Below are 60,948 nucleotides of genomic sequence, written 5' to 3' on the forward strand. Positions count from 1 at the left end.
TAAAAATTTGATCTTTGGAGGTTAAATCGATCCATATAGATGTCAAAATGGAATTAGGATGTTGAAATTAGGGGCCAATGAGCTTCCGGATAAATGTTGACATGTCAATGACATGTAGAACTGACTTGGCATGTGAGGTGGTGGCATTGTATGGTACAGATCGACTTGGCATATGAATTGCATGGCCAGCATTGCCAAGATCATATTTGGTTCACAGGGATGCAGTGCAGATCAATTAGAGAGAGCTTCAACAGTAGGCAGAGGTTTCATGCCAGCCTATTGAAATCTGGGGTTTTAAAACTTTTTATAACAGCTTTTTTGTTTTATTATTATTATTATTATGATTATGGGAAGGGTAGGGGCTGGGTATTGTGGTAGGAAAAAGGCAAATAGCAGAATCTTTGCTGAGCTTTGGTACCAAAGTGATGTAGTGGCAGGTAGGAGGGTTAGAGAAATTACAGGGAGAAGTTGGAGAAATAGAGGAAATTAAGTAGGAGAACAATAGAAGAAACAGTGTAGTGAAAACTGGAGAGATAAAAAGAATAGGGAAATCTCAAATTCAATATTTCCAAATTGTCAACAATTCAGAACCCAAAACTGCTATAAACTAAAACAACATAAAAGTAAAATACATTACAGTAAAATAACTTAATCAATAAGCTTTCCTCGTGTCTTGATGGTTAGCATTTGGGATCCAGAGCTAGCTTTGCATTGGAGTGTATTACCTATGATTTATATTTTTTGTGCAGTGTGGATGGCTTCCTAAGAAGAATTATTAACAGCAGTGGATTGTGTTTTGTTGAGCAGGTGAGGGAAATAAGTCGAGTTTTTGAGATGGTTAATGGAGAATTATGTTATTGTGTTCAAATGGCTACCAATGTTACCAGTCTTCAGCCACATCTGAAAGCAGTGCTCAAGAAGCTGTCTTAGAACTTCCAACTTTTAATTTTCAGGATGCAAACTAGTCCATTCTATTTGGATCAAAACTAGTTTTTGATTTCTGGTTCCCCAAAGTCACAAATACATATATGGGTCAGAAATTGGATTATGAGAGGATCATATAATAATCGCATAATACATGTGTAATTGCAAATAAGATTTTTCAAACTCTTAGTGTGCAAGAAACTTCATGGCAGACAGCTTATGCTTGAAAGATGTTGTAATTTATTGGGTGCAAACCAGCGATTGGATTGATTTGTTTATAATTCCTTACAAACACGCTTCCTTGTATCCATCATCTGCCGTTTGACTAAATCAACTCTCTTAGAACTCAACAGCTTTCCCATTTCATACTTGGAAATTTTGGATTGCTAAACCACTACAACTGTTACATTTCATGCCTCATTTCTTTTTATCGGCTGGATTTGTCATAGTTATATTTGTACATGTGAACAATGGTTAAATAATAATAATAATAATAATAATAATAAAACCTTAGTTTCAGGTTGTTATCATTATCTTCATTCAATAATCTCCAAGGATGTGCGGAGATTAAGGCGTTAATTTGTTTTTTTCTTTGTTATATTTAATGAAAGAAGAACCTTCACATTAAGTCAGAAGTCCATGTATTCTAGAAAATTTCGAAATTTAATTTCTTTTTATTATATTTCATACAAAATTTGAAAATGTCATATGTTAATTAATCCACACCAGATTTGTATTTTAATTTATCTTTAAAAAAAAAAAACATTAATTTGATATTTTAAATTTGTTAATAATTCAATTCAAACGAAAAAAATGAGATTCCCGAAATTTTCCTATCCCAAATATCCCAAAACCTTAAACTCCCAACGCGCAAACATCTAAACAAGTGAATTTCTCTTTCAACAAAAAAATGAATTTCCAAAACCTTAAAATCTGCGCTCTTGGTTTTTCTTGTGTTGCGATTTGGGGTTGGAGGCTTCAAAAGGTTTCTTCTTTAAAATTCAACCGTGACTGCTCTTGTTAATTATGGTCTTTGCAGATCTGTTTATTATTAGATTGGTGATAAAAAAAAAAACCCACCTTTGGTTGTCTATTTTGTTCGAGAGTTTCAGGTTCAAAGGGGTAGTTTCCACGTAAATTTTAGTGATATTTGGGCGCCGGTGCAGGGCAGTTGGTTGCTGGGATCTGGATTTTATGGCAGTTGAGGGTGAATTTTTTTGGTTTTGTTTTATTTTTTAGTTATTAATGTTTAATAAATTAATATTTTATTATTAGTTTAAAGATATTAAAATTAATTATTAATTGTTTTTTAAAAAAAATTGTTTATTTTTAATTTTTTAAATTTAATCCAATCAAAATATCGTATATTTTAATTGAGGGAAAACGTTACATTATCATATTTAATGTAAAAATTATGATAAAATTAAAAAAATACCAGATTAAATTTATATAAATTATAATAAAGAGATTAAATTTTAAAATTTGTCAAGAAGTTAATTTGACCAAAGAACAATGAATCCTCTTTCCATGCCATCTGCAGCCAGCTGGGCGCGTTCAGAAAGTCCACCGCGTGACTCGTTCTTTACAGCTTTTTCACACCCTTGTACAATTTGCCTCCACCTATTCTCATACTTTGATCATCTATGCACAATCTTTTTATATATAAAATAATTCAACCACAATTGATCCAATAAAAACAATATCTTTATGTTAAATTATATTGTTTGAACGCTTATTGAATTTCTAACAATTACTCACTCAAGAGAATACAAAATATTTGTTGAGATTCATGTATATTACTTTAATATATTTTCATTTCCGCTCAAATTGAGAATGAATCCCCACCGCACTAGTGGCCATCACCGAAACCATACTTGAAAAGTATCATATATATATATATATATACACATGGAAAATTCAAATCCATTAATTAGGAAAGTTTCCTGTTGGGTTTAGACCCTCATTGAGGTTCATTTATTTATTTTTAATATAATAGAGGTTATAATTTAAGAATAAAGAAAAATTTTCGATACATCAGTTATTATTATTTTTGTAAATAATTAAATAAATCAATTAAATTATATTTTGTATTTTAATATTCATTTATTTTTATTATTATGTATATATGATAAAAATAAATACAACAAGGCAACGCAGCACAATAAGTGAGGAGAGAGGTAATTCAACTTTGGAAATTGATTAATTTATTATTAAAACTTGATATAAGCGGAAAGGAAACAAAGATGAAATGATGAGAGCTGTGGTTGAAGCCTACAAGCAACAAAATTTTGTAGCATATCCTAATCCAAAAGAGCGAATTAAAGGCGCCTCACTTTGTAGCATAGCTACCAACCAAATAAGCTTTTGATTACATATATATTGCAACATCTCCCCCACCAGGCAGTGGCACCGAATGAGCTTCTAATTCTCTCTCCCCTTTCTTTTTTCTTTTGCCTTTTTCCTTTTGCCAACAGTATACAGTTATGAAGGGGAGGCTGATTTTCCTCCTTTTGATCCTCTTGCTTGTCATCGTTCAATATTCCAATTCCATCACGTTGGAGCTAATACATAGGCATGCTCTTCAGCTCAACAACAATGGGCCTACAACTCAGCAACAACGCCTCAAGGACCTTCTTCACCATGACTTTATCCGCCACAATATCATCTCCCACAAATGGCGCCAAGGCCTTCAACCAACAACCAGAAGCACAAGACAAGCCACGGAGGAGACACCCAGCGCTGCCATTGAAATGCCACTTGCCTCGGGTAGAGATTTTGGAATAGGCCAGTACATTACATCTTTTAAAGTTGGGACGCCATCGCAGCAAATTAGGAGGTTGATCGTGGACACAGGGAGTGATTTAACATGGATCAATTGTAGATATCTGTGTGCCGCCCAAGGTGACAATTGTACCAAAGGGAGGAGGATAAAGCGAAGGAGGGTGTTCAATGCTCGTTTATCTTCTTCCTTTAGGCCAGTTCCTTGCTTTTCACACATGTGTAAAGTTGACCTTATGACTCTCTTCTCTCTTAAAACCTGCCCTACTCCACTTGCTCCTTGCGCCTATGATTACAGGTACATTCACTTCCAATCTTGATTACATTATAATTAAGGACTATTTTCAACCTTGTCTTGAATACTCGGGGCAAAAAAATGGAGTTAATCTATAACACTATGCATGACACGTTAAGAATCCAATGTTGGTAATAGTTCACTCGAGCTGAGATTTTTCTTTTTTTCAACTTGTGGGGATAATAGTTGCCTTCTTTTGCTCATAGAAATCCAAATTCACTCGGAAACTCGTACTCTTCGAAAAGTACTTCAAAAAAAAAAAATGAAAAGTCATAGCAGCATAGGAGCGGAGAAGAAAGAAACGATTCAACTAAAACTAGTTTGCAAATTTGTCCCTTTTTATCTTCCCCACGGTCGGTGGAGCTCAGTTTAAAAACAAACCCAGCCTAAAATGGTCGGCATATGCCTTTTCAAATAAATTTCTAAAGTTGGATTTGGGAGCTAGGGACTTTGATGGCAAGTGCTGTTGGGAGTTATTAGCTGCTTAGGCAGTCTTTGTGATATTTATGTCCAATTACGGTGACAGCTACTTTTGATCACAGCCATATAGTAATGGATGCGATCCGGCCTCATTTATAGTTTGGCTTTAAATGCAGAGAACCAACCAGGGCTAGGCTAAGTCACATCCAAACTCTCTAGCTGTCTGGATCGTGTAGTTAATATTGATTCAGAAAACAAGATAACCTGCAAATACAATAACCCATTGCTCTCTTAACCACATCCAACGCACGATGTTAGTGGTAGTTATTGTTAGTGGGTAAGGTTCACATGACCCAAAAATTTTGGTACCAAAAACAGGACCTTGTACTCCTGGAGTAGGGGTCTGATTTTGGGAAATGCAAACCCTCGTTCCTTGCGGCGACATTAAAACTTGTTTTGAACAGGTATTCAGATGGGTCTGCTGCATTGGGCGTCTTTGCCAACGAGACCGTCATTGTTGGCCACACCAATGGTAGGAAGACGAGACTACATAATGTGCTAATTGGGTGCAGTGACTCTTTCCGGGGCCCAACTTTGCAAAATGTTGATGGTGTCATGGGGTTGGCCTATAGCAAGTATTCCTTTGCAACAAAAGCTGCGGAAAATTTGGGTGGAAAGTTCTCTTATTGCCTCGTTGATCACTTGAGCCACATAAATGCTACCAATTATCTCATCTTCGGTGCAAATCATAACCAAGTAACAGTGTTGGGCGATACTCGTTATACCAGGCTGGAGCTGAATTTGGTCAGTTCATTCTATGCTGTAAATGTTGTGGGAATCTCAGTGGGTGGCAAAATGTTGGATATACCATTACAAGTATGGGACACAACGAAAGGGGGTGGAACAATCCTTGACTCTGGCACCAGCCTCACATTCCTGACAGATCCAGCATACCAACCAGTGATGGAAGCAATCAAGAAGTCAGTTTCCAAGTACCAAAGAGTGAAGTTGGATGGGGTACCAATGGAGTATTGCTTCAACGCTACTGGTTTTGATGAGACTTTAGTCCCAAAATTGATTATTCACTTCGCAGATGGAGCTCGGTTTGAGCCACACTGGAAGAGCTATGTCATTGCCGCTGCTGATGGAGTTAGGTGTCTAGGATTTTTATCAGCAAGTTTTCCAGGCGCAGCTGTTATTGGAAATATTATGCAACAAAACTATCTATGGGAATTTGATTTAGCAGGGAACAAATTGGGTTTTGCCCCATCAGCATGCAGTAGTAGCTAGTTTTTGTTTTTCTTTTCACAGGTTGTTATCAATTCTTTGTAATTCCTTGGTTTTTAAAATCGTTGCTCTCGCCCGTATTGATTAATCAACTGTTCCTATCGTATCTTGGATTCGGTTCGGATCTGACCCTAGTTTCTTGGGTTAACATCGGTTGAGTTATGTGACACACTGGTCTTTTTCCAACAGGTCTGACCCAACGGGATTTTTGTAAAATTGGGTTGGATCATATGTCAAAAGTTATTTATTTATTTATTTTTAAAACTCGTATATATTTCTTAAAATTATTTTATATAAACTATTTTAAAAATATATTTGAATATTGATTAATGATTCAAATTTTGTTGCGTTTGTTTAAAAAATAAAAGAATTAAATTTATAAAAAATATTTGAATATTGATTACTTTTTTGAGTTCCACCACAAATATCAAGCCAATTACAAGCCAATTACAAGTTCACAACCTATAATCGGTCATTTTCAAATTTATTTTATATATGAACCCCATGCCTTATAACTACGGAGGAATTCCAGTATTTTGAATAAGAACATAGTACTATAGCTTTTTGAAAGTTGAATTGTACTAGAAAATTAGCAATTTAATGAGCGCAATAATGATTTGATGCAAACACTTATAAGACACGTTTACAAAATAAAATAAAATAAAAAGAGATTACATTAGAACTTACCTCAAGACAAAAAAAAAAGAAAAAAAAGAAAGTTGTGATGAAGGAGATAAACAAGGTTGAAATGATAGGTTTTGGTTGTCATAAGAATATAGTTTTTTGGTGTTATCAAAACAATCAAATTTTCTTTAAAAAAGTGTTTGAAGAAGAAAATAGTAGGTCAATCCTTCTTTAAATGTACCTACATTTTTTCTCTTAGCTATCCTAACTAAGCACAATCCACTAGTAGAAAATTTCTTTTACAAATTATAATTCTTATATTTTAAGGTCAAGATAACAACATTTTTTCTAAGATTCTAACTAATCTTTTTTACAATATCTCTTAAGGGGATTCTTCACCCTTTGACTCACTATGTCTCTTTTGAATACAAAGGCTTTTGAAAATTAGTAAAAATCTTTAATAAGCAAGTTTTTGCTATGGTTAAAGACAAAAATGAAGTGACAAATTAAGATTGGGTACAAGGATTACAAAAAGAATTGGAATCGAAGCATTATAGACTCTAAGGCTCTTTATTTCTTGATTTAAAGCTCTTGGTTCATCAACCTCTCTTGTTTAAAATGTATTTGAGGGTTCACTTTATAGTGGCAAACCATTTCTAGCCATTGTAAATTAGTGGATTTGAGAAATAGCCTTTATTCCCTTTAATTTTTATCTTTATTCAAACTTTCCTACTCGAGGGATCAATTTTCTACCTTAGGGGATCGATCCTCATGCTTTCAAATTAAAAATGTAACCATTGAAAATGAGAGGATCAATTATCACACAAAAGGGATTGATCCTCTTTCTTCAAAAATAAGGGAAGAGTATTACAACTTTGACATTTTGACCATTATGGAAGTGGGGGGATTGATCTTTTTATTGGGGGATCAATCTATTCTTCGCAAATTTGTATATTTTGACATTTTTATTAAGGAAAAAAAGATAGATTTTTCTTAAACACATTTTTACCAATAACATTCATTTAAGAGTGTGAATTTTTTGAGAAAATTTGAGATCCAATAATATTTTGTAATTTTCAAGGAATTTAATCAAAAATATTTTTTATAGAAAAAATTACTCAATGTATAAATTGGATAATCATTAAATTTAACTTAATGTTTTATTATATCAAACCTTAGATTAATTCAAAGCTAAAATGTCCCATAAATATGATACTTTTTAAGATAAGCTTTCAATGCCTCTCCTTCATTTTCCATAATGGCCTCATCATCACTTGAGTGCAACTCAAAATCCCAATTATCACCATCATAATATCTACACTTTTTTCCACCACATGGAGCCATTTCTTATTTGGCAACTTCACCATTATCTTCTTCACCATGAATTTCATCATTAACTCCACCAAACTTTGTTCTTAAAAGTTTATGCTACCTTACAATTTATTTTTCTAAAAACTTAGAAACTTAGGCATCATTAATATCATCAACATTTCTGACCACCTATTTATTCTTATTAGCTTGGCTATGTGCAAGACATTGATCATTATCAAAATGTTTATTTTTCTTTTTAGTCATTGTACCTTTGGAAATAGCAATATTTGAAGTAGTAGAGAAACCTTTTTTCTTTGCCTTGCAAACTCTACTACTTTCCAAAAACCCATATAACATTGAAGTCTAAACAAAGATCATTTTGTTAGTTGAAACAAATATCACTAAAGCACTATTACTCTTTATTTCTATTACTAAAAGTCTAAACTTGTAGAGGTCATGAACCATAATATGCTTATTTTCAATCACAAACGCCTTTGAATAAGCTTTTCCAAGCTTTCCACAAGCATTATCAACCTTAAAAAAGAAAGGTCTAACCCACTTTCCATTGTTAGCAACCTCAACAGGCCTAAACCTATTCCTAACCTAAAGTACTTTAACATAAAAAAAACCAATTGTTGAGTATTTAGCATTTCTAATAACCATTCCACTATTTAATTTATCAACCATAGACTTATTAAGCACTTTAAATACTAGCATGTCAGAGATAGTCCTTTTTTTCTTTTAAATTGGATTAAAAAAAAGGGTTTTCAAGAATGAGGTTGGAGTGATTTGGTGATAAAGACAAAAGAGAATGATTGGTAGGGTTAGCATGGATGTCTTCTATTTATTTTTTGAATTTACCTTCATGTTCACTATGTAACCACTAACCTTTTTGCCATGATTACATTGTCCTTTCATGTAAATATTTGGTTGATCATCTTAGTGTTTTTAGTTTGGAAGCTCTCCAACTTAATTTGTTATTCTATATGTCACTATTCCATTATGCTTTCAGTGACCCATGTATACAATTATAGTGTCAAAATAAACCATAACCAAGATTGAGCTCTGATATCATTGATACAAACAAAAAAAAGTTACAATCAAAATATTGTCTCAACAAAGAAGGATTAAAAAGAATAAATTTTTAGCATTTACTAAAACATAAACTAATAGGTTTCAATTTGTTTTGGCTTACCATAGTTTGTTAGTTTTTTATGATGTGTATAAGCAAATGATAACATTTTAGGTTAGGCTCATAATCTTGATAATTCATGGTATATCTGTGTTTTAGATTATCAAAATTACAATCACAATCACAATCAAGGGTTGATAAGTATCGGTGCATAATTAAATTAGGTTTTTGCATAATATTAGGTTTGTTTTGGAATTGTGAGTTTAGACTATTCTATTATGACCTCTTTTTTGCCAATGAAAGATCTATTGCTATGAAAATTTTAGAGTTTTGCAAGCCTTTTTTGGCATAGGATCTTCCTTTAGATATTTTGTTGTTAAGCTAATAGCACCATTGTGGAAGTTGTAGTGTTTGGGAAGAGTTTTCAAAGGATGCACTTCTTAACTTGATAGATTGGTAACAAAAGAAAGATATTATAATGGGTTTTGGTATTTTGAATAGAGATATTTCAACAATAGTGTGTGAGTTAGATGAATGAAGTGGGTTTACTTTTACTAAACTAATGTCTTAGGAAATATTAAAGCTCAATGATATTGTGCTTTGTTGGTGTGTTACAAAAATTAGATGTAGCACATATAAAATAATTGTTGAATATTGAAGATAACTTATTATCCTCTTTAGGTGATGATGAATATGAATCTTCTAAAAAACTCAAGCATTTGAATTTTGACTATCTTTAGGTGTATTTGAAAGGTAATCTTACTAAAATCATAGATTCTAAGATGAAAAAGTCCTTTAAAGGTTCTTTGACAAAGGAATTTTTTAGTTTCAACTTTCATGAAATTTTGTACGAAAAGTTGAAAGTTTGTACATTTGGTCGATTCATGTTTTCTCCTACACATGCCATTGTTTTCAATGAAATTAGCTTGCCAACAAGCGTATGGTGAAGTTACTCCTATGTAAACATGAGCAACCTTACTTTTAGAACTTTTACTATTAGCTTTCTTTAACCATTTCGAGGTACTTGATATGCTCTTTGATGATAGGACAATATACCCTTTCAATGCCTTTTGAAATTTTTATTTATTCCAAACATACCTTAAATGTCTTTTTTCCTATTAAGAAAGCATTCATGTTGCATCACTAAGTGATCATATAAAGTGCAACCTGATGATTCGCTCCTATGTCTTGTTCTTTTTTCATGGTCTACTTATAATTCATGAGTTTTATAATGGCTGTCCTAAATTAAAAAAAGTGTGTAAGTTTCATCAAAGATGAAACTTGGATTTAAGTGCAATAAAGTCTTGTGAGTTGCAGCAGAAATGACCATATCAGATTCTAGCTTGTTGAATAATGATCAAGTCATCTCTCTTACGAATGACAGAGATGAGATAGGGGTTGACTTTCAAAGGTTAAAACCATTCTTTATATACTATCTAGTTAGAGGTGAATCATCTAGCATTGGTCAACCAAAACAAAATCATATTTATAAAGACTAGAATTTACTACCATGATTACTAAAATTGATGATAATGAGGCTTTGATTCTTGAATTACTATATGACAATGACATTTTAGAATAAGAGTTTGTCATATAGTGGTACCAAAAAGGCACTATTGCTTTACAAGCAAACTTTATCATAAACTAAAGAGGAAATTTCAAGCTTTCATTCCTAATTGAAAGAAACGGTATTATTTGAAGCTAGTATGAGTTTAATTGTGTTAAGAACCTTAATTGTATGTCAAAATTTATTATTAGTAAGTAATGAGTTAAAAGTATGTTAATATAATTATTTAAATGGTTAATTAAGGATTAATTACCCTTGCAAATGAATAAATGCTTATAAAATGACAGAGGGGACAAATTGTAATTCATTTCGTAATATAACTCAAAGCATATTGGAGACATAATGTACAAATGGCAAACTAAGCTGGAGAGCTTCCATACTAAAATGACCAAGATGATCTTTCAAATGTTTAAAAGAATGGATGATGTAATTGTTGGTAAAAAGGTTAATGACTATATGGTGAACATGAAAGCAAATCTTAAAACTAATGGGAAAATAAATAGCACAAAGAACATGAAAGAACCATTTTCTTTTTTTTCTTCCTTATCCTCCTAACCTTTCTTTTTCTTGATTTCTCTCCACTCTTTTTTGTCCCTTACTTTATTTATTTCTTTATTGCTTTCCATTTCAGCCCTTGCTTCAACCATATGACCAACTTGGGTTTTTTGGCTATTCATGTCCAAGATAATGTTTTTAAGTTTCTAGATGACCAAAATGATGATGATTTTATTTGTAACAACCACTTCAATCTCAAAATATTAACGATTTTAGTGAACCTAGTTGATAATTTTAAAGGGATTTCATATGATTTTGTTGTTAGGTATTTAATGATTAAATTTTGTTTGCTGCTCATTCATATGTAATTGTAGCAATCGATATTTATCAAAAGAAAATATGATTTTGTTATAAAATGATGCATTATTCTTGTTTGATTTAGAGCCTAAAGTTAATTGTAAAAAACCTAATGGCTATATTAAAAGGAGTACATTGAGAGTTTAATAGGATGATTCAAGTGTTTCAAAAAATTGTAGATAGCTAGGTATTGACTTTAGTTTGGAACCTAGCATTATCATGGTTGCCTAATTAGATGTTATCTTTTTATTTGATTTTAAGATTGATTAGTGTATTGTTATTTGTTTAGGTAAAGTTGAAATATTGAACCCATATGTTTTGGGTGAAAAAGATAAGTCCTTAGAATTTTCTAGGAAAAGAACTGATGGGTTTCAATTTGTTTTGACTTCCTATAGTTTGCTAGTTCTTTATGATATGCATAAACAAATGATGCCATTTTATGTTAGGCTAATAATTTTGATAATTTATGCTACATTGGTGTATTTAGATTATCTAAATTACAATTACAAGTAAGGCATAATAAGTATTGGCAAGTAATTAAATTAGGTTTTTGTGTATTATTGGGTTTGTTTTGGGATTGTGAGTTTAAGTTATTCTATTATGGTCTCCTTTCTGCCAATGAAAGAACCATTGTTATAGAAATTTCAAAGTTTTGCAACCCTTTTTGGCATGCGATTTTCCTTTAAATATTTTATTTTCAAGCTAATAGTGCCATTTGAAAGTTGTCTTGTTTGGTAATAATTTTCAAAATGTGTGCTTTTTGACTAGATAGATTGGTAATAGCAGAAAAAATGTTATGCTAGGTTTTAGAATTTTTAACTAGGATATTTTAGAGTTAATATTAAATGAATGTAATGGGTTTACTTTTATTATACTAATGTCTTAGAAAATATTAAAGTTCAATGATATTATGCCTCATTGGATGTGGTGCAAAAATTAGATGTAGCATATATATAATTATTATTGAATATTGAGGATAACTTATTATACTCTTTGGGTGATAATGAATATAAATTTTTTAAAAAATTTAAGTTTTTGAACCTTGACTATCTTTATAGATATTTGAATGGCAATCTTACTAAAGTTCTAGAATTCAAGATGGAGAAGTCTTTCAAAGGTTTTCTTAAAAATGAAAATTTTTTATTAGACGTTGAATGTCTGTGGATTTGGTTGATTTATACACATACCATTGTTTTCAATGACATTAGCTTACCAACAAGTATATGTGAAGTTGCTTCAAAGTAAATGTGAGCAACCTTACCTTTAGAACTTTTACCATTAACTTTCTCTAATTATTCCTAGTTACTTGATCTACTCTTTGATATAAAGATAGTATGCTTTTTTAATGCCCTTTGGAATTTTTAGTTGTTCTAAACCAACCTTGGTTGTCTTCTTTCTAATTAAGAAAACAATGATGTTGCATCACTAAGTAGTCACATAAAGTGTAGCTTGATGATTTGCTCTAGGGTCTTATTTTTTTTCCTCCTATTCTACTTACAATTCATAAGTTTTCTAATTGTTGTCCTGATTCAAAAAAAAAAAAGTGATTTTTTGTCAGAGGTGGAATTTGGCTTTAGGTGTAATAAAGTCATGTGAGTTGTTGTAGAAATGATCGTATCATATTCTAGCTCGCTTAACAATGATCAAGTCATCATTTTTGCTAATGATAATGATGAGATATGGGTTGACTCTCAAAAGCCAAAACCATTGTTTTTATACCATCCAATCAGAGGTGAATCATCTAGCGTTGGTTACTCATAGGGAAACCATATTTATAAAGACTAGAAATTTATTACAATGCCTACTAAAGTGGATGAAAATGAGGTTTTAGTTCTTGAATTACTGTATAGCAATTACATTTTAGAAGAAAAAATTGTGATGGAGTGGTACCCAAAAGTCATTACTAGGTTACAAACCCACTTTATCATAAACTAAAGAAGAAATTTCATGCTTCCATCCTTAAAGACAAGAATATTTTGAAGGAAAAGGTATTGTTACAAGCTAGTATGAGTCTAGTTGCATTAAGGGACTTTAATTGTACGTCCAATTTTATTATTAGTAAGTAGTAGGTTAAAAGTATGTCAAGATAGTTAATTAAATGGTTAAAGATTAATTACCCTAAAAAATGATTGTACGCTTATAAAATGATAGAGGGGACCAATTACAATTTATTCTATAATATTATTTAGAACATGTTGGAGATAGGCGTATAGAATGGCAAACTAAGTTGCTGAGCTTCTATGCTAAAATGACTAAGATGATCTACCTAATGTTTATGAGAATGGACAATCTAATTGTTGCTAAAATGGTTAATGATTATGTGGTGAACATGAAAACACATCCCAAGACTAATGAAAAAATAAATAGTATAAGAATATGAAAGAATCTTTTTTTTTTTCTCTTTATTTTTCCTTTTTTCCTTCTTCATCCTCCTAACCTTTTTTTTTCTCGATTTCTCTCCACTCATTATGTCCCTTACTTTACTTCTTTCTCTATTGCTTTCTACTTCATCCCTTACTTTAACCATGACCAACATGGAATTTTTTGTTATTCACGTCCAAGACAATGATTTTAATTTTTTAGATGATCAGAGTGATAATTATTTTATTTCAAACAATTACTTTAATCTCAAAATATTGAGGATTTTAGTGAACTTATTGATAATTTCGAGGGAATTTTCTATGATTTTGTTGTTGGGTGTTTAATGGTTTATACTTTGTTTACTGTTTATTAGTATATGCTTGTTGCAATTCACATGTATTGGAAGAAAATATGATTTTATTAGAGAATGGTGCATTGTTTTTGTTTGATGTAGAGTGTGATGTTAATTGTAAAAAATCCAATAGCTATATTAAATGGAGTACATTAAGAGCTTTGTAGGATGATTCCAATGACTTAGAGAATTGTAAATAGCAAGGTATTGAGTTTAATTGGCATCTTTGCATTTTGATGATTGCCTGATCAGATGCTATCTTTTTAGTTGATTGTAAACTTGATTAGTGTATTGTTATTTGTTTAGCTAAGGTTGGAATGTTGAATCCATATGCTATAAGTGAAAAGGATAAATTCTTAGCATTTTCTAGAACAAAAATTAATGGGTTTAAGTTTGTTTTGGCTTCCCATAGTTTTTTTTTTAGTTGTTTATTATGTGCATAAGCAAATGATGCCATTTTAGGTTAGGCACATAATCTTGATAATTCATGCTATATTGATATGTTTAGATAATTAAAATTGCAATCACAATAAAAGGTTGATAAGTACCGATGTGCAATTAAATTAGGTTTTTGTATAATATCACTACAGGGAAATAGGTCTTTTACGATTTTTTTTTTATGTTTAGTGGCATTTATAAACGTTGCTAAATGATTCACAGAGTTTGTGAAAATACTGTTAATAGCATCGACTATATTTGCATTGGGAAAAATAGTAGTATTTTAATGCACAAATGCCATTCAATTTAGCAACGTTTGATTCTAGAAATGTTACTAAATTTAGTAGTGTTTTTTCCCACAAACATTACTAAATTATAGAAATTAGCGGCTTTTTTTTATGCAAAAAATCACTAAATTTAGCAGCATTTATATAGGCAAACACCTTTAATTTCTATAATTTAGAGGCGTTTGTGCACACAAAAATCACTAAATTTAATAGCATTTTTTTACTAAAAATGTCACTGAATTAAAAATTTTACTTTTTTTTATTTCTTTAAATATTTACTATTATAATTAAATAAAAAATATTAAAAGAAATAAAAGCAAATTTAATTTCATAAATTGAATATTATAAATATTTAAATATCTAAATACATTATTTGTTTCAGTATGCATGTAACACAAAGTTTAATATAATAACATTCAAATTATTTCAAAACATTAACCAAAAATTTAAAATGTATGAAATTTATGACCTCTTAGACTTAAAATACTACCATTTCATGAAGGATTTTTTTATTATGATTACTAGCGTGTTTAAGAACTTACTGAATAAAATAAAATAAGTTTTTCCATTTAACAATAAACTATTTGTAAAATTAAAAAAATATAAATAGTTAATAAATATAATACATGAGTTGATGGACCACTTAGATTGGTTCCTAGAAATTGTTGTTGCACAAAATTAATAACAATGTCGAATTGATCATCCAACAACTGAAATCTTGCACAATTCTAGCACATTCTTCTTCAATTCTAGCATGTTCTTCTTCTCTTTCTGTTTTCATTTGCTCGACACATTGTTGCATAGTTTGTAATCCATCTCTCATTATAGAGATGTCTCGCAAAGATTACAATTTAATACTTACTACATTATCAAACCAAAGTTATATAATTAATTATATGAAATAGTAACATACTTAATGAAACTAAATATTATGCTTAAAATAATAACAAGATTATATCTCCTAACAAGTTGTGTGAATTAATCAAAGGTGATTATATTTGTAAATAGAAAAGAAAAAGCTAAGAAAAAATATATATTATTGATGTAGCCTAAGGGTTCTTTTTGGTTAAACGTTAGTAATTCTAAAAAAAATCGTAATAGCTTTTTTAGGTGGTCTATCCTCTAATGCAATGAAAGCCTTTCAAACTTTGTATTGCATCCTCCAATGCAATTAAATGTTTCTTATTATAAGTATTATATATTAAAGTTCAAAGAGTTCAATTTCAATTTGCTTATATTTTTCAAGATTTACCCTTTAATTTGTAGCCTAACTTGGCTTCACCACTTCTACATTTATTATTATAATTTTTGGATAATGGAGGTATACAACATAAATAGAACAACATAAACAACTAGAAATAAAAATTTCAATAAAAAATACTAATTGTAGGAGGTTGTTATCTCCATTAACAATTAACTAAACATATGAAGATAGTTGCAATGAATCAAATTTTGTAAGTCTAAACAATGTCAAAAACCTTTTCAAGCAAACAAAAAATGAAAAGAAAGTTATTGCAGCAAGAAACCACAAGCCCCTATGACTAAACTAATTGATTTTGAATAAAACAATCTTATGTTCAATAACTTAATATTAAGTTCAATGCAATATAAAACTAGTTTAACAACCACAACAACATTAAAAGTCAAAATTTTCAATAGAATACTAGAGAATAGGATTAAAATCAATTTTTTTTTGAATTAAGTGTCTATATGTCTAAAGTAAATTAATAACAATTGCATAACGGATGCCCTCAGTATACTTTCTAGAGAAGGTAACTATCTTAAATTGGATTAAGAACACTAGAAATTTAATCCGTAATCTAACTTAAGTCACAAATTATATCAAGCATTCATAAAAAGTAAACATATTCTTTTGATGGAATACTACATGCTTTTCTTTTATTTTAATATAATAATTGTCTATATGTCAAATTGATTATAGATTGACAAACTAGTTTCACCATTTGTTATATTTTAGTATTGGCTCAATTTGTTTATTTTTTTTGTTTGACCTTGTTAGTATTCTTCTTTTCTTTTTACAGTGAAGCTTGTTTTAAATAGATAAGTAAATAATTACAATTACAAAAGACTATTGAAAATAGACTATGACCTCTCCTACATGTATCTTCTTAATTATGGTCAATTTTAGATAATCAATATGACATTAAATTTTGTATTTGTTTCACCAACTTAAAAAAACATCATCATACAATCTACCATCTAAAAAGCACTATTATGGTGAGAATAGATTATCAATCCTAATAAAATGATTCTCATTCTCATAAAAAAAAATCAATTTACCCATTTTGTACAAATAATAATTGTTACCTAACTAGAATATTCATGTAGTAGATGAAAAAATAACTCTTTTATTAACTAATATTAACATCATAAAAAATGAAGGCTATCTCCATCTAACAAGCATAATCCTTTTTAATACAATTTAGGTTAACTTATCTCACAATAAGCACATGTATATCCAATTCCATAAAGGCAAGTTTTTGTATATAAAACCTTTGCCATTCCATCCTGTGACAAAGATGACATGAAAAGGACTTGTTCTAAATTGAAAGTGGATGTCTAAATGTGCAACTCCCAGCCTAACATCATAGGGAACATGTGCAAACTTAAAATAAGTTAAAAGACAATTAGATGTTGAATGAGTAATAAGATTAATTTGGGAAAGAGGCAACAACCTGATCAATAAAAGCCATCGATAGACCAAAGTTTCACTATGGTATCTAGTTGCCATAGCAATTCATTAGCTCAACTTAACTATATACATACTAATCTTAAAATATATACAAAACACATACTTTGTAAAGGAACTATACTATAATAAAAGAAAAACTTTTTTTTTATTGAAAAAATAATGGCAATAAATATTATCAAACATGTTGAAAATAGTTAAAATTTCATATATGAAACTAATTAATATATAAATATGAAATTCTCAAGTTTCATAACTTAATACTATTCATTAGGCCTAAACAATACTACAAAGTCTTACCTTGATTACAGATACAAGAAAAAAAAATAGATTACAACTTATAAGAAATAGATGATAAATGAAGAAGTTTCAACAAGATGACAAAAAGTTTTTAAAAAATTAATTAAAACAAACAGTAGTTACCTGATCATAAAGAAAATGATCAGCTACAAAATTATTAAGGAAACCAAAATCAAAAGCTGAAGTGCAGGTGATAACTAGATGGGCAATGCATCTAATTTGTATTCTTTTAATGGGTTACTAAAGTGTTTATAACTTTTAAGACTCATGATACCCTTCCTACATTAGAGTAATTTTAAATCAATAAAGTTTTTTTTTTTTCACTAGTAGCCATAAAATATGCATCAGGTTAAGAAATTAAAAGTAGAGAAATCGCAAGCTATTTACCATCGATACTTATTCTTAAGAAATAAAAGGTCGATTTTGATGGTATGTATGATTCTGATATTTGGTTCACAATAAGAAATGTTAATATTGTAAAGGAACACCAAACTTTTTAGCAATCTTTTCTCGAAAAATAAAAATTAGGACATTAAGAGTAAAAAAACTTTAACTTTATCAAGAATAAACTTCAATACTTATAGAATAAAAAAAATCAAGCTTAATCCCATAGGTGAAAAAATAGACAAAATGGAGAAAAAAACCTAACCAAGGTGCCACCAGCAAAGAAGAAAACCCAATCGGAAAGCCACCATCGAAAAAAGAAATTAAATGGCAAACTTACTGGCAAAGAAGGTGATCGAATTGAGAAAAAAGGCTCAATGAAGAAAGAACTGTTAGTGGCAAAAATATCTTTGGTTGAATGTTTCTAGGTAAACAAAAAGGAGGCCTTGATAGAATTTATGGTGAATTTAGTGACGTTTGCCATTTTAAATGCGACTAAAGGTTATATATGGTGGTACTTTTCTACACAAACACCATTAAAGGTTGTATACTAACAGCATTTACTACAATAAACATCACTAAATATGTATAAAAATTGCATTTTGTTACTCCATATTTAATTTTTTTTGTGTTTGAAATTATTTTAATTATTTTACTGCATTTTAGTACTTAAACGCCACTAAAGATTGGTAAATAATGGCGTTCAATAAAAAAAATACCATTAATTGACTATAACAAAAATTGATAATTTTTTTTAATTGATATTAAAATTTTTTCATAGTATTAATGTCTATAAACACCACTATATATCACTGATTAGCGGCTTTTTTTTAACAACATTGCTATTTGAAAATTTAATGATGTTTGGATTAAAAACATCATCACCTTTTCAAAAATATGGAACTTGATAGCGTTTATTAGTAAAACTTCATTAAATAAATGCCAACATTTGCCCATTTTCTAGTAGTGTATTGGTTTTGTTTTAAATTGTGAAGGCTATTCTATTATAGCTTCCTTTCTATCAATGAAAGATCTATTTCTATAAGAATTTCAAAGTTTTGCAAGTACTTTTTGGCATGTATCTCCTTTCAGATATTTTATTATCAAATTGAGAATGCCATTATGAAAGTTGTCTTGTTAAGGAAAAATTTTCAAAGAGTGCACTTCTTGACTAGATAGATTGGTAATAACAAAAATATATTTTCTTAGGTTTTGGTATTTTGAATAGAAATCTTTAAAAGATAGTGTGTGAGTAAAATGAATGTAGTGGGTTTACTTTTGTTAAACTAATATCTTAGGAAAGATTAAAGCATAATAATATTGTGCCTTGTTGTTACGGTGCAAAAATTAGATTTAGCACATATACAATAATTGTTGAAGATTGAAGATAATCTATTATAGTTTTTGGGTGATTCTGGCTATAAATTTCTTAAAAAATTCATGTAATTGAATCTTGACAATCTTTTTGCATATTCGATTGGCAATTTTACTAAAATCCTAGATTCAAAGATAAAGAAGTCTTTCAAAGGTCATTGGAAAAAAGAATCTTTTAGTTTAGACATTCATGAAATTTTATATAAGAATTTGAAGGCATTGGGTATTGTCGATTCATGTCTTCTTCTACACATGCCATTGTTTTCAATGACATTAGCTTGCCAATAAGCATTTATGAAGTTGTTCTTAGGTAAATGTGAGCTACCTTACCTTTAAAACTTTTATTATTGGCTTTTTCTAACTATTTTGAGCTACTTGATTTACCCTTTGACAAGACAATGTGCCGTTTCAATGCCTTTTAAAATTTTTAGTTGTTTTAAACTTACCTTAGTTGCCTTTTTTCCTATTAAGAAAGCATTCATGCCGTATCACTAAGTGGTCACATAAAGTGTAGCCTAATAATTTACTTGTGGATTCTATTTTTTTTTCTCCTTTTTTTACTTATAATTCATGAGTTTTGTAATGGCTATCCTGATTCAAAAGAAATGTGAGTTTTCATCAGAGTTGGAAATTGGCCTTAAGTGTAATAACGTCATGTGAGTTGTTGCGAAAATGGCTATATCAAATTTTAGCTTACTTAACAATAATCAAGTTGTCTCTTTTAATAATGACAAAGAGGAGATATGGGTTGGCTCTCAAAGGTTAAAACTATTCCTTTTATACCATATAGTTATAGGTGAATCATCTAGCATTGGTCAACCACAAGGAAACTATATTTATAAAGACAATGACATTTTAGAATAAGAGATTGTCGTGGAGTGATACCAAAAGGGCACTACTGGGTTACAAATCCACTTTATCATGAATTAGAGAAGAAATTCCAAGCTTCAGCTTTTGTATCTAGTATGAGTCTAGTTGTGTTAAAAGACCTTAATTGTATGTCTAATTTTATTATTAGTTATTAATTAATTAAACATATGTTAAGATAGTTAATTAACAGATTAAGTAAGGATTAATTATCATCTTAAATGACTGAATGCTTATAAAATGACAGAGGGGACTAATTGTAATTCATTTTATAACATAACACAGAACTTGTTGAAAATATGATTAAAAGAATTGCAAACTAAGCTTGAGAGCTTCCATACTAAAATGACCTAAGTGATCTACCAAATGTTTATGAGAATGGATGATGTAATTATTGGTAAAAGGGTTAATGACTGTGGTGAACATGAGAGTAAATCCCAAAACTAATGGAAAAATAAAAAGTACAAAGAACATGAAAAAATCTTTTTTTTTCTTTTTTTTTTCTATTTTTTTTTCTTTCTTGTCTTCCTAACCTTTCTTTTTCTCCATTTCTCTCCCTTCTTTCTGTCCCTTACTATACTTTTTTTCTCTATTGCTTTTCATTTTAGCCCTTACTTTAACCATGACCAACTTGGACTGTTTACTATTTACATCTAAGACAGTGATTCTAAGTTTCTAGGAGATTGGAACGATGATGATTTTATTTCAAACAACTACTTCAATCTCAAAATATTTAAGGATTTTAATGAACCTAGTTTATGATTTCGAGGGGATTTCATATGGTTTTGTTGTTGGGTTAATTTGTAGTTTGTTTGCTGCTTATTGGTATGTGCTTGTTGCAATCTATATTTACTAGAAGAAAATATGGTTTTGTTAGAGAATGGTGCATTATTCTTTTTGGATTTAGAATATGATGTTAATTGTAAAAAATCCAATGGCTATATTAAAGGGAGTACATTAAGTGCTTTATAAAATGATTCAAATGGTTCAGAGAATTGTAAATGGCTAGGCATTAAGTTCAATTGGCATCAAACTATTTTGATGGTTAGCTGATCATATTTTATTTTTTAGTTGATTTTAAGCTTGATTAATGTGTTATTATTTGTTTAGCTAAGGTTGTAATCTTGGACCCATATGTTATAGGTGAAAAGGTTAGTTTTTAGCATATTCTAGAAAAGGAATTGATGGGTTTCAATTTGTTTTAGCTTCCTATAGTTTGTCAATTCTCTATGATGTACGTAAGCAAATGATGCCATTTAGGTTAGGCTCATAATCTTGGTAATTCATGCTATATTGATGTGTTTAGATTATGGAAATTACAATCATAATCAAAGGATGATAAGTTACTACCAATTAAGAAATTAATAAAGCCTTGTGATATCATGATATCATGAGTAAGGGTACATTGGAGTAGTTTTAAATTAATAAAACCTTTTCCAATTAATCAAATATTTTTTCAAAAATGTTGTTCACTAGTAGCCATAAAACATATGTTAGGTTATGAAATTAAAAGCAGAGAAATCAAAAGCTACTTACTATATGTGTTTCCTTTTGAGAAGTTAAAGGTCGATTTGGATGATCTATATGGTTTTAGCATTTGGCTTATAACCAAAAACGTTGATATTGCAAGGGAACACCAAACTCTTTAGCAATATTTTCCTAAAAAGTGAAAAGTAAGATATTAAGAGTCAAGAAACTTCAACTTAACCAAGAATGAACTTTAATACTTATAGAGTAGAGGAAATTGAGTTTAAACCCACAACAAAAAAAAAAAGACCAAATAAAGAAGGAACCCAACCAAAGAGCCACTAGCAAAGAAGGAAACCCAATCAAATAGCTAGCACTGGAGAAGGAAACCAAATGGCAAACTCATTGATAAAGGAGGAGACCGAATGGAGAAATGGGGCTCAATAAAAGGGGAGCTATTTATGGGAAAATACCTTGGGTTGAATGTTTCTAAGTGAACAAAAAGTAGGGCTTGATAAAATTTAGGGTGAACTTAGCGACATTTGCTACTACAAATGCCACTAAATATATATAAAATGTTGCATTTCGTTACCCTATATTTAATTTTTTTTGTGTTAGAAAATTATTTTAACTGTTTTACAGTGTTTTAGTACTTAAATGCCACTAAAGATTGGTAAATAGTGATGTACAATGAAAAAAATGCCACTAATTGATTATAATAAAAATTAATCATTTTTATTTTAATCGATACTGAAAATTTTTTGCAACGTTTATGTCTGTAAACACTACTATATACCATTGACTAAAAGTTAGTGGTGTGGATTAAAAATATCGCCACCTTTTCAAAAACATGGAACTAATAAACGTTGTTAAATAAGTGTCACCATTTGCCCATTTTCAAGTAATGTTATTGGTTTTGTTTTAAATTGTGAGTTTAGGCTATTCTATTATAGCTCTTTTCTACCAATGAAAGATCAATTTCTATGTGAATTTCAAAGTTTTGAAAGCCCTTTTTGGAATGCAATTTTCTTCCAGATATTTTATTATCAAGTTGAGAATGCCATTATGGAAATTATCTTGTTAGGGAAGAATTTTCGAAGGGTATGCTTCTTGACTAGATAGATTTGTAACAAAAGAAAGATATTATACTAGGTTTTGGTATTTTGAATAGAAATCTTTCAAAGATAGTGTGTGAGTTAGATGAATGTAAGGGGTTTACTTTTATTAAACTAATGTCTTAGGAAAAATTAAAGCACAACAATATTGTACCTCATTGGTGTGTTGCAAAAGTTAGATGTAGCACATATAAAGCAATTGTTGAATATTGAGGATAATTTATTATACTTTTTAGATGATTCTGAATATGAATTTCCTAGAGTATTCAAGTGTTTGAATCTGACTATCTTCATGGATATTTGAATGGCAATGTTACTAAAGTCCTAGATTCCAAGATGAGAAGTCCTTTAAGGATCATCGAAAAAAAATCTTTTAGTTTAAACATTTAAGAAATTTTATGAGTGTAAGTGGATTTCGTTGATTCATGTGTTCTCCTGCACATGCCATAGTTTTCAATGACATTAGCTAGCCAACAAGCATTTGTGAAGTTGTTCTAAGATAAATGCGAGCAACTTTACCTTTAGAACTTTTATTACTAGCTTTCTTTAAGTATTCTAAGCTACTTGATATACCTTTTGACAAGACAATGTGTCATTTCAATGCCCTTTAGAATTTTTAGTTATTTTATACCTACCATAGTTACCTTCTTTATTAAGAAAGCATTCATGCTGCATCATTAAGTGGTTACATAAAATAAAGCCTGATAATTCTCATGTGGGTCTTGTTCTTTTTCTTCTTATTCTACTTACAATTCATTAGTTTTGTAATGATTGTCTTGATTTAAAAAAAATGTGTGAGTTTTCATCAGAGCTAGAACTTGAACTTAAGTGTAATAAAGTCATGTGAGTTGCTATAGAAATGATCGTATCAAATTCTAACTTGCTTAACAATGATCAAGTCATCTCCTTACTAATGACAGAGAGGAGATATGGTTGGTTTTCAAAGGTTAAAACCATTCCTTTTAAACTTTCAAGTTATAGTTGAATCATTTAGCATTGGTTAACCACATGAAAACTATATTTATAAAGACAATGACATTTTAGAAGAAAAGTTTGTCATAGAGTGGTACTAAAAAGGCTTTACTGGGTTACAAGTACATTTTATCACAAACTAGAGAAAAAATTCTAAGTTTCCATCCTTAAGAGCAAAGATGCTTTAAAAGAAAGGGTATTGTTACAAGCTACTATAAAGTAGTTGCATTAATGGATCTAATTGTATGTATAATTTTTTTATTAGTAATTAATTAGTTAAATGTATGCTAAGGTAGTTAATTAATTGATTAAGTAAGAATCAATTACCCTCCCTCATAAATGATTGAATACTTATAAAATGATAGAGCGAACTAATTATAATTCATTCTACAATAAAACTTAGAGGATGTTGGAAAAATGGTTTATAGAATTGTAAACTAAGCTTGAAAGCTTTCATACTAAAATGACCAAGTTAATCTACCGAATGTTTATGAAAATGGATGATGTAATTGTTGGTAAAAAGGTTAATGACTATGTGGTGAACATGAAAACAAATCCCAAAACTGGTGCAAAAATAAAAAGTACAAAGAACATGAAAGAACCCTTTTTGTTTTCCCTTTTTCCTTTTTCATCCTCTTAATCTTTCGTTTTCTCAATTTCTCTCCACTCCTTCCATCCCTTACTTTACTTCTTTCTTTATTGCTTTTTGCTTTAGCCCTTACTTCAACCATGACCAACTTGGGTTTTTCGCTATTTACATCTAAGACAATGATTCTAAGTTTTTAGGTGATTGGAATGATGATGATTTTATTTCAAACAACCACTTTAATCTCAAAATATTGATGATTTTAGTGAACCTGATAAATGAATTTGAGTGGATTTCATATGATTTTGTTGTTGACTATTTAATGGTTTGTAGTTTGTTTGCTGCTCATTGGTATGTGCTTATTATAATCCATATTTATTGGAAGAAAATATGGTTTTATTAGAGAATGGTGTGTTTTTTTTGTTTGATTTAGAATATGATGTTAATTGTAAAAACCTAATGGCTATATTAAAAGGAGTAGATTGAGTGTTTTATAGAATGATTGAAGTGGTTTAGAGAATTGTAAATGGCTAGGTATTAAGTTCAATTGACATCCTAGCATTTTGATGGTTGCCTGATCAGATGCTATCTTTTTAGTTAATTTTAAGCTTGATTAGTGTATTGTTATTTGTTTAGCTAAGGTTGAGTGTTGAACCCATATGTTGAAGGAACAAGAGTTGATGGGTTTTAGTTTCTTTTAGTTTCCTATAGTTTGTGAGTTCTTTGTGATATGTGTAAACAAATGATGCCATTTAGGTTAGGCTTATAATCTTGATAATTCATGTTATATTGATGTATATATATTATGAAAATTACAATCACAATCAAGGGATGATAAGTATCGGTAGACAATTAAATTAGGTTTTTACATAATATTGGGTTTGTTTGAATTGTGAATTCAGGCTATTTTATTATGGTCTCTTTTTTGTTATCAAAATATCCATTGCTATGGAAGTTCAAATTCTTGCAAGCTCTTTTTGGCATGGGATGTTCCTTCAAATATTTTATTGTCAAGCTAAGATTGCTGTTATAGAAGTTGTTTTGTTAAGGAAAAATTTTCACAAAGTACACTTCTTGACTAGATAGATTGGTAACAAAAGAGAGATATTATACTAGGTTTTGTTATTTTGAACAATGATCTTTTAGAGTTAGTGCGTGAGTCAAATGAATGTAATGGGTTTACTTTTATTAAACTAATGTCTTAGGAAAGATTAAAGCTCAATGATATTATGCCTTACGAAATGTGGTGCAGAAATTAGATGTAGCACATATAGAAACATTATAGAATATTGAGGATAACTTATTATACTTTTTGGATGATGATGAATTTGAATTTCCTAAACAATTCAAATATTTAAACCTTGACTATCTTCATAGATATTTGAATGGCAATTTTACTAAATTCCTAGATTCTACGATGAAGAAGTCTTTAAAGGGTCCTCTAAAAAAGAAATCTTTTAGTTTAAACTTTCATGAAATTTTGCATGAGAAGTTAAAGGTCTATGGATTTGGATGATTCATGTATTCTCCTGCACATGCCATTGTTTTCAATGACATTAGCTTGCCAACAAGTGTATGTGAAGTTGCTCTAAAGTAAATGTGAGCAACCTTACCTTTAGAACTTTTTTTATTACCTTTCTTTAACCATTCTGAGCTAGTTGATTCTCCATTTGACAAGAAAATGTGCCATTTTAGTGCCCTTTGAAATTTTTAGTTGTTCTAAAGCTACCTTAGATGTCTTCTTTCCATTAAGAAAGCATTTATGTCACATCACTAAGTGGCACATAAAGTGTAACCTAATGATTTGCTCATGGGTCCTGTTCTTTTTCTTTTTGTTCTACTTACAATTCATGAGTTTTGTAATGGCTATGTTGATTTAGAAAAAATATGTGAGTTTTCATCAGAGGTGAAACTTGGCCTTAAGTGTAATAACATCATGTGGGTTCCTATAGAAATAAACTTGTCAAATTCTAACTTGCTTATCAATAATCAAGTCATCTCTCTTACTAATGACAAAGATGGGATGTGGTTTGACTTTCAAAGGCCAAAACCTTTCCAAGCTTACATCTCTAAAAACAAGGATATTTTGAAGGAATGGGTATTGTTACAAGCTTGTATGAGTCTACTTACATTAAGAAACCTTAATTGTATGTCCAATTTTATAATTAGTAAGTAATTAATTAAAAGTATGTTAAGGTAGTTAATTAAATGATTAAGGATTAATTACCCTTGCAAGTAACTGAACGCTTATAAAATAATAGAGGGGATTAATTGTAATTCATTCTACCAAATGTTTTTGAGAACTGATGATATAATTGTTGGTAAAAAAGTTAATGACTACATGGTGAACATGAAAGCAAATCTCAAAACTAAACGAAAGCCATCCATGGTAGCCCCCACCAATATTTTTCTTTTACCTTCTTCACCAACCTTCATCGAACTCATTCCTAAAAACCCCTTTTTTTTATACATTGACCTCAAAAACCTTCATCTTTAACATGCTAGTATCTGTAAACACCATTTTGTATTATTATTATATTTTTTCTCTTTTTCTTTCTTTTTCTTTCTCTTTTTTTTTCTTTTCTTTTTCGGTTTAACTCGACAGAAATCTGAGTGCATTAAATGCACTCCCCCAAAGTCTAAAATCATGGTCACCGCCGGCAACCACCTGACACCTTGCCTAACTTGGCAGCGTGAATCTCGACCACCAAAAGTTTACCATACCGATTGAGAATCTAGGATTTGAATCCCAGAAAATCTGAGATTTGAATCCCAGAAAGCTTTATAAATAGAGCTTGCTACCTGCAAAAAGAAAGATGAGGATTGATTAAAAACCCAGAAACTTTGCAAAAGCAAAAAAAGAAAAATTTTGCTAGAAAAAAAGGCTTTCTATCAAAAAAAAGAAAAAAAAAACCATAGTCCCCAAGGTAGGGGAACCCAGTGCTAGCACAAAAAAAAAAAAAAAAACAATAACAACACACAAATACAAAAAAAAAATTATGGCTGAAACTTTTAGGCCAGATCTATGTCGTTTAGAAAACTTTAAGGTGAAACGGAGGCTGGATCTGTGTTTAGGGAGTTGAGGGAAACATTTTGATTTTTTATAAGATTTTTCAATCACCGGCAACGGCGGCCGACGATCGGTGACCGATGGCCACGATGGCAGTGACGACGACCGGACGACCTTCTTGGGTTTTGTCTAAAAAGGGAGAGAGGAGAGGTTTTTTTTTTTTTTTTGAGAGATGAGAGAATGACCGAAAAAAAAATTTGGGGCCTTTTATATAAACAACCAAAACCAAAACGATGCCGTTTTAATAAAGACAAAAACGATGTCATTTTAAGCCTTGAGATCCGCGCATCAACCCGTGACGTTACTTAGGGTCCACACATTCGACTCGTAATCTGCTTCTCCCTCAGCCTCTAATCGGTCCTGCTTAACTAACCCAGATCGAATCGCTGACACCAGACCAAATGGTAGATCAGACTGCACGTTGACAGGCCCAAAATATTTTTTTTGGATTTTTTTTAAAATATTATTTTTGTGATTTTAAATTTTATTATTAATATTTATGTATGTAAAAATGTTTAAATTTATCAAAATAAATTTTTATTGGTTTATAATAATAATTAATAAAAATATATATAAAAGTTTTTGATAATTTTAAATAAAACCTTATAAAATAATTGGTAAAAAATTTATAATTAAATAAAAATAATATAAATTAATAAAAAAATATAAAAAAAAATTTTATCGAACGATGAGATTTAAAGGTATTTCAAGTAGAATATCTACGAAATCTTTAGGTGAAAAGATTTTTTTTAAATACTACCAATGTATTTGAGTATTTATAAAAAATTTTCAACACAATAAAAATTTTCTTTTTATATTAATAAAAAACAAAATTAACTAATTTATAAAAAAAACAACGTGATAAAGGGATAGAAATAAAAATTAGGAAAGATGAAATATTATCCGATGATGGATTCTAAAAGTATTCTGAGTAGAGATGCTTTAAGAAATCCTAGGTGAGAAGATTTTTTTTTATATTTCCAATGTATTGGAATATTCATAGAAAATATTCAATATAATAAAAATTCCTCTTTTTCTTCGAAGTTTTAAATAAAAAAATTAATAAGAATTAATAAAATTTCTAAATAATAAAAAATAAAATTTATGCACCAACATGTTAGTATTTGCATTGCATGCATGACATAATTCTTTACGAAAAGTAAATTTGAGTCTCTGAAGATGAGATCTAAGGTATTCCAAGAAACGATGCCTAAGAAATCTCTAAGGAAGAAAGAGTTTTTCTAATGTTATTAATGTACTGGAAGATTTTAAGAATTATTTCAATAATAAGGTTCCAATTTATTGTTCTCGAATAAAATTTGAATAAAAAATGAAACAATGAATAAAATAAAATTTAAAAAATTCCAATAAATGAAAAAATAAAAAAATTTATTTTTCAAACATCGAAAATAAGACTGTTTTTTTATCAAAATCAAAGGATAATACTTAGTTAAGTGGTACTATTTTTAAATGGGCTTTGTGGGAGTGCTAATCTTTCCTCACACATAATCGACTCCCGAACTTAGATTGTTACGCAGACCCTAAAATTATCCTTTTAATAAATTTTAATTAATTTTAAGATTTTATTAAAAGGATATGTTTTAATAGGTGGCCAATCGCACCTACCCAAAAAAGATTGGTGGTGACTCCATTTTTTTTATTTTGTTTCCAAATTCATCGGGCAGACATAAAATTGTTACGACAAATTGGCGACTCCGCTGGGGATGCCATTTGTTTTCGAGAGTCAGGCCAAAATTAACTACATGTTATCCTTAAATTTTGATTTAAACAGTCCTAATTGGTTTCTTAGTTTTTTATTTTTCACTTTTAACAAAAACAAATCTAAAACAAAAAGAAAAAATTCACACACGTTTTTTTACATGCATCTTATGCTTTATTTTTCTGTAAATATTACTCTTAATAAATTAGGATATATTTGCACACACAATAACACGATGCATCTTATGCATAAGCTTTATACCCGGGCTCTGTCCTTTATAAGAGGAAGTAAAGTACCTATGCTCTTGTGACGTGATAACTTTCGTAATGGCAAGCGAAATACTTTCACTTAAATTAAACCCTTTTAGTTTATAGCTTGTAATGGGTGAGGATCGGGGTGCCTCACTAGTTTAGTGTGGACGATAGTAAGGAACAATTTGGAAACTTTTAGACACATATCAATTCAAACCCAGCATGTAATAAGCCTAAGAAACCAGCCTTAGGTTGAGCCTCATCCACCTTGTTATAGGAAATGCCTAGGAATAAAAGTTGTATGTAATACAAAACAAAACAAAACAAAAAAAAAATATCAAAACTCAACAAAATGTTTTTTCTCAAACCATATCCTCACACTAACTCAATTTTGTTTCTTTTTCTTTTTCTTTTTTGCATTACTCATATCATATAGTTCTATATCGAGATATTTGCTTTAGGACATATTTCTCCTAAGAAGTTTTTATGGATCTAGTAGAACTACAGATTTGTTTATCCTCAGTCAGTATCTTATGTGAGCTGTATAATAAAGTACATGTTTGGTCAAAAGAAGCCCAACAAAATAATGGAGATTGCTTGCCTATCGACTATGTGTCTGAGTTACCTGAGAAGGTGCATTTGGATATCACACAGAATGATTTAGAAGACTTAGCCATCATTTGAAGTCAGTTAAATGAAGAAAGAAAAGAAAGCTTTTGTAAAAAGTATGGGCAAATTGTATCCCTTATTCCAGTAGTGATCGATGAATAGCTGATCAACGTAGCTATATAGTTTTGGGATCCATCCTATAGATGCTTCACTTTTAATTTGGAAGATTTGGTGCCAACTATTGAAGAGTATTCAATTTTGCTTGGAATAGAACTACAGTGTCCATATAAAGTGTTTACTCGAAAGTCAAAATTAGGTTATCGCAAAAGGTTGGCCAAGCTTATAGGGGTTAAAGTGGAAGCCATTGATTCATTCGTAAAGCCTAAAGTGAACATCTCAACATCTGTTGGGACTTTCTCTGAAACTTTACTCAAAAGCATTTAAATGATGATCAAGCTATAACTGTGTTTGCTTTAGCATTGTATGGCATGGTAATCTTTTCGAAGACTTTGGGTTACATTGAGATAACTGTGGTAGACTTTTTAAGCAAATTGAAACCCAAGCAATTAATCCTACTCTAACAGTCCTAGTTGAAACCATCAGGTCATTGAATTTGTATCGACGAAATGAAAAAGGACAGTTCATAAGATATGCACCGCTATTATATGTGTGGGTCAAAAATCATTTTAAGTGAGAGAAGAATGCATTTTCAAAGCTGTATCTACGAAACAAAGCACCAATTGAAGAGTTCTACAAAAGTCGATGGTCAACATTGAAAACTAAAGAAGAATGGGTCATTTTCTTGCGAAAGCTTATCAGAGATGAAATTGAATGGATGGTGCCTTAGATGCCTTATGTGCTTTTATTGTATCATGAATGAAACGAGCCATGGATATCGTTGTTAAGGCTATGAGGTGTTATAAGTTATGCTTCATTGATGGTGTTTAGGTAATTTGGTACAAAGTAGTTTGTTCCTGCTACTCATGGCCTGGTTGAGGTAGAATTCATTTACGAAGAATCGAATCCACCAAAAACCTTGAAGCAGTTGATCTAAGCATGAAAGAAAACACAAAGAATGAGATGAAGCCTCTCATTGACAAAGTCACTCCTAATTATCAGATTTGGAAAGCAAAGCGACCTAGAGACATAGTACTTTCTCCTAATGATAGCTCACACCAATCAGTTAATCTTTCGATAAAAGTGTAATTATCAAAAGTTGAGCTTATGAAGAAAGAATTAGAAGCTGAAAAAAAATAAGAAGAGAAAATTTAAGATTTCGTGAAAAGGTGAGACGGTTGAAATGTGAATCTGAAATACAAGAAAGCAGATTGGAAAAGATCATAAAAGAATGAAGTGTGACCAATGATTTGAAAGATCTGCACTAAAAAAATAAGAGATTATGAGTTCAATTCAAAACTGAAAAGGTCATCAAGTCTTACCTTAGTTGGCAACATGAAATAGATGAGCTCCGAGAGGAAATGAACCAAAGTAAGGGCAAAGCTCAAGAAAAGCAAGAAAAGACCACTAGAATTTCTCAAGAATGTTAGAATTAGATAGGGTTATACTGCACAACCTCAACAAGATTGGTGAAATATCAAAAGAAAAAGGAAATGTTGAACGTTATAGTCATAAAAGAGAGAAAAAAGCATCTAGAAGTATTAAATGAGAAAGAATCATTTCATCGGGTGATCCAAGGGTTAGAGCTGCAACTGTAAGACCACAAGAACCATATTTCAACAATAATAGAGGAGTGGCAGAAGAGGGAAAAAGATTGGATCTTCACATGTGATTCAGAAATGGATGCTCACATGAGATGAAAAACAGAAAGCTTAAAAAGACAACAGTATATAGAGCACATGACTATCAAGTTTGTAAGGTAGTGAAGAAAGCATGGAAGATGGTTGAAAAGGTAGAAGCATTAAGAAGAGAAGTCAATCCTATAAGAAAATACGGACAGCGCATAGTGAACTTTCTAGATGAGGCGAATGACCATTATGAACAAGTCAAATGCTTCTATGGATATAATTTTATGATGGTAAATCCCATGTAATAAAAGTTGTATAAAATCAATAAAAATTTTTAGTGTTGAAATTTGTCAAAGAGCAAATATCTCTCACTTGCATTCATGCATCATGTACATCATTTTCATAAAATAAGTGAAAAAATAAAATTTTCAACACATGGCATTTTGATTTTTTTCTTTTTCAAAAAGAACTTTATGATAATAAAGGTTCAAGAATAGCTCGCCCATCAAAAATTTTGACATAACCTATTCGTCATTCATACAATACCAAGACTTAAAGAAGAATCATGGAGCAAGAACAGCCAATCGATTTGAAAGAATCGAGAAAGCTCAAAAACAACTATGAGGGGATTTCAGTGTAATAATGATATGCTTAAGAAACTTGACAAGGGAAAAGCAGTGGAAGAAAATCTCAAGTTTCAAAAGTAATCACCAGATATGGTAGATCTTGTAATTTCAGGGTTTGAGCTACAATCGATCCAACCTTTTCAAGAAACTAGAGTATAAATTCCTACTCTCGCTGGATATCCTAATCCTTATTCAGGAATGACATCCACACTTGCTTCAAGATAATTTCAAAATTTTGTTAATCCCGTTATGATGAAAAAATCACTCAAGCCAATCTTGATCCATGACTTGATAATCCTAATGAGAGAGAAAAGCTAGGGATGAAGACACTTGAGAAAGTAAATATCCAATGCCCAACAGAAGATGAAAGTATTAGACGAAAGACTTAGGGTTATAGAGGGAATGAATTTTTATGGCTCTATGGATGCAGTCGACCTTTGTTTGGTCCCAAACGTGGTCATTCCACCTAAATTCAAAGTCCCTGAATTTGAAAAATATGATGATATAAAATGCTCGATAACCTATATCACCATGTATTATCATAAGATAACAGCACATGTTTGTTATGAGAAGTTGTTGATGCACATATTTTAGGATAGCCTTATGGGATCTACAGCTGGATGGTATGTCCAACTAGATAGGACTCGTATTCATTCCCAGCAAGTGCTCACTAAGGCATTCTTTACACAATATCGGCATGTCACGGATATGGTTCCAGACCATCTCTCTTTACAAAATATGGAAAAAAGGGCACAAAAAGTTTTAAAAAGTATACATAGAGATGGAAAGATGTGGCTTCACAAGTTCAACCTCCTCTTATAAAAAAAGAGACAACAGTCTTATTTGTGAACACTTTGAAAGTACTGTAATATGAGAGATTGTTAGGTAATGCAACTAAAAACTTTACAGATATGGTGATATCGGGTGAGACTATTGAAAATGCTATTAAGAATGACAAGCTCGATGCAAGAAAGATGCGTAAAGCAAAGAAAGATAGAGTTCGCAAAAAGAAAGAAAATGAAGCTTAAACAGTGAATTACATAGGGTAACAGTTCAAAAGTTTCACGCCCTACCTTACACCAGTCTACCAAACTCATTACCCTCTTGTAAATAATGTTACATCCACTTCTCATCCATATCAACCATACCAGCCATTACAACCACCAGTTTATCCACCTCAGTTTCAGCCATCTTTTTGAACACTTACCTATTCTTATAATCATCCTGCTGCACCTACAAGACCAGAATGAAGACTTAATCCAAATAGTGATCCGAGAGCTTCAAGAAATACCTAAGAAAAACCCATTTTTGACCTTATTCCTATGACATACATGGATTTTTACCTTTGACTTGTTGAGAAACATTTACTGGCTCATGTTATTGTTAAACACTTGAAACTTTCGTTTCCCAAATGGTATGACCTTAATGCATATTGTGATTATCACTATTGGAACCTAAGTTATTCCACTAAGAACTGTACTGCTTTAAAGCATAAAGTACAAGAGTTAATCAATGAAAAGGTGTTAAACTTTGAGATCAACTAATAATGGACTTCAAATGTTAATGGGAACCCTTTACCGAACCACATTAGGCCATCGATAAATGTTTTGATTGATAGGCAAACAAGCTATGTGAAAAGAAGGATAGAAGAGGTCAAAACTCTTATGGCTAAAGTGTTTGAAGCCTTGGTTAAAGCTAACATGTTAAAGTCAATAAAACCTTAGAATTGTTTTGAAGTGATTAAACTCAACTGAAAGCTGTAATTATCACAAAAGTGCCTTGAGGCATTCTATCGAGAGTTGTCACCAATTTCATTAAGAAGTGTAAAAGTTGATGGATATGGGTCAAATAGAGTTTTACGAAGAAAAAAAAATTGATGAAAGCTGAAGTGTCTACCATTGATTCACAGAATACATTTATTCGTAGATCAGTAACAATTTATTATATGAGAAGTCAACATTGAGGCCAAAAAAACCCATCTCTCAACCAATAGTGACAATTAAAGTTCCTAGCCCTTTTTCTTACCAAAATGACAAAGCAGTACCATGAAAGTATGATTATGATATCGTAGTCAACCTAGATATTACAAATATAATGGGCATAGAAGGTATAACCTGAAGTGGAAGATGTTATACTCCAAAAGCTTTAGAGAAAGCTAGGAAAGAGAAAGCAAAAGTGAAAAAAAAAAAGGAAAGTTAGAATAATCCTGTTGCAATTTTAGATAAAGAATGTTAAAAGTCGATCTCTAAAAGTGAAGCTTGTGAATTTCTAAAGTTAATAAAACATAGCGAATATAACGTGGTAAAACAACTTAACAAGATGCCAGCTAAAATTTTGCTATTATCATTATTGCCAAGCTTAGAGTCACACTATAATGTTCTATTGAAAGTGCTCAATCAAGCATATGTGTCTCATAATGTATCTGTTAAGTACGTAGAACAGCTTGTAGGCAATCTGACAATTTCAAACTATATCTTTTTCAGTGATGAAAAGATTTTTCCTGAAGGTCGAAGAAGTACTAAGGCTCTCCACATTACTGTAAAGTGCAAGAGTCATATAATAGCTAAGGTTTTAATCGATAATGGCTCATCTATTAATGTTATGCCTATGACTACTCTAACAAAACTTTCTGTTGATGGATCTTATATAAAGCCTAGTTATATGATAGTTCAAGCCTTCAATAAAACTCGAAAAGAGGTGCTGAGAGACATAAAAATGCCATTACAGATTGGCCCATGTACTTTCAACATGAAATTTCAAGTTACGGATATCTCTTATTCATATAGTTACTTGTTGGGTAGGCCATGGATTCATATGGCGGGTGCTATTCCATCCTCATTGCATTAAAAAGTCAAATTCATTATTAATGAAAAATTGACATGTGTGGTAAGAGAAAAAGATTTACTGGTCACCCAACCAATAAATACTGCTTATGTAGAGCAACAGATGAAATCCTGTAGTACTCATATAGATATTTCAAGATTGCTAATGCAACCTATATGACTAAAAGATCTAAATTATTTTCATAACACCTGTCTACGACTACTACAATGGTCGTTAAGCAGCTCATTGAAATGGGGTGGTAACCTGGAACTGAACTAGGAAAAAACCTGTAATGAATCATAGAGCCACCAGTAATATATGATAAGAAAGATAGATTCAGCTTAGGATATAAGCCAACAAGAAGGGGCATAATGAAAATGGTGAATGAGAAAAAAAATAAGAGAATGGCTAATCTTGAGAGATATGAGCTAGAGTCAGAGCCTATGGTCATTCTATACCTCTGTGATTCTTTTCGTTCGAGGGCATATATTTTTCAGATCTGCCTACAGCTCCAAGTGCAAGATTTATGGAAGAGTTTTCAAAGCTGACCATTCAAATAGTGAATGATGAAGAAAAAAAGAGTCAAGATAAAGAGCTGTTCATGCACCCTTGTCCTTTAGATTTTGAGCTAAATAATTGGAGAATCATAGAACTGCCTGTTGGTTTTAAAATTTTTGAAAAATAATGTATTGTGAAACTTTAAATCCCTAATTACTTTTTATGAGCATTGGGTGATCTTCTATGGTGTTTTTATGTTTGTCGTTTTAATAAAAGACTTAGAAGATGCATCCACATTTCTTATGTTGTTTTCATATTCATTTTGCCTTTCATTTTCTCTTTCAATCATTTTCTTATCAATCCATTTTTGTTGCCAATATTCTCTTCATCTTACCCTTTGTAGGGTCTCCAATAATGAACACGAAGATAATCATGACAATAATCTCGAATTTGATTTTGAAAACTTAATTCATGTTGATGAACTTGATAATGAGGAAGATTCAGATAATTACACACTGTCTTTTGATTTGTTAAAATTAATAGAACATAAAGATAAGCTAATTGAACCCCACCAGAAAATTATCGAATTAGTGAATTTGAAAGAAGGTTTACGAAAGAGAGGTCAAAGTTGTTACATCTTTTTTACCAACTAAAAGGCAGAAGCTAGAAGAGCTATTTCGAGAATATGTAGATGCGTTCATGTGGTCTTACCAAGATATACCATGACTCAACACTGATATTGTAGAGTATAAGTTACCTTTGAAACCAGAATGTAAGCCGATACAGCAAAAGCTAAGGCGCATGAAATCAGAGATGCTACTGAAAATTAAAGAGAAAGTGAATAAACAATTTGATGCTAGATTTTTTGAGGTGGCAAAATATCCTGAATGGGTAGCCAACATAGTGCCAATTCTCATGAAAGATGGAAAAATGAGATTGAGTGTTCATTATCGAGAATTGAATAGGGCAAGTCCTAAGGATAACTTTCTTCTACCCCATATCGATACTCCATTGGATAATACTGCTAGGCATTCTATATTTTTCTTTATGAATGGCTTCTCAGGCTATAATAAGATCAAGATGGCTAGAGATGATATGGAAAAAACCACATTTATGACCATGTGAGGGATATTCTATTACAAAGTCATGCATTTTAGGTTGAAAAATATCAGTGCCACTTATTAAAGAGCAATGGTGATTCTCTTTCATGATGTGATATATAAAGAAATAAAAGTATATGTGGATGATATGATCATAAAATCTCGTGAAGGAAAGGATCATGTAGTCAATCTCAAAAAGATATTTGATAGGTTGAAAAGATTTTAGTTGAAGTTGAATCCTGCTAAATGTATATTTGATGCCAAATCAAAAAAAATATTGGGCTTTGTGGTTAGTGAAAGAGGAATCGAAGTGGACCCGGATAAGATACAAGCCATTTAAAACTTATCTCCTTCTGATACCCAAAAGAAATATGAGGTTTCCTAGGGAGATTGAACTATATTACTCGCTTCATCTCTCAATTCACCTACAAGTGCGATCCTATTTTTAAGCTTCTTAAAAAACATGATCCAGGAGAATGGAATGACAAATGTCAATAAGCTTTTGATAAGATCAAAGAATACTTGTCAAATCCACCTATGTTGGTACCACCAATCTCGGGAAAACCTTTGATTTTGTACTTAACAGTGCTTGAAAATTTAATGAGATGTGTGCTGGGGCAAAGAGATGAAACTAATAGGAAAGAACGAGCAATTTATTGTTTGAGCAAGAAATTTACTTATTACGAGTCTAAGTATTCTCTATTAGAGAAGATGTGTTCATTAGCCTGGACAGCTCGAAAGTTTGACAATACATGCTTTATCACACTACTTGACTCATAAAAAAGTTAGATCCTATTAAATATATTTTTGAGAAGCAGTCATTGACATGGAGAATAGCGTGGTGACAAGTTATGCTTTCAGAATATGATATTGTTTATATGACTCAAAAGGCTATTAAAGAAAGTGCGATAGTCGAGTTTCTTGTCGATTGTGCAATCGAAGATTATAAGCCAATGAAATTAGATTTTTTTGATGAAGAAGTGATGGCCATTAAAGAAAATGAACCTATTGGGAAGTCTTTGAGGATGTATTTTGATGGAGCTGTTGATGCTTTAGGCCATAGTATTAGGGCAATTTTAATATCTCTTGATGAACATTATTATCCCATCACAGCCAAGCTGAATTTCAATTGCACAAACAATGTAGCTGAATATGAGGCCTGTGTTGGTCTATAAGCAGCGATTGAAAAAAAGATCAAAATGTTAGATATGTTTGGAGATTCAACTCTAGTCATTTATCAGTTGTTAGAAAAATATGAGATAAGAGATTTTAAGTTGATCCGATACCATAAATACATCTCTGAGTTGGTCAAACTATTCAAAAAAGTTTAATTTGAACATTTGCCTAGAGAAAAGAACCAAAGTGCTGATGCACTGGCTACTTTAGCTACAATGATTAAAATAGATGCAAATACTAAAATCTAACCCATCAAGCTGGATGTGAAGGATGAACTAACACATTGTTCAGGTGTTGAAGAAGAAGTTGATGGGAAGCCATGGTATCATGACATTATGCAATATAAAAGCCAGTAATACCCAAAACATGTAACAAAAAATGATAAAAGAACTATCAGAAGATTGGCTGTGAGTTTCTTCCTTGATGGAGATGTCCTCTATAAAACAGGTCAAGATCAAGTACTTTTAAGATGTGTGAATGCAGCTAAAACGAAAAGGATTATTGAAGAAATGTATAATGAAATTTGTGAGGCACATGCAAATGGTCATATGTTGGCTAAGCAAATTATGAGGGTCGGTTACTATTGGTTAACAATGGAAAATAATTGTATTAGTTATGTTAAAAGATGCCATAAGTGTCAGATTTATGCTGACCAGATCTACGTTTTTCCAACAACATTACACATTTTAGCTCCTCCGTGGCCATTCTTTATGTGAGGCATGGATGTCATCGGTCACATAACTCCAAAAGCTTCAAACGGGTATAGATTCACATTTATGATGATTGATTACTTCACGAAGTGGGTAAAAGTTGCATCATATGCTAGCGTGACCCGATCTGTGGTATGCAAGTTCATAAAAAATGAGATAATATGTAGATATAGGCTTTCATAGATAATTATTTTTGATCATGCCAAAAACTTGAACAGCAAAATGATGAATGAAGTATGCACTCAATTCAATATCCATCATCGTGATTCGACACCATATCATCCAAAGATGAATGGGGCAGTGGAGGTTGCAAATAAAAATATCAAAAGAATCTTGAAGAAAATGACTGATACTTACAAAGATTGGCATGAGAAGTTACCATTTGCTTTGCATGCTTATAGAACATCAATCCGAACATCTACTGGGGTTACCCCATTCTCTTTGGTATATGGAATGGAAGCTGTGCTACCGATCAAAGTAAAAATTCCCTCGTTGAGAGTCTTGATGGAAGTAGAGTTAGATGAAGTAGAATGGGTTCAAAATCATTACGAGTAATTGAATCTCATTGAAGAGAAAAGACTTACAGCATTTTGTCATGGTCAATTATATCAAAAGAGGATGATGAGAGCACATGACAAGAAAATCCATCCCCATCGCTTTAGGGAAGAAGACTTAGTGCTGAAAAGGATCCTTCCAAATCAACATGACAATTGAAGAAAATAGACACCAAATTAGGAAGGCTCGTATGTGGTAAAAAAGGTATTTTTTGGTGGGGCATTAATTTTGGCAAAGATAAATGAAGGTGATTTACCTACTCCAATAAAATCAAATGCTGTAAAAAAATATTTTGCTTGAAAAAAAAAATGATGACTTATCTAAGTTGAAAATCTAAAAAGGTGACTTGGATGCGAAGGAGAAGCATCATCAAGAGAATATCCCATAACATAGGGGCAAATGTAGTTTGACGAACTTTGAATAATCAAGGAAGTCATCTGATTTAGTTTTAGAAAAAAAATCTGAGAATATTTTATTCATGATTATCTTGTGATCATTATTTAAGCACCTTTATTTTGACTCAAACACTTTGCCATGCATTTATTATTAGTTTAATGAAATATGTTATCTTTCCTTTGGAAATAATGCCTATCCATTCCTTTATTCTCATTTGATATTTTTGTTCACCGTACAAATAGGAGAAATGTGTGATTGCATTTTGTTTGTCTTAAACTTAAAATGATGAAAAGGAAAACAAACATGAAAGATCTCAACATTACTTTGTAAAAGTTGATAAAGACAGATGAAAAAAGATGAGAAAGGCATCACAAGACATTAATGTTGTAGACTTTTGAAGAAGAAAAGTATTGTTAGGGAAGAATACAATGGTTAGATGCTAAGATTAGATTGGTCATATGGCAATTGTTTGAGAACCTTTTTACTATAATGAATAATTTTGATTATATTACATGTATTACATTTAGAGCACTCAGTACATGTATCCATGAGCAATTATAATAAAGATAGAGACTTTTCATTTCTTAATGCAAAATAAGATTTTGATATTCAGATGAAGATAATGATCAAACAAAAAATTTCAAAAAAGAAAAATTTACTTGTTCAAAGATGAGTACTTGGTTTCAAGAACAGATGAGATTTTTAAAGTTGTTGAGCCTCTGCTTACAAGAGCCTTTTTCATATAAGATTTTTAAAGTTGTTGAGCCTCTGCTTACAGGAGCTTTTTCAAGATGATTTTTTAAAGTTGTTGAGCATCTGCTGATAGGAGCTTTTTCAAGATGAGATTTTTAAAAGTTGTTGAGCATCTGTTGAGAGGAGCTTTTTCAAGATGGATTTTTAAAGTTATTGAACCTCTGCTTAGAAGAGCTTTTTCAAGATGAGATTTTTTAAAGTTGTTGAACCTCTGTTGAGATAAGCTTTTTCAAGATGAATTTTTAAAGTTATTGAGCCTCTGCTTAGAAGAGCTTTTTCAAGATAGATTTTTAAAGTTGTTGAGACTCTGCTTAGAAGAGCCTTTTTAAATTTTTAAAAGTTATTGAGCCTCTTCTTAGAGGAGCCATTTTAAATTTTTAAAAGTCATTGAGCCTCTACTTAGAGGAGCCACTTTAAATTTTCAAACGTTATTGAGCCTTTGCTCAGAAAAGCTTTTTAAATTTTTAAAAATGTTGTTAAACTTTTGGAGCCTTAAAAAAAAAAGATTTTATGCCCAATGTTTCTTCTTTCCGAACAAAATGGTTGTTTGTTTGTCTTTGCCTTATTCCTAATTCTCAAAAATAGGTAAAGAAGGGCAACTGTAAACACCATTTTATATTATTATTATTGTTATTATTATTATTACATATTTTTTCTCTTTTTCTTTCTTTCTTTTTTTTTTTTTTCGGTTTAGCTCTACAGAAATCTGAGTGCATTAAACGCACTCTCCCTAAAGTCTAAAATCATAGCCACTGCCACCACCAGTAATCGCCTGACACCCTGCCTAACTTGGTATCATGAATCTCAGCCACCAAAATTCTACCACACCTATTGACAATCTGAGATTTGAATCCCAAAAAGCTCTATAAATAGAGCTTACTACCTGCAAAAAGAAATAGGATAATTGATTAAAAACCCAGAAACTCTGCAAAAGAAAAAAAAGAAAAATTTTGCCAGAAAAAAAAAATCTTTCTGTCAAAAAAATAAAAAACCACAGTCCCCAAGGTAAGGGAACCCAGCGCTAGCACAAAAAAAAAAACAACACACAAACACAAAAAACAAAATTATGGCTAAAACTTTCAAGTCAGATCTACATCGTTTAGGATACTTTCAGGTGAAACAAAGGCTAGATCTGTGTTTAAGGGGTTGAGGGGAGCATTTTGATTTTTTTTAAGATCTTTTGATCATTGGTGACCAACTACGGTGACAATGACCGGCCGCCCCATTGGGTTTTGTCTGAAAAGGGAGAGAGGAGAGGTTTTTTTTTTTTTTCTGAGAGATGAGAGAATGACTGAAAAAAATTGAGGCCTTTTATATAAATGGCCAAAACCAAAATGACGATGTTTCAATAAAAGATCAAAACGACGTCATTTTAAGCCCTGAGGATTCACGCGTTAACCCATGACTCGATCCGGGGTTCGTGCAGTTGACCTGAGATCTGTTTCTCCCTAACCCTCTGATCGGTCCAGCTGAGCTGACCCAGATTGAATCACTGACACCAGATCGAATCGTCGGACTAGATCGCGTGTTAATCGGATCGTTGACCAGTTCGGTTTAGGTAAAAAAAATTTTTTTTGGATTTTTTAAAAAATATTATTTTTGTGATTTTAAATTTTATTATTAATATTTTATGCATGTAAAAATGTTTAATTTACCAAAATAAATTTTTATTATTTTATAATAATAATTAATAAAAATATATAATAAAATTTTTTGATAATTTTGAATAAACCTTATAAAATAATTGGTAAAAAAGTTATAATTAAATAAAAATAATATAAATTAATAAAAAAATGTGAAAAGAAAAATTTTTATATAACAATGAGATTCAAAGGTATTTTGAGTAGTAATACCTACGAAATCTCTGGTGAGAAGTTTTTTTTTAAATACTACCAGTATATTAGAATATTTATAAAAAGTTTTCAACACAATAAAAATTTTATTTTTATATTAATAAAAAATAAAATTAACTAATTTATAAAAAAACAAAGTGATAAAGGGAGAAATAAAAATGAAGAAAAAGAAAATATTATCCGATGATAGGATTCTAAAAGTATTCTGAGTAGAGATGCTTTAAGAAATCCGTAGGTAAGAAGATTTTTTTTATATATTACTAGTGTATTGGAATATTCATAGAAAATCTTCAATATAATAAAAATTTTCTTCAAAGTTTTAAATAAAAAAATTAATAAGAATTAATAAAATTTTTAAATAATAAAAAATAAAATTTATGCATCAACATGTTAGTATTTGTATTGCATGCATGACATAATTCTTTACAAAAAGTAAATTTGAGCCTCCGATGATGAGATTCTAAAGTATTCTAAGAAGCGATGCCTAAGAAATCTCTAGGTGAGAAAGAGTTCTTCTAATGTTACCAACATATTGAAAATTTTAAGAATTATTTCAATAACAAGGTTGTAATTTATTTTTCTCGAATAAAATTTGAATAAAAAATGAAACAATGAATAAAATAAAATTTAAAAAATTCCAATAAATGAAAAAATGAAAAAAATTTATTTTTCAAACATCGAAAATAATACTATTTTTTTTATCAAAATCAAAGGATAATACTTAGTTAAGTGGTACCATTTTTAAATGGGCATTATGGGGATGCTAATCCTTTCTCATACGTAACCGACTCTCGAACCTAGACTATTGCGCAGACCCTAAAATTATCCTTTTAATTAATTTTAAGATTTCATTAAAAGGATATGTTTTAATAGGTGGCCAATCGCACCTAGCCAAAAAAGATTGGTGGTGACTTTTTTATTTTTTATTTTGTTTCCAAATTCGTCGGACGAACACAAAATCGTTACGACAGTATCTAAAGTATTTAATGTGTATAATGTTGATAAATTAAATAGCAAAATGGTTATTAGATGTAATTTCGATGAAAAAAAAAGAATATTTTAAGTATTTTATAACTAAAGGGGGTTTTTAACAAAAGTTAGAAAGGAAAAGGACTTATTAGTAAATAACTAAATTTTTAGTAGGGTTAACTTATATTATTGTTTTCGGTTGACAACTAATTGAAAGAAAAATAAAGGCTTATTTCTTTTTCCTTTCTTATATAGAAAAGACAATGAAGGATTTCAAGTGAAGGGTAAGAACAAAATCTATGAAGAAAATTGTCTGTTAGAGGAGAGTAAATAATTTCCTTCAATTTTGGAGAAATAATGTTGATTGTTAAGTATTGAGGTGTAATTTGTAATCGACAAACCCTAAAATTTTAAAAAATCCATTATCCCTCTTCAAGATTAGTTTGGGCAAATAGTTTTGTCTTTAATTAGGGTTTAACAAAGTGTTGAGAAAGTTTAGTAATGTGATTTTATTGTTGTAAAAATAGGAAATAGAAATTTGATGGGGTTAGAAAAGAAGATTTATATTTCGTATAAACCCTGGTGTTTGCAGTGATGGATTAAGATAATATTCTATATTAAGAGATAAAATATTGCTATGATTATTATATACCGTTAGCAAGCTTGCTGAATTTACTCTAATGAAATAAACGGAAGTCAATTATGAGTTTTCTATGAAGAGTAATTTAATTTTACCTGAGGACGTGCAAGTCACCTAGAAATAGCAATAGGGAGGAATTATGAAACTTCTCTTAATTTTGATACGAGGAATTACAGATTAAGCCATATACATTTAGAAAGCTTATTGAGTCTACTTTTTAAGAAAATAAGTGGAATTAAATTTGAAGTTTCCTATGAATAAATGTGTAATTTTTATTAGAAGGTATACATGTTATCTGATAGCAGCATATAATGTGGATTGCAAAAATCATTAAATTAAACTTCAAGGAATCACAAGATGGGCCATATATGGTTAGAAAGTGTATCGAGTCTAGTTTCTAACAAATTAAAAAGATCTTAATTATGAGTTTGATATCTTGAGATATAGCTATTTTAGTGAAAGTAGCTTAAGCTGTTACTATTAATTAGTTGAGTTAACCCTTGTTTAACTTAATTTTTTTTTGTATAATTAGTCTCAAAATGGGTTGATTAATTATTGTTACATTGCAATTATCTTGAATAAGCCGTTAATTATTTTGGGGGTAAAGCTAAGTGGTGGAATTGGAAGGAGGTAAGTAAAATCTCACACAATTTGTTTATTTTGATTGAAAATATGCTGATTTTGGTTCACGATCTTTACAGGTTTAGGCTTTTGGTAATGGGAAGGAGGAATCATAGTGTTGTTGCAGTGTTTGTTTCGATTGGCAAAACAGTCTTTGTGTAGACTTGGATGTTATGTGGGTTTTTGGAAAGTGGTAGATTTTATGAGAAAAAGAGTTTGTTCAACGGCATACCTAAAAAGAATGTTTTATCATGGAATTCAATGATTGGTTGGCTGATTAAGAATTGGTATTTAGAAAAGGATAGGAATGTGATTACTTGGACTGGTAGGAAAATAGGTTATTTCAAAACTGGTGAAATGATTGGAGGGTTTTCTTGGAATGGTTTCCATGAAGAAGCCCTATTGCTTTTACTAGAAATGAATGGTAACTGTGAAATATGACTTGAGAGTGAAACTTTTGTATCTCTTGCTACTGATTATGTGGATATAGGATTTCCTTCTCCTTTCAAGCTAGTAATTGCTCAAGTAATTATTGCTGGTTTCGATTGTGATGATTATGATGGCAGGTTATTTAGGGCCCTCATTGAGATGCATCCAGCAATTGGTATCATGAATTTTGCATGTCATATATTAAACAAGAACTTGAATAATTGTGCATTTCAATATTGTAATTTATGATTAATGGTTATATTTCAATATGTGTTTGGTATTTTAAACCTATCAAAGATAAGATGTCATGAACTTCGATGATTGATGGTTATTTATGCATGGAACAAGAATAAAGGGCCTGTCATCTATTTATTGTTACGTGACAAAAAAGGGATGCAGTTGCATAGACTGCAATGATTTCAGGTTGTGTCCAAAATAAACATTTTATAGAAGCTACCTATTTATGTTTTGAAGTGCAGGCGCAAGGTGTTTATCCTTTGAAAGCTATATATTTGTTCTTTTTGGAGCTGTTGGAGCAACACCAAATATTGATAAAGAGAGACAACTATATTGTGTGCTTGTGAAAACAAGATATAATTTTCATTTGATTCTTGACAACTCCCTTACCTCCATGTTTATAAAATGTGGGTTAATAGATGTTGCATTATTGCATATAGCATATTCTCAACTATGGACTCTCGAGATGCAGTTTCCTGGAATTCAATGATCATGAAATTTTCACATTATGGGCTAGCATATGAAGCTCTAAAGAATTTTGATGTTAGGCTGGAATCTCAAAATCACCCAAATTCTATTAGCTTTTTGGGTCTTTTATTGGCATGTAGCTATGTAGGCTTTGTCAGTAAAACATTGGAATTATTTAAACCAATGAAGGAGAAAGCATAAAAAATACTAGATCTCATTACTATCCGTCAAGTATTTGACAGTAGGGGGTTGATTTGGTCGTAATGATTCATATCACGGATAAAGATTACTTTGAAACCTTTACGAGGAACTTGCAACATGTCATTGTGTTCTTATGAGACGGTGGACCACAAAAAAAGTTGGGAAATAGAAGGTACTTTGGGACTGCATAAAGGCTCAAAAGTTCACATTCACAAAGTTTTAACATTTTGGAATGCATTCAGTGGTAGACAGTTCTGATACGTATGTTTAAATTTTCAATTAAATTGTCTTGATTACCATTCTGATAATTGGCACTATAAAGATCTTGACTATGAGACATTCAAGTTGTTCCAATTGAAGGTAAAAAGTTTTTTCACATTTGCTAGGGATATGACCCTTAAATCTACAAAAGCTTTAGCGCATCCTATTTCAATCCTAAAAGACCTTGATCCTTGGAGATTTAAACTTCTTTGGGCTTCACAAGTACTACCTATACCTCTCATAGATATTCTCATTATTGGTGGTATAGGTGTGGTTGTGGAAATGAGAAATCTAATTATTTAGAGCTAAAAGCTTTATAAAGGTTGGATATTGGTGTTGTTATGAAGGTTTTCTTACAAGACGGCTAACTTCTGAGTTCACACAGGTGAGAGCAAATGTGGAAGAGAGATTTGTTATCATTAGTGGGAGGAACAGAGATACTCTATAAGCATTTAGGAGAGAGATTATTGATGGTCATAATAATATAAACATATTGTATTAGGGTGGCCATATGCCAAACTTGTCATAATCTTCTAGTAATTTGGAATTATTTTTTCTCATGAGATTGCTGAAGAAAATGTTGTTAAAGCTCATGGTGGTTTGTCAATGTTTGCCTTTGTTGGAAAAAGTACTACAAAGGGTATTGACTTGTATAGAGAAAGGATTGAGAGTGGTATCATTAACCTAGCTTATAAGCAAGCTGACAACAAGTGTGCTCGTCTATGGTCAAATGGATAAGCCCCTTGGTGCTAATGCTCATGTTAACCTTACTAGTTTGACTATGGTTAAACACTCTCTTGATGTTTAAAAAGTGAAATCAAAATCTTCTACAAGCAAACAAAATTAGAATTGCATTTTATAAGACTTAATTTGGGAGTGCTTAGTTGAATTGGAGAGGAAATTCATTCACAACGCTTTCAATCCCCTTACTTGCACCTTAAGTTCCATCAATGGTGCATAAACCTATTTATGAGCAAATTTTCAGTGGAAGATCCTTTCTTAATAGCATATCAACTATAGTTTCTCCATTTTGTGAACTACAATTGTGCATTCTTGACGTACAACCCCTGATACTCCAATAGCATGATTGACATGAACAAAAATAACTGTAGGACTAGTCAACAAAGAAGTCCTTAAATTAGAAATAGCATCGCAGCCTTTGGTACAAAATCCAGTTGTTAGGTTACCAATCAAGACGTCACCCATATCAAACTACCAGTGTCCTTTCCTTGTTACAGTAACAAAGTGTGATCCATCTTGTAATGTTTTGGACCCATTTTGTCAAAAACTACTTCTCCACCTACATTAATCTCAGGATTGCCGTTAAACCAAAATGAAAAAATTGGTTCCTTAACAAGACCTTGATTGACCATATTGTAACAGAATCACTTGAATCTGAATAATTTTCCAAGTTTACAATAAAACTTTAGGAGAGAGTAATTGAATGTAGGTTACTACATGAGGTTATTATTTTTTAAAACCAATTAAGATTTATGTCAAGACGCTTTACAATGGAGGCAATTCACCTATTGAAGCTTTTGTTTGAGGGTTATCTGAGTGAGAAAGAAAGATCTACATATGGTATTTATTGACTTGTTGAAAGTATACGATAAAGTTCCCTGATAAGTGCATGGGTCGGTCTTAATGAAAAAAAGAGTTCCTTTAAAGTACATTAACATATTTAAAGATATGTATGAAGGAGTTGTAACAAACATAAGGACGTTTGAGGGCTTGACTAATAGCTTTCCCATTACAATAGAATTGCATCAAGACTCAGCACTAAATCCTTTCTTTTTTTTTTTAGCATTAATTATAGATGAGCTCACTAGACATTTCCAAGATAAAACGCCATGATGTACAATATTTACAAATGACATAGTCTTAGTTGCTAAAACTATGATAAGATTATTGTGAAATTAGAATTATGGAGGCATATATTAGAATCTCAAGGCTTTAGTTTGAGTAGATCTAAAATTGAATATATGAAAACCAAGTTTAGTAGTAATAAAGAAGCGAGTGCTAATATGATTAAGTTGGATGGTAATGTAGTACCAAAGAGTAATCATTTTCGATATTTGAAATCAATTATTTAGAGCGATACTAAGATAGAAAGGGAAGTAGATAATAAGAATCAAGCACGATGGGTGAGGTGGTAAAGTGCATCAGATATGTTGTGTGATCGCAACATGCCTTTAAAGTTAAAGGTAAAATTGTATAAAATGGTTGTAAGGCCCACCTTATTATATAGGAATGAGGTTGGACCTTTAAAAAATAACATGAGAAGAAAATGAGCATAGCTGTGTGGTAATATTAGAAATGAAGAGATTTAAAAAAAATTACGGGTAGTCCAAATTAAAAAAAAAAATGATAAAGGATTGTTTGAGATGGTTTCAACATGTGAAATATAGGCTTACCTATGGATCAGTTAGGAGAAATGAACTTCTAAATTTAGGATAGACCAAAATTTCTTGAGGTATATAAACAATAAAAAATAATATAAGGATTAAGGAAGTAGATAAAAAGATTATTGGTAATATAAATGAGTAGCATAAGAAAATTTAAAATTACGACCTAATATAATTTTTTCTTTCATACAACCAACCATAGAGTTATGAAATATATAATTTAATTTGTATTGTTGTTGTACAAAAAGAAAAATCACTTGAATAAAAAAAAAAGGCTCCTAACCAAAACAAGTTCAAGAAGAAAAAATGAATATCAAGCTTAAAAAAAAGTACAGAAATGAATAGAAATTAAATACTTTAAACCTTTTTTTTCTATTAAAATATTACGAGTATGCATCCCTCAAATTATATCACTTCTTTTAATTTACAAAATTATTCTTTGCAATGGAATTTACAAAATTAGACCACTAATTTTATTATATGCTAATAGAATTTGTGGTATCCCTCTAATTATGAGTCTATCTCATTAATTGCAAATGAAAATCATTTTTATTAGTGAGAAAGAATGGAAAAGTTTTTTTTTTCTTTTTTAAATTAAGATGCGTCATCAATTGTCTTTTAATATTAATTTTTATGAATATATATCCTTATTGTTTAAACTTCGTATTTTTTGGTTAAAAGTCGTGTTTGAATATGATAATGAAGAGATTATTCAGAGGCTGAAGTCTGGTAGGATGATTGGATGGTGGGAAACTTATGGATATCGAAGAAAAGCTTCTGTTAATGACAACGGGATTGCAGTTTATCTCTATGTGTCATGTTCGGAGAGAGGCCAATTGTGTCGCTGATTGGGTTGGCAGGAGAACTCGACAGAGATGTTGCCCTGTTGGCTGGGTTTCTGGTTTGCCTAATGATTTGCTACAACTGTAGCGTCACCATTATGTTGAAAGTGAATTGTAAGCTGGTTAACTCATGACATGGTCTAATCATTGACTTGAAGAATATTTATATATATATATATATATATATATATAATAAATAGAGAGATAGAGAGAGAGCTATGAAAAGCACATGGAGAAGGTACTTATCTTGTCAAGTTTAACATGTTAAAAACTGTATTTACTTAGCAAATAGTGCAAAATCACATGAAAAATGTATCAAACATCACTCACATAATGGAAAAGCCACACCAAATCCAACATGCATTTGGGGTATTAATATTCCCCCAAAGACCAAAAAAAAAAAAAAGAAAGAGTAAACTGAATTACAACTCAAACCCCAAATGAAAAGGGAAAGAGATGGAAGGTGGTCCTAAAGAAATGTCCCACCACCACACAGCCTGTTCAAAAGGAAAAGGCAGATCCAAATAATGCCAACATCACATGTATTCAAAAGTAACTGACAAGCCACACATGCCACTGCCCCCCATTTGCATTTGCATTTGCATTTGCAGTTGCACATGCTCTCTGCCCCTCCTCACCTCCAACCCCACCACACCACCTAATTCCCATCATTTTTTTTTTCTTAAGCAACTATTTCACCACAATCACTCGCATTTCAAACAAACAAATCAGTCACAAGTCACAAAACCTTTTGCGATTTCCCCATAATTGTATCTATATCTATAATCTATTATCGTACACAATCGCACAGAAGAGCAGAAAAAAAAACTTTTAATTAGTTAGAAATTGGATTTAGTTACGTATATGCATTTGGCATACTTTTATCTGGTCCCATTATTTTCTGATCCTTGAAATAATGTCAATTCATCTATAGATCAGCCGGTGACTCTACCTGTCTCCGGGCGCCTAACAAGGTACAAGGGAGGTGCCTGTGGCATGTGATGAGGTGGTCATTGGTTAGACCAACGGCTTGCATGAAGGAATGGACGACGGTTGGTCCAACAAACCTAAACCCCCTTCTCACCATGTCCTTGCTTATGCTCTCTGACTTTGATGTCTTAACTGGTATCTTGTGACCAAATTTGTATTGCGTCGAGATTGGCTTGTGATTCACAAATCCCCATAGATATTTATCAAATGAGCCAAACTCCCCCTTAACCTATCATATAACAAAGAAGTAATATTAAGAAATGCCACTTTTTCTATTTATAAAAAAAAAATAATGATAATAATAATAATAATAATAATAATAAACAATAGGATTTTTCGTTCTTTTCATATTCAAATCGCATGTGAGGTGATTGGTGATCAACATGCGTCTAAGTAATCATGGGTCCCTCACTACTTTTAATTTGGGACAGAGTATTCTTATGGGTTCCCATGGTGATTAACAGCCAAATGTGGGTCATCAGTTGAAGATAACAACAGCTCCCATAAACTTTTCACCAAAGGATAAGCTGTTTGACAATCAAGTCTGTCAATCTCACATTTGTAGTTGCAAATGAGTATATTTCACAGCCAAAATCCAAAAGAAGAAAGTTGTTTTAACTTTAACCTAGGCATATGCATATCCAAAAGTACGTTAACTGGGAGCAACGACGCCATAAAAAAGGATTGAAAAGAGTGATAAAAATTGATGGTTGGAGTAATTACCTCAAGAATACGGTTGGAGTTGTCCACAACACCTCGAACTCTGCTTATGTCAATACCATATTCTGAGCTAACTGTGGTCATTTGTTTTTCAGTGAAGTTGGCTACAGTTTCTGCATCAAACCCTGAAAATGCGTCCCTGCCAATTGTTAAGAGGAAAAGAAGATTTTGTTAGTTTTTATACTTTCTGGTAATGAGCTAGGGACGAGTGAAACACATGTAGTGACCTGAAATCTTGACGTTTGTTCAAGATTGAAGACCAATCCGAGCCAACTTGAGCACCACTTAGAACCAACAACTCGAAGAGCATGCTGTATGAAATTTAGAATTAGTGACATTCAAGAGATCGAAAAGGAAGGACGGAAGGGAATGAGAAAGAGATTTTACCTGTCATCATGGACTGGAACTCCCCATTCTTCATCATGGTAAGCCACATAGATAGGATCTAAACATGGTTAAAAAAAAAAAAGAACATAATTAAGGATGTTAAAACCATTTTTTCCTATGAAGTTTAAAAGTAAAAGTTAAAATCAGAATTACCATTAAACACATCACATGAATCAATAACACAACGCAATTTAAGTAGACGACAATTAATACCTGAGTTAGGCGTGATAAAACTGCACCTCTTCTCTTCCTCACCAGACTTAGCCATAGCGGTTGAAGTATCAAGAGGAACGACCTTGGATTCAAATTTGGCTGACTTGGACCTCCCATAGTGGGCAATTTTCATCTTTCTTTGTGCTTGTTGAAGTGCCATCTGTTCCCTCCTGACAGCAGCAATACTTCCTGGTGCCTCGACGATCAAAGAAGAAGAATAACTCAATGATGGCTCGATACAAGAAGATAATCCATTCCCCATACACTCTTTGAAACTTTTTGATTTTTTCCTCTCCAAGGTTTTTGTGGTGTTTCTAGGAATGACAACCTTTTCAGAACTTGAGTTCAATGCATTGGGATCACTCCCTCGCTTATTAGCCGATGGCCGGGGGGACTTTGAGTTTGGGGATAAAGGCGGTGTCAACGAGACCTTGGCCCTGCTACCATTGCCAACAGTTGCACTTGTTGCTGGTGGCGTTAACGCTAGTGGTGGAGGAGACAAGGGTGGTATTTTTTTCAACGAATTACGCCGGTCAAGGGTAGGAACATGATTGCAAGTGGGCTGCAGGACCGGACGGCCATTGATCCTGGCCACCGCAGGTGTCGTTATTTCAACACCTGTGGTCACTTTAGCCTTCGAGCTACACATTTTTTTTTCTTTATTTTTGGCTAACAGAATATGGGTAGGGTGCAAAAAGGAATAGTAACGAGAATTGGGTTATGAAAAAGGAAAGTGGAATGATGAGAAATGGGCTATGAAAGAAGGTGGAAAAAGAAAAAAAATGGGAGGGGAGGGATTGGTGAAGAGGGGGGGAAGCATTGGTGGGGTTATATAAAAAGGGAGAAAGTGGGGACGGAGGTCGGAACATGGAATGGGATGGGAAGGTTGGGGTCTGCCATACAACCTCTTGTGAGGGGCACTACTTTTTGGTAACTAGACCACGAGGGATGCCTATGACACACCTCTTTCCGAGCCACTTGGCATTAATTGTTTTCAAAAAAATTAATTATTCTTGAGAAAAAAAAGTATTAGTATTGACTATTGAGATTGATATTATCAGATAAATAATGTTATTATTGTATAGGAGAGAATCATGGAAGCTGATACAAAGGGATTTGTTGGGTTTAGTTACCTTAGGAAGCTTCCCTTATTTCTTCAACTTTATTATTGTTGATCATATGCCTCTCATCCCCAGGAATTCAGCTGGGCTGGAGTGGTGGATAAGGAAGGTTACTATGCAAGAAAAAGACCAATCATTGCTCTATTCTTTTTAGCTGGAGGAATCTCTCTCTGTCTCTCCCTTTCTAGTTGTTTGGGAGATAGGAAAAAGGTCACATGGGAGATCTATTTATTTTTGTCAATCACAAACAGAGGTGAGCTAAGAACCTTTTCAGGAAAGCACAAACTAATCAAACAACCTTTTCAGGGAGAGGTATAATCCGGTTGGTCTTAATTGTTAACTATAAACAGTCAAATTAAGGATCAGATTACAAGTCTATAACAGACGTTTTTATGGGATTATTATAACAAATAGTCCACATCTTTATGTTAATTTTCTAAACTTGTATCTCAATATATATATATATATATGCGTTCGGTATAAATAGGGCTGCTTTTCTCTGGCATAAGGTAGCATTTATGTGATATTAGTTCGGCACTTAACTTTGATTAGAGATGTCCAAAGGGTAACGCCAGCCCAAGGTGGAACTAGTTGGCACTTTTAAAAATCAAGCCTGAGCCCAACACATTTATTTTAGTTAGGTTTATAATTAAAATATTTTAATATTTTATAAATTTTAGAATTATAACTTAATTAAAATATATTGTTAATATTAAAATGATTTAACACGAAGCCAAAGCGTAAACCTCAAAACTAACGTTCAAGGTTCGAGCCTGAATTTAGTTTAAATATCATATTTTGCATTCTAATGGCGCCTAAAATGACAAATAATTTCGGAGGTCAACAAAATGATTTTAAAAGCTTAAAATCATTTTTGGACGGTTGCACAAATTGACATTGATACGATAATCATACAACAAAATTACATTGTAAAGCATTGCACTCAATCTTTAATTGTTATGATAACCTAAGGGCGTATTGTGAGTTTAATAATAGAATCACCTTTATACTTGTATATTTTCTCAGCTATTAGTTCCATTCAACTATATATTATCGGTAGATTTGATGCATCACATGAAATCAGTCCTCCTGCAATGCATAAGGCTACCAATAACACTTGAATAAGGAATGTGATACATCTATTTATGTTCTTCTAGTATCGAGATTTCATTAAGGTTTCACTTTTAGCAATCAAAGTGTCATTAGGTTTACAATTTCGTTCGATAGTCTTCTTCATATATGTCTCTTGAGCTAAACTAAGAAGTCTTTTTGAACAATCCTTAACATCTTAACTCCGAGCACGTAGTTTGGTTCACCCATGTTTTCAAAATCTATGTGTGTGATGCAATACTTTGTTTCCCTATAGCTGCCTAGTATAGTTCAAATTTTAGTTGCCATTGTCTCTCGAGCAAAGATTTTTAGAACACCAAATTAAGGTTCAAGTCATTGGCACCTTCGTTATGCATAATTTTCTATTTTCACATAAAAAATCGATACTTAAAATGTTTTTATTAAATAAGAGGAATTGTTAAAATACTATGTTATTATATCCATGTTCCGCATAGTTAATTTTATAATTAAGTAGTATCAAAATTTATAAGGGTAGAAATTGTTGTGAAAATCTTATGTGCTCGCACTCTATTTCATTAATCTAAGTAATAAGATATATTATGCATTTTTGCAATTTCTAAGTGTACTAAAATTTATATATGTTTTAAAAGACTTATTTTTGAGGAATTGAATCCAAGAAAACTCACCCATGCCAATGATATTGCATTTATTTTCATTATAAAAATATTGTTAGTATAAAATTCTTTCAAATTGGTTTATATTAGTTATATTTAAATGATTTTACTCTATAAAAATTTAATCTAAGTATTATTTATGAAAATTGTAATCAAATTACATGTTTTACGTAAAAACAAAAATACACAGTATAGACACCTATCTGTGTCCGGGTCAACTGTTATTATTATTATTATTATTATTATTATTATTATTATTATTATTATTATTATTTTCTTTCCTTTTTCATTAATCTGTGTTGAAACAAGGAAATCAAATCTGAATAACCAAAGGGTTTTCAATTTAGAATCAAATGAAGCAGAACCTAGGCCTAAATCACATTGGGGTTTTCAATTCAAAATCAAATCAGGCAAAACCTAAGCCTAAATCACGTTGGACAAAATCCAATCCCATGATTCAAACTTGGATTGGTTCTATTCGAGCCTTAAAATTAGCACTAAGGTAGACTATAAATTGGACAAAGAATCACAGAGAAAGGCAAACTATAAATTAAGCGTTTCGGGCGATTAAGGGTGGTTTGAATTTTTGGGTTGTAGGTTTAAATTTCTGGGTCTAGGTTTGAATTTCTAGGTTTAGAGTTGAATTTTTGAAAAAATATGAAAAATCTAAAAAAAAAAATTCAATTTTTTATTTGAATGTTTAAATTTTTCATTGAATTTTTCGGTGAGATTTGAAGTTTTTGGTCAAATTTCGATCAGTTTTCCAAAAACCAGTGATCAAACCTAGTTTCCAGTGGTTTGTTTTGAGATTTTTAGAGAGAGGCGAGAGAAAAAAGGAAGTTAAAGAGAGAAGAGACCAAAGGCTTTTGAAGAAAAGTTGAGAAGTTTGGCTTTTATACCTGCACCAAATGACATCATCTTAGCCAGCCCAAGATTTGCATGAATCCGTTTAGGATCTACGCGACACTCGTGGAGCAACTCGACCCAATCACATGTTTTTCTTTTTCTTTTTATTTTCATTTCTTTATTTATTTATTTATTTTACAATTTTCATTCTTTTAGCTTTTTTCTTATTTTATTTTTATTTTCATTTTTATTTTATCTATCATTATTATTTTATTAATTTTGAATTAAGCAATTTATTACTCTTTAAATACTTTTGTAAAATTTTTTTTTTTTATTTTCTGGAAAACAACCTAAAAAAAAAATTCATTTTTTTCAAATAAATTCATGAATCCTACCAAACTATTGGAGGATTTTGCATGAATTTAAATTTTATAGATTCTATCAAACTATTGGAAAATTTCATAAATAAAGTAATCAATAAAATATTTTATATTTTATCCTACCAAACTATTGGAGGATTGCATCTTAAGTTAAATCTTACCAAACTATTAGAAGATTTAATGAAGTTTCTCAAAAAATAACAATTTTATAAATATTTTATAATAAAATCTCACCAAACTATTGGGAGATCTGCATAAAAATAAATCTTACAAAACTATTGGAAGACTTTACTAATTATTTTCTAAGGTAAAATACATTAATAAATCCGATGACGAAGCCTTTTCAAAGTGGGACATTAGTTTTCATGAATACTCCTAAAGTGAGAAAATTATCTTAAATTACTACCAAACTGTTGGAGTAATCTTAAGATCAATTTTCAATTGTAAATATTTTGGTAAATTATAAATATCGTTAAGGCTTGGATAATTTGAAATCAAGCTAGTACCATCATTTGGATGGGCATTGTAAGAGTGCTATAATCTTTCTCATGCGTAATTGCACTCCTGAATCTGAAATCTAGTTTCGTGGACTAAAATCTACTATTTAAGATACCTAAGTCAATTTTAGGACTCCTCTTTAAGTAAGATAGATTTGATCAGATGGCCAATCATGCCTAAACAAAAACTATTAGTGGCGACTCCCTTTAATCTATTTCTAGCGGTAGGTCCATGGATCTATTCGTTATTACACACAGACACAAAAAATAACAAGGTCTTAAAATGCAATATAATTGCATATTAAAATTTATTAAAAAAAATTCATTACACATTACATAAAAATTGATCATATGAATCATATTGAAAAAATTGTAATTGTAATGCTAAAAAAGACATATTACTAAATAATTAGTTAAAAAACTCAAATAAAATATTTTATTTTAATTAAAAAAGTACAAGACTCAACTTTCTTCAAATTCAATAAAAAGTTTTAAAGTGAAAAAATAAATAGTACAAAAAGAATTCATCATTATTGTAAATAAAGGAATCAAACAAAAATTTATTGAAATTGATTATCCAATTGAAATTGTAGAAAATATCTACCCATAATGGGAGGATAAATTCCTCTATTAATAACTAAGAAAAGGAAACAGCCCAAGGCGATTAATGTTTGTTGGTTTTCTTAATTAAAACTATAAAGACAAACATTTAACGCATTTTTCCACTTCCTTTAAGTATGGCAATTGGTTATAGCAAAAGAATGAAGAAAAATAACATTAAGCCATTTTCTGTGTGGGATGAGAAAGATGAAATTTTCTCTTCCTCTCTCAATATATAGCTTGGAATTCAACCATACTAAAAAGGATGAACATGTTCATCCAAACCAAGAATGAGATAAGTTTCATTCGTATGTGGGACTATGTGATGAGTCACATAGAGAACAAGAGAGGAAAAAAAAAGATTAACAAAGCAAAGAAATATGACATTCCTCGTGAACTCTTTAAAGAATTTCATACTTCAGTGTTTAAAGACTTGTTCTGTGGATAATGGAAAATTTTCGAATATGTGATTTTGTCCCTAACTAGTGAATCAAGTCAGCATTTATTTCGTAACACTTCCACAAAATTGTTGCCACTGTACTTTTCCAAATTAAGTAAGTCTTCCACATTATTTATGATATATAATCTTCTTCATATATTATTAGATTATCCATAAAAAAAAATTTATTGTATTTTATGTAATAAAATAATGGTTTCATTAAATTTTAACAAATAATGGTTTTAAATAAAATGAATACAAAAATTAAAAAAATTAATAATCCAAATAATTATGTTAGACAATAAAAATTATTATATTTTATGTAACAAAATTAGGATATATGAGTTTAGAATTTATGTAAAAAAGAATTAACATTTATTGTAAAATATTTGAATTTAATATATATATATATATATATAATGATGATTTTAATAAAAGAAAGTGCAAAAGGTTTTTATTTATGAAATAAGTGTAAAAATCTTTAAATAGTTGGAGCAAGATCAATTTACACAAACAAAGTTTTACATTTTTTTAACCATTAATTTTAATAGATCAAAGGGATGAAAGAGATAAATCAAAAGGATAAAAAATGATTTAATCTAATTTTTTTAGATTTGTTAAAACCAATTATTAGAAAAAGTATAAGAATATGTAATTTTTTTTTCTTTGTGTAAGTTGATCCTTCTCATAATTTGTAAGTAATTTAGCAACTTTATTAGACTATTGAGTTATAAAACTTAAATAGTATTAATGGTTTTTTTACTAAACTAGAATTAGATAAATTAATAATTAATTAGCAAAATACCTATGCGTTGTCATGGGCCAAAAATTTTTTATTTTGTTATATATATTTAATTAATTTTTATTGCAAAATCCATTTAATCTAAAAACAAAAAGGCAAAAGGTAACAAAAAATGATGATGAGATGTGGTTATTTTGATTTAATTTGTTTTGTTTTTCTATGTAAGTTATCTAATTTAAAAAAATAAAATAAGTCAAAAGATAAAAAATGAAAAAAAAAATGAAAAGGAAAAAGCAAAGAAATAAAAAAACAAAAAAAAAAGCTCAGAGAGGATGCCATATGAACATTTCTATTAAGTTAAAAATATTAATTTTTTTTAAATTAAGATATTAAATAATTAGTTTGTTAATATAAGATATATTAATTTTGGCCTACTATGGTAAAAGAGATATTTTAGTAAGTATATTAAGAGGAAGCATTATAATAATTTCAGTTAATTATAAAAGAAAAGGCATCATGGTCGATTTGGGTGCATATCATTCAATTGTCAAGCAATTAGAAGGGCATCGTGATCATTTCTATAGGGATCACTTTCATATAATTATATGGATGTTAAAATTTAATAATTAATTATGAAGTAATAAAAAAAGGCATTTTCATAATTATGGTAAAAGAGTATTATAGTAAATTTGGTAAATTATAATATGAGAGGTATTTTCCTAATTATGGTATAAAAGGTATTTTTGTAATTTTTACAAAAAATGGTTGGCATTTTCGTAATTATGGTTGTTAGGGCATTATATTAACTTTGACAAATTAAGGTAAGGATGTATTTTAATAAATATGTTAAAAGGGTATTATAGTAATTTTAGTTAATCATAGAAAAATGGCATTACAATTAATTTGGATGCATGTATTCAATCATCAAGTAATTAAAAGGGCATTATGATTATTTCTAAGTGGATTAATTTCATATTATTTTATGAATGCTAAAATTTAATGTGTAATTATGAAGCAATTAAAAAAATATTTATTTTTTCATCATTATGCTTATAGGGTATTATAATAATTTCAGTAAATTATAATGAGGGATATTTTCATAATTATAGTAAGAGAGGCATTATATGAAGCAATCAAAAGGATTTTTTTGTAATTATGGTTAGACGGTATTATAGTAATTTTAGCCAATTATAATATAAGGAGTATTTTCGTTACATTTTCATAATTATGGTTAGGAGTGTTCTAATGATTTCAACAAAATTTAATGTGATGGTTTTTTTGTAATTATAATGGAAGGGGCATTATAGTAATTTTCACAAATGATGGTGGGAAGGCATTTTTGTAATTATGGCAAATGGTGGTATGATGGTATTTTCGTAATTATGATTGTAGAGGCATCATAGTAACTTTGCCCTATTATAGTAAGAGAGGTATTTTAGTAATTATGTTATAGGAGCATTATAGTAATTTTAGTTAATTATTAAAAGAATGGAATCATAGTCAATTTGGATACATGTAAATCAATTGTCAAGTAATTAAAAAGGGCATTATAATCATTTCTAAAGAGATTAATTTCATATTATTGTATGTTAAAATTTAACGCGTAATTATGAAACAATAAAAAATGTATTTTTATAATTATGCTTAGAAGGTATTATAGTATGTTTGGTCAATCACAATATTAAGGCGTTTTTTTTTGTACTTATGATTGAAAAGCCATAATTTGAAATAATCCAAAAGGCTTTTTTGTGCAATTATGGTTAGGAAGTATTATAATAATTTTAATCAATTATAATATGAAGGTTATTTTCATAATTATGATAAGAGAGCATCTTCATAATTATGGTTAAATGATATTATAGTATTTTTTGCCAAATTATAATATGAATGGTATTTTTGTAATTATGATAGGAGTAGCATTGTGATAATTTTAGCAAATGATAGTAGGAGGGCATTTGTAGGGATATTATAATAACTTTGGTCAATTATGGAATGAAGGGCATTTTAGTAATTATGTGAAGTGTGGCATTATAATAATTTTAGTTAATCATAGAAAAAAGAGCATGGTAGTCAATTTGGATGCATGTAATTCAATCATCAAGTAATTAAAAAGGCATTATGACCATTTCTAAGGAGATTACTTTCATATTATTTTATAGATGTTAAAATTTAATGCGTAATTATAAATTAATTAAAAGGGTATTTTTGCTATTATACTTTGAGGGCATTATAGTAATTTCAACTAATTATAATTAGGGGTATTTTCGTAATTAGGTAAGAGATGCATTATATGAAGCAATTGAAAAGAGATTTTTTTGTAATTATACGTAGAGAATATCATAGTAATTTTAGCCAAATATAATATTAGGGATATTTTCATAATTATGGTAAGAGACATTATAATAATTTTGGCTAATTACTATAAGGCAAAAAAAGAAAAAAAAAACATGTGACATACAATTACTGTCAAATGGACCTCACAAAAAAATTAAAATTAAAAATGATTTTATTAAATATTTTAAAAAATTTAGATTCAAAAAAAGTGAAAAAAGGAAAAGTAAAAAAGGTTTTACATAAGTAGGTCTCAAATATAAAATAAAAAAAAAAAAAACATATAATAATAATTTTATAAATTTTAAAAGTATTTATTAAATAATTTCAAAGAAAAGTAAACCAAAAAAAACAAGCGATAATAAAAGAAAATAGGATTGTAAACTATACATCATTGAAATGTGTTTTAAAGAATAAAAAAAATCTTAATTACTTTTTTATTTAAAAACAAAAAATAAAAAATGGTAAAAAGGAAAAGTAAAAAACAAAGTTTGGTATAATTGAGTCCCACACATAATAAAAATATAATCTTTACAAATACATTTTTGTATCTTTAGCCAATTATGGTAAGAGAGA

The 60,948-nt window shown here is 30.5% G+C and overlaps 3 protein-coding genes and 1 pseudogene across 4 annotated transcripts in view; 3 read left to right on the top strand and 1 right to left on the bottom strand.

Moving 5' to 3' along the window:
• The window catches only part of LOC111276097 (nitrobindin heme-binding domain protein), an 8,972-nt gene extending 7,698 nt beyond the window's left edge, over positions 1–1,274 (top strand). Inside the window, exon 3 of one of the 2 annotated variants that reach the window (XM_022861910.2) lies at positions 808–1,274. In XM_022861910.2, coding sequence (XP_022717645.2) covers positions 808–930 — 123 coding nt within the window. In that variant the 3' untranslated portion in view covers positions 931–1,274. Of the gene's footprint in view, positions 1–749 lie in introns of both variants that reach the window. The other variant, XM_089754508.1, reaches the window with a different exon arrangement.
• A 2,005-nt stretch (positions 1,275–3,279) lies between these two features.
• Positions 3,280–5,810, top strand: LOC111276096 (aspartic proteinase NANA, chloroplast-like). Its single transcript, XM_022861909.2, has 2 exons — positions 3,280–4,000; positions 4,882–5,810. Exons 1-2 carry the CDS (start codon positions 3,408–3,410, stop codon positions 5,705–5,707), a joined length of 1,419 nt encoding a protein of 472 aa, XP_022717644.2. The 5' UTR covers positions 3,280–3,407; the 3' UTR covers positions 5,708–5,810.
• Positions 5,811–44,651: 38,841 nt separating this feature from the next.
• On the top strand, positions 44,652–45,911 carry LOC111276399 (pentatricopeptide repeat-containing protein At1g32415, mitochondrial-like; annotated as a pseudogene).
• Positions 45,912–49,672: 3,761 nt separating this feature from the next.
• Positions 49,673–52,473, bottom strand: LOC111276659 (uncharacterized). Its single transcript, XM_022862413.2, has 5 exons — positions 51,672–52,473; positions 51,459–51,516; positions 51,299–51,382; positions 51,075–51,210; positions 49,673–50,580 (listed from the first exon to the last, which is right to left on the bottom strand). The coding sequence occupies exons 1-5, from the start codon at positions 52,318–52,320 to the stop codon at positions 50,290–50,292; spliced, it is 1,218 nt and encodes a 405-aa protein (XP_022718148.2). The 5' UTR covers positions 52,321–52,473; the 3' UTR covers positions 49,673–50,289.
• Between the last annotated feature and the right edge of the window lie 8,475 nt (positions 52,474–60,948).

Source organism: Durio zibethinus, chromosome 25, assembly GCF_047325235.1.
Source record: "Durio zibethinus cultivar Kanyao isolate XHJ-2024 chromosome 25, ASM4732523v1, whole genome shotgun sequence".
Lineage (NCBI taxonomy): Eukaryota > Viridiplantae > Streptophyta > Magnoliopsida > Malvales > Malvaceae > Durio > Durio zibethinus.

Coding starts and splice junctions, on each gene's coding strand:
- LOC111276659 (XM_022862413.2), bottom strand. CDS start 52,320: ATGTGTAGCTCGAAGGCTAAAGTGACCACAGGTGTTGAAATAACGACA. Junction 51,383..51,458: donor GTTCCAGTCCATGATGACAG/GTAAAATCTCTT, acceptor AATTTCATACAG/CATGCTCTTCGAGTTGTTGG. Junction 51,211..51,298: donor AACAAACGTCAAGATTTCAG/GTCACTACATGT, acceptor AACAATTGGCAG/GGACGCATTTTCAGGGTTTG.
- LOC111276096 (XM_022861909.2), top strand. CDS start 3,408: ATGAAGGGGAGGCTGATTTTCCTCCTTTTGATCCTCTTGCTTGTCATC. Junction 4,001..4,881: donor CCTTGCGCCTATGATTACAG/GTACATTCACTT, acceptor TGTTTTGAACAG/GTATTCAGATGGGTCTGCTG.